Genomic DNA, 70,880 nt, shown 5'->3' on the forward strand with positions numbered 1-70,880 from the left:
TTGCATAAGATTTAAATGTATTTTCCTGCTACATATCACTTAAGAGAAATGGGGTGTTATTTTGTGAGACAAACATGTTGGCTGAGGTTAGAAAACAGCTTTCTCTCCATGTCCCCTCCTTCCTGCCCCCAAAAGAGTTAATGAAATGAAGATATTACATTCATCCTGTATCTCTGGGCTTCTAAGTAGTGGAGGAACATCAAGTGCCCAAGAGAAGTATTAGTAATATGAACTGAGGTATTTGTTAAACCCTTACTATGTGCCAAGCACTGTACTCAACACTAGGGTAGATACAAGAAATTCAATTCCCACATGGCCTCACAGTCTAAGTAGAAGGGAGAACAGGTATTGAATCCCCTTCTTGTGAATGAGGGAACTGAAGCCCAGAGAAGTTTAGTGATTTGACCAGTCACACAGCAGACAAGTGGAGAAGTTGGAACTAGAACCCAGGTCCAAAGTAGTTCAGCTAATAACCCATTGAGTAGGCTAGATAAAGAAAAATATGTTCTCATTTGATAAAATCCATCAGTTCAGTCAGAGGCAGAGTAGAGACTTCTCCCCCCCAGCCACCCCCCCAAAAAAAACCAATATAGAACTCATTTGTAGTCTAGGAGGGGATGAGGTTGCCAATTAGAAAAATCTCCCCCTCTTTCTTTATGACCTCAGTTTCTACACTGGGGGCATTTGCTCCATCAGCAGATGTAACCATCAGTTCTCAAAGGAATCAAAACCTTGGATTTAGGAAAATTCTTCCTCCAGAAATGGTCTCAAAGATAAAGAATCCATTTGGGTCTAACTTAGAAGGCTGTGAAGTGTTCTAGGATGGTTGCTTTTCAATCAGATTTTTTCAGCTCTTTCACCATCACTGGATAGAGAATCGGCTTCTTTTGATTATCTCTGAAAAGTGATAGACTAAATTAAGCTAACATCTTTGGCACTAATTTCCTTCAGAACTTTGAATCCTGAAGGCGTACTACTTTCCTAGCAGGTGATTTCCTCATTTGAAAGAAAGAAAATAAAAACAGGAGGAAACTGTAGTGAGAATTTCAATTCCACCTGCTTCCAAAAAAGCAGAGACAGTTCCACCCACTCAAAAAAAAGCAGAGATCTTACTTACCTTTCCTGATCAAGAAAACCTAATTCCACCCTAATTTGAACTGCCCTCAGTGACCTAATGACCTCAGACTAGAGACCAGGTTATCCACAGATCCCAGCTCTGAGGAATACCCAGATTGTGTTGGGTACCTCCTGGAAATTATACCATCTGTTCCTTGCCAGAAGATGGTTAAGGACCAGGAATCCTGGGGACCACTCCAAGTAATTCCCATCCAGTGCCCTTAGAGTCAGAACTCATTGGGATTGTACTTTCTAAAATTCAAGCTGTCTTTCCTTTGTCTTGGTTCCACAGGCAGGAAAAATGAATGAACTGAGAGAGGCCAACTATACTGAGGTCACAGAATTCATTCTGGTTGGACTTTCCAATCAACCCAAAAGTCAAATCATTTTCTTCTGTATCTTGCTCAATCTCTATCTGGGAACCATTGTGGGAAACATCCTTATCATTATGGTAGTGTGGAAAGAACCTCGACTTCACACCCCAATGTATTTCTTCCTGTGCAATCTGTCCTTTGTTGACCTGTGTTCCACCACCACCACGGTGCCTCTGACCCTTGTCAACTGCCTGAGAGACTGCCCCACTATCACATATAATGACTGCTATGCCCAAATGACCATCTCCGTCTTCTGGAGTATCACCGAGTGCTGGCTGTTGGCTGTCATGGCTTATGACCGATTCGTCGCCATATCGAACCCCTTGCGTTACACGCTGATCATGACAATGAGGGCTTGTTTCCAGATTGCCGCTATCATGTGGATAAGTACCTTCCTGCTGGCCCTAATTCCTACTGTTACCATACCGGTTCGATTCTGTGCAGGGTACAATGCAGTAAACCATTTTGTATGTGAGTTGGAAGCTGTCTTTAAGCTGGTCTGCTCAGACACCACTGTCAGTGAGATCCTGATGCTGATAAACTCGATCTTCATCTTGCCCCTCCCCTTTCTGTTCATTCTCCTCTCTTATGTCCGGATCGTGGTGGCCGTCTTGAAAATCCCCTCCACAGCTGGGCGGTGGAAAGCTTTCTCCACCTGTGGATCGCACCTGACTGTGGTGACCATCTACTATGGGACCCTCATCTCCCTGTATCTTAAACCTCAGAACAAAGATAGTAAGGACCAGGATAAAATCATCTCTGTATTTTATGGAACAGTGATCCCCATGATGAACCCTCTGATTTATACGCTGAGAAACAAGGATATGATAGGAGCCTTGAGAAAGGCAGTTGGGAAAACCAAGCAAGTAAGGCTGTCAGTGTGAATTCTCTGACATATAATGCTGAGTTGAGGCTTACTTGAGAAACAGGTATAATTCATTACAGGAAGAAAACAAACTAGAATTGATCCATCAGGGCATTTGGAGGGTGCCAGATTCTAAGTCTGGCTCCGCCACTTGCTGTGGGACCTAGAGGAAGTCCCTTACTTTATCTGTGCCTCAGTTTCCTCATCTGTAAAATGGAGATTCCATACCCATGCTGTGTCCTACTTACACTGTGAGCCCAATGTGGTACAGAGACTGTCTGATTTGATTACCCTAGTGTTTAGTACACTACATGGCCCATATATGCCTAAAACCACAATTATCATGATGCTCATATCTTTCAATGATATATTATACATTACATAGTTATATTAATGTCTCTCTCCCACTCTGGAATATAAGCTTGTTGTAGGCAAGGAACGTGTTGCCAGCTCTGTTGGATCGAATGCTCCCAAGCGCTTAACACACAGTACTCAGCCCATAGTAAGTGCTTAAATGCCACTTTTGTTATTCTTCACAGGGTCAGGCGGGGTTGGGCAAGGGGGGAATTGGTGTGTCTGTGTTTCTGTGTGTGTGCTTTCACTCAGCATGGAGGGGCAGAAACATGAGGACTAGCGGAAGCAGAGACACCTAGTGAGTTGGAGAGAGTGCCCTACAACTGGACAGAAAGGAACAAGGTAACTGAGAGCTACCTTCTGTCCCTAGAGCCCACTAACCCCCTCCCTCCATCTCTTTGTTTTTTCTCAAAATTCTCCTCTATTCCTAGTCCCCAGCAGGCAAGGGGCTTCCCAAGCTGGAACCTGTAGAGCGGCCAATGGCTGAGCTCTCTTGAAAAGGGGCAATTCTCCCCTTTTGGGGCCCCTTAGGAAGGAGGAGCAGATATTATAATTCCCCTAATTAGGGAAATTAGAGAAGCTGACCCCAAAGAAGGGAAACTCAGAGAGGCTGGATAGTTACTCACAGATCTAAATACGGTGACATTTCATTTCAAAGTTAATCTCTCGGGTGAGCCCTCTCAGGTTTATCAAGTCCAAAGAATTAAGGGTTTTCCCCCTTTAAATCTTTGAGGATCTGGAGTTGTGGGGAAGGCAGGATGGGGCAACAACCAAGTGTAAACCCAGCCACATTTCCTCTCGGCTTCAGTCCAAGGGACACCTACTACACCAAATGGGAGAAAAATACTGAAGCCACCTTGGTCTTGGCCTAGGTCTTGGTCTATCTAGGTCCTCTCCCACCCCTTCAGTGCTGCATGAAGCTCTGCTGTTCAAATGTTCCTGCAGGGAGTTGAGCTGTGGAGAGACAGACACACAGAGGAAACAGAAGGCATTTCTGCAGGGCCCCTTGTACCTGATTTGGTTGGGGGGGATATAAATTATCCCCAGTAGGAAACTACTCCCAGACCTATATTTCATCCCAATTGCAAGCCTAGAAACAGTCTTCTGTGACTCATCCAGTGGTTCTTTTCAGTTTGGAGTGTGGATGGGGGTGACAAGGGACCATCCTGAAGCTATCCAGCCAAGGGGTCAGGTTTTATTCCAGGGAGGCAGAGTGGAAAGAGGGAGAGTCAGAAAACTCAGATTCTTGTCCCAGTTCTGCAATAATAATAATAATAATAATAATGGCATTTATTAAGCATTTACTATGTGCCAAGCACTGTTCTAAATGCTGGTGAGGTTACAAGGTGATCAGGTTGTCCCACGGGGGCTCACAGTCTTAATCCCCATTTTACAGATGAGGTTGCTTCTGCTGAGGTCATCGAATAACTCACGCAGCTTATTGAATTCTGGTCATTTCCAGCAGGAAGAACCAACAAAACAAAGGAGATTAAACACCACCCCTGGCCACCGCCACCTGGCTCTCTCCTCTCACCCAAACCGGCAAGACAAACGGTACCAATAACCATGCGTTATTGAAAACCACAGGCATCTTTGCCTGGAAGTGCCACTGTCCTGGGCAATGATGCCCTGTGCTGATCCAGGATCTAACTGGTCAGGTAGAAGACTTGGCAATGGATTTCTCTGAAGACACTCAGACTTCATGAGGCTCCTGCTTGGGTCCAGTAATGTGGACAAGTGGTGGAAAAAAAATCTCAAAAATCTCCAGTGGCTACCAGTCAACCGATGCATCAGGCAGAAACTCCTCACCCTGGGCTTCAAGGCTCTCCATCACCTCGCCCCCTCCTACCTCACCTCCCTTCTCTCCTTCTACAGCCCAGCCCACACCCTCCGCTCCCCTGCCGCTAATCTCCTCACCGTGCCTCATTCTCCCCTGTCCCGCCGTCGACCCCCGGCCCACGTCATCCCCCTGGCCTGGAATGCCCTCCCTCCGCACAACCGCCAAGCTAGCTCTCTTCCTCCCTTCAAGGCCTTACTGAGAGCTCACTTCCTCCAGGAGGCCTTCCCAGACTGAGCCCCCTCCTTCCTCTCCCCCCCCTCCATCCCCCCGCCTTACCTCCTTCCCTTCCCCACAGCACTCTCCATCCCCCCTGCCTTACCTCCTTCCCTTCCCCACAGCACCTGTATATATGTATATACATATATTTGTTTGTATTTATTACTCTATTTATTTATGTATTTTACTTGTACATATCTATTCTATTTATTTTATTTTGTTAATGTTTTGTTTTGTTCTCTGTCTCCCCCGTCTAGACTGCGAGCCCACTGTGGGGTAGGGACCATCTCTATGTAAGCAGGCTGGACACAGACCCTCCCCTGGACCCTTGCCCATGCAGGGCTCACAGTCTCAGAGGGAGGGATTCTCCTTTTTACAGACAAGGAAAAGGAGGCCCAGAAAAGCAAAATGGGCTGGCTACCTCCCACAGTCTTCCTACCACCGGGAAGCAGAGGGCCTGGAGTGCACACCCCTCTTACTTACAATGTATCTCCATGGTCAGTCTGCCCTTGGAGTTTACATTTCTGGTCTGAATTATCTGTCTCACTGTGGCAATGTGTTCCTGAAGGGCAGAGGGAGAGTAGATGGGTCAGGCTAGGGTGCAGTGGATTAACAGTTTTCCTGCTACATTGTTCTAGAGTCACGTTCCCCCCCACACCTGACCTGTGAAGGATTTATCAATCCTCAGTATGGTGTGAAGCTTCCTTTCAGTTAGTGTCCCCTGGGTGCACCTTTCTCGATCTGGAAAGTTCAGATCCAGACCTCAGTGACTCAAAAGAAGCTCTCAAACAGTATTCTGGTGGGCTGGAGTTCCTTTCTCCAGAGTGGGTGGACAGCACAGTTGGCCTGGGCTCTGAGAGGAGCTTTGGAGGTGGCGAACTGCCAGCCTCTTTGACATCACCAGGGACCAGGAGAAGTTCTGGTGGCAACACCTCCCCCCAAAAGACTTCATTAAATGTCAATGTCAGTTGATGTTTATCTCTTTTTTTTGTATGGTATCTGTTAAATGTTTACTATGTGCCAAGCTCTGTACCAAACGTTGGGGTAGATACAAGACAATTAGGTTGGACACAGTACCTGTTCCTTGTGGGGTTCCCATCTAAAATGGAGGGAGGATTTAATCCCCATTTTACAATCAATGATTTTTATTAAAGGCTTACTATATGCAGAGCACTATACCAAGCGTTAGCAGCATGTAACACAACAGTAAGTAGACATGTTCCTTGCCCAAAATTAGCTTACAGTCTAGAGAAGGAAACAGACATCAATATAAATAAGTAATTTCTAATATATAATTTAAAGATATGTACATATAGATGAGGAAATTGAAGCACAGAGGTGGAGACCCCAATTTTTTTTGTTGTTGTTAGATTAATTAACTGCTTACTTCGTGCCAGGCACTGAACTGAGCACTGCGATAGATATGAGCTAATCAGGCTGGACACAATCCATGTCAATCAATCAATCAATCAATCGTATTTATTGAGCGCTTACTGTGTGCAGAGCACTGTACTAAGCGCTTGGGAAGTACAAGTTGGCAACATATAGAGACGGTCCCTACCCAACAGTGGGCTCACAGTCTAGAAGGGGGAGAACAGTCTAGAAGGGGGAGCCTCATGTCCTACATGAGGCTCACAATATTTACCCCCTTATTACAGATGAGGTAACTGAGGCACAGAGAAGTGAAGTGCCCAGAGTCACACAGCAGGCAAGTGGCAGAGCCACGGTTAAAACCCACTAATTGTGCTGTTTCCACTAGGCCGTGCTGCTTCCCTAACAGTTGGCAATGTTTGCACCCCAAAGGGGAACTGGAGGGTACTATTGCTCTCCAAGGGAGTGGGAAACCAGGTCCTGAATCACCAACTCCTTAGAGCAGCACAGCAGTGTCTTTGTCCCCAACTGTAGAAGGTAGTTTCAGGCACTGGGAGCCGGAGGAGGGGAACATGTGCAGGAGGACAGAGACGGGCTGCTTAAAGAAGATGCACGGACATTTGAGCCCACTGGGTGCCAGGTGGGCTCAGGCCTGGTTGGTCTCACGCTAAGTCCCTAACAGTGGTTGATCTTCCCTAAAATTTTAGCTGTGGGGAACCATCTTGCCACCAGCCAGAACGGGTACACGTGGTGGTTTCTCCAAAACACCAGACCCTTGAGAAACTTGATCGACCCCAGCACTGAGCCAGGGGCTTGGCACATAGGGAGTACTTTATTAATAATAATTCTGGAATTTGTTAAGCATTTACTATATGCCAGGCACTGTACTAAGTTCTGGGGGAATACAAGCAAATCAGGTTGGACACAGTCCCTGTCCCACATGGGTTTCACAGTCTTAATCCCCATTTTACAGATGAGGTCACTGAGGCATGGAGAAGTGAAGTGACTTACCCAAGGTCACACAGCAGACAAGTGGTGGCCAGGATTAGAATCCATGACCTTCTGACTCCCAGGCCTGTGCTCTTTCCACTAGGCCATGCTGCTTCTCTACAAATCCCACCATTAGGATTACTATTTCCCCTTGTGTCTTGGGAGAAAGGGTTACTTACTGGAGGTAGGTGCAGAATAAACTGGCTCTCCATCTCAGAGGAAACATCATCCTTTCTCTTGCTCATTTTTTGTCCTTGAGCTAAAAAAAAAAAAGACAAAAAAAGGGTCACTGCCTGCTCCCCCTAATAGTAGTGGATTGGTTAAAGGTAACTGGGACCAGCTTCCTGATTAATAATAACCAACTCCATGCCAGGGACTCTCCAAGGGTGGCTGGCACATGACTTCAGCCAGGGGCGGCAAGAATTCCAGAGTCTCTCGCCCTTTGCTCCCAGATCTGCCAGAGGTCTCAATCCCATATTCTGCATTCATTATGGAACACATTCCAGGCAGAGAATTCTGGCCCCACTGATTCCAAAAGGCAAGAAAAGAAGCTTACTTAAGCTCATTGTAGGCAGGGAATGTGTCCACTAACTCTGTTGTATTGTACTCTCCCAAGCTCTTTTACAGTACTCTCCTCAGAGTTTGGGGCTTAAAAAAAAATCCATCACTGCTGCTGATAATAAGGAAGCCTAAACCCTCTGCCAGGATTGGCAGCAGGAAGTGGCCACAAATCCAGCCTTGGTCCTTGAAGCAGGTGCAAGAGAGTGGTGACTCACCTAAGCGGCACAAAACGGCACACCAACTGCTGGTTGCTTTAACTCTCATCTTCTGCCACATCAGTTACATGCCAATTGTCCTTGGCATTTTCTGAGGTCTTTGCCCATCCTAGGGAGATGCACAAATAGGGTGCAGTCAGAACACACATATTCCCCCACCCCCAGTAACCATCATCATCCCTTGGCTGGCCCCTCTTCTCCCATCTATATTTTATTCCCCTCTTCCCCTTCCTCCTTCCAGCATCCCACCCTTAAGACTGCCATGGAAACACTTAGTACAGCACTCTGCACATAGTAAGTGCCCAACAAATACCATTAGTGACATGACCACATTCCCAACACAACTAAATGGCCCAAGGGGCTCAGACCTCACCTTCTCCTCCAGTGACCTCATCTTGGTTGCTGGCAAGAATTCCATGTAACAGGGACTCCAAGCTGGCCCAGTTCTCACAGTCTTGAAACAGAGACAACTACAAAGCTTGGAACCCAAGCCAAAGCACCATCCTTTCCCACCCAAAGATCCACCTCAATCTCTACTCCAGTCTCCAGCCAAAGCGGCTAATCCAAAACTCAACAGGACACACAAACTCAAGACCCAGAAGGACTCGAGATTAGGGGGGATAATAATTAATAGTGATAATTATGGTACTTGTTAAGCACTTACTATGTGCCAAGCAGTGCTGTAAGTGCTGGGGTAGATAATAATAATGATAATATTGGTATTTGTTCATTCATTCAATCGTATTTATGGAGCACTTACTGTGAGCAGAGCACTGTAGTAAGAGCTTGGGAAGTACAAGTTGGCAACATATAGAGACGGTCCCTACCCAACAGGGGGCTCACAGTCTAGAAGGGGAAGACAGACAACAAAACAAAACAAAACATATTAACAAAATAAAATAAATAGAATAGAAAATATGTACAAGTAAAATAAATAGAGTAATAAATGTATATATGTACAAATATATATACAGGTGCTGTGGGGAGGGGAAGGAGGTAAGTGGGGGGGTGGGGAGGGGGAGGAGAGGGAGAGGAAGTGCTTACTATGTATCACGTACTATGTACCAAGCACTATTCTCAACACTGGGATAGATAGAAGGTTTTCCCACGGGTGGCACACAGTCTTAATCCCTATTTTACAGATGAGGGAACTGAGGCACAGAGAAGTTAAGTGACTTACCCAAAGTCACACAGCTAACAAGTGGTGGAGGTGGGATTAGAACCCACAATCTCTGACTCTCAATCAATCGTATTTATTGAGCGCTTACTGTGTGCAGAGCACTGTACTAAGCGCTTGGGAAGTACAAGTTGGCAACATATAGTGATGGTCCCTACCCAACAGTGGGCTCACAGTCTAGAAGGGGGAGACAGAGAACAAAACCAAACATATTAACAAAATAAAATAAACAGAATAGATATGTACAAGTAAAATAAATAAATAGAGTAATAAATATGCACAAACATATATACATATATACAGGTGCCATGGGGAAGGGAAGGAGGTAAGGTAGGGGATGGAGAGGAGGGGGAGAGGAAGGGGGGCTCAGTCTGGGAAGATCTCCTGGAGGAGGTGAGCTCTCAGTAGGGCCTTGAAGGGAGGCCCAAGCCCCAAGCCCGGGCTCTTTCCACTTGGCCACTCTGCTTCTCAAGGAAGATACAAGGTAATCTGGTTGGACACAGTCCCTGTCTCACATGGTGCTCACAGTCTCAATCAATCAATCGTATTTATTGAACGCTTACTGTGTGCAGAGCACTGTACTAATCCCATTCTACAGATGAGGAAACTGAGGCACAGAGAAGGTAAGTGCCTTGCTGTCACCCGTCGTCCAGGGATGGGTTCGTTCGGTAATTGGTATGGCAAGAGGGTGGGGGTGGGGGCGGGCAGGGATGGAAAGCCTGAGTTTTATATCAAATTAATTCTGTGAGGCAAATTCAATTATTTAATGGTTTAGGTGCAATGAACTGAACTTCCCTTTCTGGAGTAATGTGATTAATTAGTAGTATTAGAGCTTCCCTGACAGGAGGAACACACTCATATGTTAATCGCATATGTTAATGGGAAGAATCCACGTGCTTTTCCACATGGGAAGAATCCATTTATTTTCCCACGTGGGAAGAATCCATTACATTACCCACACACGTGGCGGGGTGGCTGGCTCTCACCAAGTGCTCTCCCAACATGGGAGGAATCCATTTATAGTAATAATAATAATGATGGCATTTGTTAAGTGCTTACTATGTGCCAAGCACTGTTCTAAGCGCTGGGGGGGATACAAGATAATCAGATTGTCCCACATGGGCTCACAGTCTTCATTCCCATTTTACAGATAGGGAACTGAGGCACAGAGAAGTGAAGTGACTTACCCAAAGTCATATAGCTGACAAGTGGCAGAGCAGGGATTAGAAGCCATGACCTCAGCCTCCCAAGCCACTGAGCCATGCTGACCCATCCTCAGTGGGGCAGCTGGCTCCCACCCATGAACATTTGGCGAGACACCCATCCCATGGCTCTTTCCTTAGTGAGTTGGTTCTGGTTGCAGAATGGGCGTCTGGCATTCTGGGCATTCAGAACCAGTGTTCCTTCTGCCATGGTTACACCTTCCCCTCCCTGGTACCCTCACCTCTTTCTCTAGCCTCCAACCCTGCTAGATCAAGGGATCCCATGTTTCTCCCTGCAGCTCAGGGACCAGTCAATCAATAGTAGTTCATGCACCGTACTAATACTAAGCATCTGGGAGAGTACAACAGAAAGAAGCCACATGTCTCCTGCCCTCTAGGAGTTTACAATCTAATGTGGGGGAAGGACAATTGGAAATTGTTTGAAATTAGTGGGAGGAGGAAGAGAAGAATTTGAGAAGCAGCATGGCCTAGTTAAAAGAATAGGCCTGGGAGTCAAAAGGACCTGGGTTCTAATCCCAGCTCTGCCATGTGACTGCTGTGTGGCCTTGGGTAAGTCTCTTAACTTATCTGCTTAATAGGGATTAAGACTTTGAGCCCTACATGGAACAGGTACTGCTTGTATCTATCCCAGTGCTTAGTACAGAGCCTGGCACGTAGTCAGGGCTTATCAAATACCATTGAAAAATTGAATTGGGAAGAGGAAGCAGAGTCAACAGGGAAGCAATTTCATTTAGATGAGCTACTGGATCCTTCTTGGGTACACATTGATTCTTTGAGACCCTGGGCATTGGGCTGGTGTTGATTTTCATGTTGGCCTAAACTGGTTGAACGTGGGCTACAAAGGAGACTGCTCAATTCCTTCTGGTCAAAATGGAGACACTAGGGTTTCTTCCCCAGGGATTGGGCAGCTGTCTGTGGTGCCCTCATAAATGTTCATTTGGAAAGGAGATTTGGTCCTTATGTTTGATCTGAAAGACACAGGCAATCCCGTGGCAGGTTTGGGTATCTGTCTCAGGGAGCTCAGCTCTTCTGTGGGACTTGTTTCTTGCTTTTTAGATTCAGTTTATTGAGGGAATGTTTTTCTTCCTCATTTTTTCACATCTTCAAAGTTTTTCTTTGTCCCTTTGAATGAAAAGTTGAAACTTTCTCCCATTGCTCATAATTATCCCATTATTACTGTGCTGAAAAGTTTCTTGGGAAGAAGTGCCAACTTTGTTGTCTTCTTAATAATGCCCTGAGTGGGATGTCTAGGTGTTTGAAAAGGAGGTTTTAATTGCTTCACTCCATTCACTGCATGGGTAATAAGCAATGCCCAATAAGCCTATTAATGCTCAACAAACCTATCTGAGTAACATAATCATGAGAGGCTTTCACCCATTTCAATGACAGACTGAAAAATAAAGGCCTAGGAAGGAAGAACACTTTAAGGAAAGGAAAATATACAGACATTTTTCCAACAAAGATTATGTCTTCTTAAAAGATTAGGTTGGGAGCTGGATATTTGAACAAAGCAGACATATTTCATTAGTATTACAAAGACTGCCTTTTCCTTTTCTGTTTCTATTGGTAAAAATTGAGATATGTACTGGGACCTAAGAAAGAACTAGTCTTCTCCAGTGACCAGAGCAGGGCCAGTCTCAGACAAATAGTGTGATAACAGACAGATGGACTGTGTGTTGCCGATAGTGACCCTAAATCATCCCACAGTGGTCATTTGGGGTTCTGCCCCACCATTTGGCAGCTTTTTGCAGGATCGTTTCAGGGTCTTGTTTTTTGCTCAGGTGGGTGGGACAGGACCTCCTGCTGTTCCGCTGTCACTTGCATCTAGTAACCAAGTGAATCTCTGTAACCAGTGTCACTTGCATGTATCAGAGACTCATTGCAAGAGGAAAAAAAAGGACTCTGCTTGGCTTTAATGATCTACAAAGAAAAAAAGGTATCTTTTCCTCAGAGGGCACGTCAACACATTTCTGGTCCCTTCAATCCACTTCCCATTGGTGGAATTTCATGGCCTGTTAGGGATATGATCCCTGGAGCCTTCTTGAAATATTTAATGTCTTCCGGTTCTAGGTAGTGGATCTGGATTTCAGTGCTATGCAGGTTTTTCTCTCAAGATAAGTGCAAGAACCAGCATCGTAGCCCTCTTGCCAGTTTATCTATGCTATATCATACTAAATCATCTTTGTTGCTTGCCTTGGAGAGTGTAATGTTTCAGCTAATCAGAGAGAGCAGATCTGGCCTCAAATCATTAAATATTTTGGCGTCAAGGTAAGAGATATGCCTATACTAGCCACCCTCCCTTAAAAAACTGACTTTGGTGCAGTGTTGAATGTACTGCTTGAATTTCTATCAAATTGGGATTTGATGTTATTATATTCTATATTGTATATTGTATATATTGTGAGGGGGAAACGTTTCTGTTAAATCTGTTGTATTGCCCTCTCCCAAGTACTTAGTACAGGACTCTGCACATAGTTAGGCATCAATAAATATCATTGATTGAGTGATTCCCTCTAAGTGCCCTACAAATATGGAGTCAGCTTTCTAAGTATGAAAATGACATTCCAAATCATTTGTTTTGTTTCTTAGAGTTAATTCAGGAATTTAATTCAGGCAAGCAGATTCATCACTGGATGTGCAAAGATGCCTTTTCTCCTGTTGGGTGTGTGAGGAACCAAAGGAAAACCCACCAATTTGACCACCCTTAAACCAGGCTGGGCTGGTTGCTTTGGTGACCCATCTCTGACCGAAGTCTAACTGTGTATTTCATTGTCACTTTGAAAGGACTACATTTCCAGCAGCAGTTACCTTGGAAGCTATAGAATTCAGTGAGTATCTGGTCTCCTTCACAGCCTGAAGGCCCATTCCAGTTTTTGTATTTTTTTAAAAAAGGATCTAATTCATTTCCTTCCCACCTCTTAAATTAATGGAAGACTTTACAATTTAATTCTAGATGGCAACCATCGGGAATAAAAATATCTGCATTATTTTGTATTTCCTACTTTCACCCCTGGAATTCCATTTGGTTGACTCACTGGAGAGTCGGTAGTTCCTTTGAAATGAAGGTGATTGGTGCCTGAGAGCTCCAGCTTGTGAAGTCAGACCAAATCTGTAGTTTCCCAAATAGGCCCAGCTATCTTCCAAACTTTTGACATACTCTAACTCCAGGCACATTTTTGCATAACATTGAAATGTATTTTCTGGCTAAATATCACTGAAGAGAAATGGGATGTTATTTTGTGAGACAAACATTTTGGCTGAGGTTAGAAAACAGCCTTCTCTCCATGTCCCCAACCTCCTGCCCCCAAAAAATTTAGTGAAATGAAGATATTACATTCATCCTGTATCTCTGGGCTTCTAAGGAGTGAAGGAACATCAAGTGCCCAAGAGAAGTATTAATAATATTAATTGCGGCATTTCTTAAGCACTTACTATGTGCCAAACACTATACTGAGCACTAGGGTAGATACAAGAAAATCAAGTACCACATGAGCTCACTGTCTAAGTAAGAGGGAGAACGGGTATTGGATCCCTTTTTTTGAGAATAAGGGAACTGAAGCCCAGAGAAGTTTAGTGATTTTCACAAAGTCACACAGCAGACAGGTGGAGAAGCTGGGATTAGAACCCAGGTCCAAAGAGGTTCAGATCATAATGCATTGAACATAAAGAAAAATGTGTTCTCATTCGTTGAAATCTATCAGTGCAGTCAGAAACAGAGAAGAGTCTTCTCTCCCACCCCCCACCTAAAAAGTTCCCCAACATAGAACTCATTTTTAGTTTAGGAGAGGATGAGATTGCTGATTATAAAAATCTTATCTCCCCCTTCTTTACGACCATAGTTTCTGCACTGGGGACATCTGCTCCATCAACAGATGTAACCATCACTTCTCAGAAGGGTTAAAAACACTGGATTTCCACCTGGAAATGGTCTCAATGATGGAGAATCCATTCGAATCTAACTTAGAATGCTGAGAAGGGTTCTAGGATGTTAGCTCTTCAAGCAAATTTTGTTAGCTCTTTTCCGATCACTGGAGAGAGATTAGGCTTATTTTGTATATCTCTGAGAAGTGAAGGGCTAAATTAGCCAGCCTCTTTGGCACTAATTTCCTTCAGAACTTGGAATCCTGAAGCCTACACAGGGGTACCACTTTCCTAGCAGGTGATTTCCTCATTTAAAAGAAAGAAAATAAAAACAGGAGGGAACTGTAATGAGAATTTCAATTCTACCCACTACAAAAAAAAGCAGAGACTTCACTTACATTTCTTGATCAAGAAAACCTAATTCCACCCTACTTTGAACTGCCCTCAGTGACCAAATGACCTCAGACTAGAGGCCAGGTTATCCACAGATCCCAGCTCTGAGGAATACGCAATTTTGTGTTGGGTGCCTCCTGGAAATCATACCATCTGCTCCTTGCCAGATGGTGGCTAATGACCAGGAATCCTGGGGACCACTCTAAGTAATTCCCATCCAGCCCCCTTAGAGACAGAACTCATTGGGCTTGGACTTTCTAAAATTCAATCTCTCTTTCCTTTGTCTTGGTTCCAGAGGTAGGAGAAAATGAATGAACTGAGTGAGGCCAACTACACTGAGGTCACAGAATTCATCCTGGTTGGACTTTCCCATCAGCCCAAAACTCAAATCATTTTCTTCTGTATCTTGCTCCATCTCTATCTGGGAACCAACGTGGGAAATATCTTCATCATTATGGTAGTGTGGAAAGAGCCTCGACTTCACACCCCAATGTATTTCTTCCTCTGCAATCTGTCTTTTGTTGACCTGTGTTCCACCACCACCTTGGTGCCTCTGGCCCTTGTCAACTGCCTGAGAGACTGCCCCACTATCACCTACAATGACTGCTTTGCCCAAATGACCATCTCCATCTTTTGGAGCACTACCGAGTGCTGGCTGTTGGTTATCATGGCTTACGACCGATTCGCTGCCATATCAAATCCCCTGCATTACACGCTGATCATGACAATGAGGGCTTGTTTCCAGATTGCTGCTACCATGTGGCTAACTAGTTTTCTGCTGGCCCTACTTCCTGTGGTCACCATACCTGTTCAGTTTTGTGCTGGGCACAATGTAGTGAACCATTTTGTATGTGAGGTGGAAGCCGTCTTAAAGCTGGTCTGCTCGGATACCACTGTCAGTGAGATCCTGATGTGGATAACCTCGATCTTCAACTTGCCCCTCCCCTTTCTGTTCATCCTCCTCTCTTATATCCGGGTCTTGGTGGCAGTCTTGAAAATTCCCTCCACAGCTGGGCGGAGGAAAGCTTTCTCCACCTGTGGATCTCACCTGACCGTGGTGATCATCTACTACGGGACCTTTATCTCCATTTATCTCAAACCTCAGAACAAAGACAGTATGGATCAGGACAAAATCATCTTTCTATTTTATGGAATAGTTATCCCCATGATGAACCCTCTCATTTATACATTGAGAAACAAAGATATGATAGGAGCCTTAAGAAAGGCAGCTGGGAGAACCAAGCGAGTAAGGCTTTCAGTGTGAATTCTGCATTGAGAATGACTTGAGAAACAGGTATAATTCATTACAGGAGAGAAACAAACTAGAATTGATCTATAAGGACATTTGAGGGCCCCAGATTTGAAGGCTGGCTACCCCACTTGCTGTGGGACCTTGGGCACGTCCCTTAATTCATCTATGCCTCAGTTTCCTCATCAGAGTGCTCAGCCCAAAGTAAGTACTTAAATAGTATTTTTGTTATTCTTCCCAGTGTAGGGAGGGGTTGGGCAGGGGAGATGGTGGTATGTCTGCGTGTCTCTGTGCATGCGTTTTCACTCAGCATGGAGAGGCAGAAACGTGACGCCTAGCAGAAGTAGAGACACCTAGTGAGTTGGAGAGAATGCCCTACAACTGGACAGAAAGAACAAGTGCCCGAGAGCTACCTCCTGTCCCTGGAGCCCACTAGCCCCCTCCCTCCGTCTTTTTGTTTTTCCTCAAAATTCTCTTCTGTTCCTAGTCCCCAGCAGACTAGGGGCTTCCTGAGGTGGAACCTGTCTAGCGGCCAATGGCCGAGCTCTCTTGAAAATAGGAAGATGGGGGTAATTCTCCCCTTGTGGGGGGGCCCCCTAAGATGGAAGAGCAGATCTTATAATTCCCCTGATTAGGGGAATTAATAAGAAAATAATAATGATGGCATTTATTAAGTGCTTACTATGTGCAAAGCGCTGTTCCAAGTGCTAGGGAGGTTACAAGGTATTCACGTTGTCCCACGGGGGGCTCACAGCCTTCATCCTCATTTTACAGACGAGGTAACTAAGTCCCAGAGAAGTTAAGTGACTTGCCCGAAGTCACACAGCTGACAGTTGGCGGAGCCAGGGTTTGAACCCCTGACATTTGACTCCAAAACCCGTGCTCTTTCCACTGAGCCATGTTGCTTAAGCTAACCCCAAACAGGGAAGACTCAGAGAGGCTGGATGAAATCTAAATATGAGGGACCTGATTAGAGTTAAGAACAGTGACGTTTTAATTTCAGAGATAATCTCTCTCGGGTGAGCCCTCTTGGGTTTACCAAGTCTGAAGAATTAGGGCTTTTCTCCCTTTAATTCTTTCAGGGTTTGGAGTAGGTTTGAGGGGAAGGGGAGGAGGTGACAACCAAGTGTAAAACCAGCCACATTTGCTCTCAGTTTCAGTCCAAGGGACACCCACTACACCAAATGGGAGAAAAACTCTTAAGTCATCTTGACCTAGGCCAGGTCCCCCATCACCACCCCTTCACTGCTGCATGAAACTCTCCAACTGTTCCTGCAGGGAGTTGAGCTGTGGAGAGATTAGATGCATAGAGGAAACAGGAGGCACTTCTGCAGGCCCTCTGGTACCTGATTTGGGGTGGGGGGAAATCTACCCCAGTAGGAAACTTATCTCAGACCTAAATTTCATCCCAACTGTGACTCATCCAGTGGTTCTTTGCAGTTTGGAGTGTGGATGGTGGTGACAGGGGGACATTCATTCAATCATATTTATTGAGCACTTACTGTGTGCAGAGCACTGTACTAAGCTATTGGGAAGTAGCTATTGGGAAGTACAAGTCAGGAACATATAGAGAAGGTCCCTAGCCAACAATGGGCTCGCAGTATAGAAGGAGGAGACAGACAACAAAACAAAAAACGTAGGCAGGTGTCAGAATCATCAGAAGAAATTGAATTATAGCTATATGCACATCATTAACAAAATAGAGTAGTAAATATGTACAAGTAAAATAAATAGAGTAATAGAGTAAGAAATCTGTACAAATATATACAAGTGCTGTGGGGAGGGAAGGGCCATCCTGAAGCTATCCAGCCAAGGGGTCAGGTTTTATTCCAGGGAGGCAGATAGGAAAGAAGGAGAGTCAAAAGACTCAGATTCTAGTCCCAGTTCTGCAATGTGACTTGGGGCAAGGCACTGAGGGTATTGAGGCACAGAGAGGTTGGTTGAGAGCCTTGCCCCCAGGCTTTAATTCCGTTTCAGTAAGGCCCTTGGATTAACCCCAGGATTCCCATTCAATAGCCTTCAGGGTGGTAACCTCCCCTCCCTAGCTCAGAGCCTCAGAGCCACACCTTGCTCCCTCCCCGAAGACCCTCGACCCTGATTTTCTCACATCATCTGAGAGGCACTCTTCTGGTGCTGAACAAGGGAGTTTCCCATGGAGGCTTGGCCTCAGCTTCACGACATTTCACCTCTCCCTGGCTCTGTGCTAACTTCTGAGGCTGGGTCTTCCCCTTCCTCCCTGCCCTCTGCCAGTAGGAGTTGGCATTTGTCTCAAAGAGATGAAGGAAAGGCAACACCTAGAATGAGAGTAAGTCAGTGCAATGGAATGGAGGAAAGGCCAGGAGACTCGGCTCCAGAGATTGTTCTGAAAACAGACTGGGCCGAGGCTCACTCTGCCTGAGGATCCCAGAGTTCTCCCCCAACCACGAATCCAGTGTTGTCCTCACATGAGCGAAGAGGTCTTTCTAATTAGTACAGCTTTCTGCACATAGTAAGTGCCCAATAAATACCATTGGTGACATAACATTCTCAATACAAATAAAGGACCCAAGGGGCTCAGCCCTCACCTTCTCCTCCAGTGACTGTATCTTTGTTGCTGGCAAGAGTTCAAGGGATCAAGGACTCCAAACCGGCCAGTTCTCACAGTTCTGAAACAGAGACAACCACAAAGCTTGGAACCCAAGCCTAAGCACCCTCCCTTCCCACCCAAGGATCTACCTGAATGTCTACTCCAGTCTCCAGCCAAAGTGGCCAATCCAAACAACCAACTGCACCCACAAGTTCAAGATCCAGAAGGACTCGGGATTAGAGGGGATAATAATTAATAGTAATAATTATGGTACTTGCTAAGCACATGCTATATACCAAGCACCATTTTCAGCTCTGGGATAGATACACGGTTATCAGGTTGTCCCATGGGGGGCTCACAGTCTTAATCCACATTTTACAGGTGAGAGAACTGAGGCACAGAGAAGTTAAGTGATTTACCCCGTCACAGAGCTGACAAGTGAGATTCGAACCCACGACCTCTGACTCCCAAGCCCGTGCTCTTCCCACATAGCTATGCTGCTTCTCAAGGTAGATACAAGGTAATCAGGTTGACCAGGGTCCCTGTCCCAGATGGGGCTCCCAGTCTCAATCCCCTTTATATAGATGAGGTAACTGAGGCACGGAGAAGGTAAGTGAAACAAGTGAACCTTTGCCCAAGGTGAAACAGCAGACAAGGGACAGAAACAGGATTAGAACCCATGACCTTCTGATTCTCAGGCCCGAGCTCTATCCAGTAGGTGGAGGGAGAGGCTGCATCAACCAGTCTCTCACCGAAACCTGTACTGGCCTCAGGCAGGTCTTCCCTGCCCTCCTGGCTCTCTGTCAGGGGAGGAACCTAGTGTCCACAGCAAGGTGGCTTGGGGCTCTTGTGCCACTCGAGGAAGCGGCTTGTGGGGCACAACGGAGATGGCTAAAATGAGTCCCCAGGGTGACCGTAGTTCTTCATCCATCTCCCTCTGAACATCCTCCTCATTCTTGGGGCATTTGCAGCCTGTTCCAGAAGCCAGCATCCCAAAGGCACCATAGACTCAAAGAAGGCCCAGCCAACAGAGAAAATATCTAGTAATCGGGCTAGAACAGCAGATACACTATCCAGCCTGGATCAGCCTTCAGACCTGACCTCTCCCAGGGTGACAACGGGAAGGGTGAACTGAAATAGGTATCTCTCACTGGGCAAACCCAGACATATGACCTCAAAAGGGGCTGGTTCACAGTGGAGAACATTTAGCACCTTGTTGCCAGGGTCTGTGTTCACATCTTTTCAAATTGCTGGACCCTACCCGGGGCTTAAATTTTTGAAGAAGTGTTTCTGGATGGTTGGACAGGGTATGGAGAATTGCCTGGAATGGGGAGGGGCAGAGGTGAGAACGAAGTGGGCCACAAGGTAACAAGCAGCGGACCGGAAAAGAGCAAAGGGAGTTTTAGAGAAACTTCTTTCCACTTTCTTTCCTAGGAAGTGGTGTACCCTGCCCCTCCATGAACTCCACCAATCACGAACTGCCTTATTATAATCCTAATCCCACTCTGCTACTTCTCTGCTCTGTGACACTGGACAAGTCACTTAACTACTCTGTACCTCAGTTTCCTCATCTGTAGAATGCGGATTCATTCCCCATTCTCCTTCCCATTTAGTCTGTGAACCCCACGTGGGACACAGACTGTGTCCAACCAGATTATCTTTTATCCATTCCTGTACTTGACAAATAAGTGGTTAACAAATACCATCTGCCAGGTGTAGCTCAGAAAAGGAATAGGCTCCTTTGACAATCGGGTCGCAGATTGTTCTCTTCTCTGGAGATACTGACAGGTGGCCTCTGACCTCTGACCCTAGTCTGAGGAAGAGATTGAGAATATTTCAAAAGGGATGAGCGTATTGAATGGAGGGAGGCCTCAGGAGGTGGGATGAGCCTTCTCAGAGCCATTTCAATTATGGGCCTCGGTCCGGCTCAGTGAGATGGTGCCAATGATGGAGGAGGATTTTGGTGTTGCAAAGATCATTATATGACCTCTCCCATCTAGTCACTACATTCTTTTCCCTGGGGTTTTATTGTAGGGGCTCCTTCCATCTGGGTAGGACACATTAAAATCCTTCGGCCAGATGGTCCCCAGAAAAGTAGCCGGGGCAGACGATCCAGCGGCCGGGTGGCCTGAGTCCTAGTGGAGCTGATTGGCTGTGCTGGTGTTCCTTCTGCCACGGTTACACCTTCCCCTCCTTGGTACCCTCACCTCTTTCTCTAGCCTCCAACCCTGTTAGATCAAGGGATCCCATGTTTCTCCCTGCAGCTCAGGGACCAGTCAGTCAATAGTAGTTCATGCACCATACTAATACTAAGCATCTGGAAGATTACAACAGAAAGAAGCCACATGTCTCCTGCCCTCTAGGAGTTTACAGTCTAATGCAGGGGAAGGACAATTGGAAATTGTTGGAAATTAGTGGGAAGAGGAAGAGGAGAATATGAGAAGCAGCATGGCCTAGTGAATAGAAAATGGGCCTTGGAGTCAAAAGGACCTGGGTTCTAATCCCAGCTCTGCCATGTGACTGCTGTGTGGCCTTGGGTAAGTCTCTTAACTTCTCCGCTTAATAGGGATTAAGACTGTGAGCCCTACATGGAACAGGGACTGGTTGTATCTATCCCAGTGCTTAGTACAGAGCCTGGCACGTAGTCAGAGCTTATCAAATACCATTAAAAAAATTGAATTGGGAAGAGGAAGCAGAGTCGACTGGGAAGCAATTTCAATTAGATGAGCTGCTGGATCCTCCTTGGGTCCACATTGATTCTTTGAGACCCTGGGCATTTGGGCTGGTGTTGATTTTCATGGTGCCCTAACCTGGTTGAACGTGGGCTACAAAGGAGACTGATCAATTCCTTCTGGTCAAAATGGTGAGACTTGGGTTTCCTCCCCAGGGATTGGGCAGCTGTCAGTGGTGCCCTCATAAACGTTCATTTGGAAAGAAGATTTGGTCTTTATGTTTGAACTGAAAGACACAGGCAATCCCATGGCAGGTTTGGGTGTCTGTCTCAGGGAGCTCAGCTTGGCTGTGGGACTTGTTTCTTGCTTTTTAGGTTCAGTTTATTGAGGGAATGTTTTTCTTCCTCCTTTTTTCACATCTTCAAAGTTTTTCCTTGTCCCTGAGAATGAAAAGTTGAAACTTTCTCCCATTGCTCATAATTATCCCATTATTACTGTGCTTAAAAGTTTCTTGTGAAGACGTGCCAACTTTGTTGTCTTCTTAATAATGCCCTAAGTGTGGTTTCTTGGTGTTTGAAAAAGGGGTTTTAATTGCTCCACTCTGTTCACTGCACCAGTAATAATCAATGCCCAATGAGCCTATTAATGCTCAACAAACCTATCTGAGTAACATGATCATGGGAGGCTTTCACCCTTTTCAATGACAGTCTGAAAAATAAAAGCTTAGGGAGGAAGAACACTTTAAGGAAAGGAAAATATACATACATTTTTCTGACAAAGATTATGGCTTCTTAAAATGTTAGGTTGGGAGCTGGATATTTGAATCAAAGCAGACGTATTTTGCTGGTAATACAAATATTGCTTTTTCCTTTTCTGTTTCTATTGGTAAAAAGTAAGATATGTACTGGGATCTAACATGAGAAAGAACTAGTCTTCTCCAGTGACCAGAGCAGGGCCAGTCTCAGGCAAATAGTGGGACAACAGAGAGATGGACTGTGTGTAGCTGATAGTGACCCTACACCATCCCGCAAGGGTCATTTGGGGTTCTGCCCCACTGTTTGGCAGTTTTTTGCAGGATCCTTTCAGGGTTTTGTTTTTTGCCTGGGTGGGTGGGACAGGAACCCCTGCTGTTCCACCGTCACTTGGATCTAGTAACAAAGTAAATCTCTGTAACCAGTGTCACTTGCATGTATCAGACTCATTACAAGAGGAAAAAAAGACTCTGCTTGGCGTTAATGATCTACAACTGAAAAAAGGTATCTTTTCCTCCTCAGAGGGCACGTCAACACGTTGCTGTTCCCTTCAATCCACTTCCCATTGGTGGAATTTCATTGCCTATTAGGGATATGATCCCTGGAGCCTTCTTGAAATATTTAATGTCTTCCTGCTCTAGGTAGTGGATCTGGATTTCAGCGCTATGCAGGTTTTTCTCTCAAGGTGAGTGCAAGAACCAGTATTGTATCCCTCTTGCCAGTTGATCTAAGCTATATCATACTAAATCATCTTTGTTGCTTGCCTTGGAGAGAGTAATGTTTCAGCTAATCAGAGAGAGCAGATCTGGCCTCAAATCATTAAATATTTTGGGGTCAAGGTAAGAGATATGCTTATACTAGCCACCCTCCCTTAAAAAAACTGACCTTGGTGCAGTGTTGAATGTACTGCTTGAATTTCTATCAAATTGGGATTTGATGCTATTATATTCTGTATTATAAACTCATTGTGAGCGGGAAACGTTTCTGCTATCTCTGTTTTATTGTACCCTCCCAAGTACTTAGTACAGGACTCTGCACATAGTAAGGGGTCAATAAATATCATTGATTGAGTGATTCCCTCTAAGTGCCCTACAAATATGGAGTTAGTTTTAAAGTAAGAAAATGACATTCCAAATAATTTGTTTGTTTCTTAGGGTTAATTCAGGGATTTAATTCAGGCAAGCAAATTCATCAGTGGATGTGCAAAGATGCCGTTTTTCCTGCTGGGTGTGTGAGGAACCAAAGGAAAACCCACCAATTTGACCACCCTTAAACCAGGCTGGGCTGGTTGCTTTGGTGACCCATCTCTGACCAAAGTATAACGGTGGATTTCATTGTTACTTTGAAAGGACCACATTTCCAGCAGCAGTTACCTTGGAAGCTATAGAATTCAGTGAGTATCTGGTCTTCATCACAGCCTGAAGGTCCATTCCAGCTTTTGAATTTTTTTAAAAAAGGATCTAATTCATTTCCTTCCCACCTCTTAAATTAATAGAGGACTTTACAATTTAATTCTAGATGGTAACCATTGGGAATAAAAATATCTGCATTATCTTGTATTTCCTACTTTCACCCCTGGAATTCCATTTGGCTGACTCACTGGAGAGTCGGTAGTTCCTTTGAAATGAAGGTGATTGGAGCCTGAGAGCTCCAGCTTGTGAAGTCAGACCAAATCTGTAGCTTCCCAAATAGGCACAGCTTTCTTCCAAACTTTTGACATACTCTATCTAACTCTGGGCACATTTTTGTATAATATTTAAATGTATTTTCTGGCTAAATATCACTGAAGAGAAATGGGGTGTTATTTTGTGAGACAAACATTTTGGCTGAGGTTAGAAAACAGCCTTCTCTCCATGTCCCCTCCCTCCTGCCTCCAAAAGAGTTAGTGAAATGAAGATATTACATTCATTCTGTATCTCTGGGCTTCTAAGTAGTGAAGGAACATCAAGTGCCCAAGAGCACAATTGCACAATTGTGCCAAGTGCACAATTAATAACATTAATTGTGGCATTTCTTAAGTGCTTACTATTTGCCAAACACTGTACTCAGCACTAGGGTAGATACAAGAAAACCAAGTCCCACATGAGCTCACAGTCTAAGTAGGAGGGAGAATGGGTATTGGATCCCCTTTTTGAGAATGAGGGAACTGAAGCCCAGAGAAGTTTAGTGATTTTCCCAAAGTCACACAGCAGACAAGTGGAGAAGCTGGAATTAGAACCCGGGTCCAAAGTAGTTTAGCTGATAACCCACTGAACAAAGAGAAAAATGTGTTCTCATTCGATAAAATCTATCAGTGCAGTCAGAGGCAAAGTAGAGTCTTCTTTATGATCATAGTTTCTGCATTGGGGACATCTGCTCCATCAGTAGATGTAACCATCATTTCTCAGAAGGGTTAAAAACACTGGCTTTCCACCTGGAAATGGTCTCGAAGACGGAGAATCCATTCGAGTCGAACATAGAATGCTGAGAAGGGTTCTATGATGTTAGCTCTTCAAGCAAATTTTGTTAGCTCTTTCCCACTCACTGGAGAGAGATTAGGCTTATTTTGTGTATCTCTGAAAAGTGAAGGGCTAAATTAAGCTAAATTCTTTGGCACTAATTTCCTTCAGAACATGGAATCCTGAAGGCTACCCAGGGGTACCACTTCCCTAGCAGGTGATTTCCTCATTTGAAAGAAAGAAAACAAAAACAGGAGGGAACTGTTGTGAGAATTTCAATTCCACCCACTACAAAAAAACCAGAGACCTCACTTACATTTCTTGATCAAGAAAACCTAATTCCACCCTAATTTGAACTGCCCTCAGTGACCTAATGACTTCAGACTAGAGACCGGGTTATCCATAAACCCCAGCTCTGAGGAATACACAATTATGTGTTGGGTGCCTCCTGGAAATTATACCATCTGCTCCTTGCCAGATGATGGCTAATGACCAATCAATCAATTAATTGTATTTATTGAGTGCTTACTGTGTGCAGAGCACTGTACTAAACACTTGGGAAGTACAAGTTGGCAACATATAGAGACAGTCCCTACCCAACAGTGGGCTCACAGTCTAGACCAGGAATCCTGGGCACCACTCGTTGGGCTTGTCAGACTCATTGGGCTTGTACTTTCTAAAATTCAATCTCTCTTTCCTTTGTCTTGGTTCCAGAGGTAGGAGAAAATGAATGAACTGAGCGAGGCCAACTACACTGAGGTCACAGAATTCATCCTGGTTGGACTTTCCCATCAGCCCAAAAGTCAAATCATTTTCTTCTGTATCTTGCTCCATCTCTATCTGGGAACCATCGTGGGAAATACCTTCATCATTATGGTAGTGTGGAAAGAGCCTCGACTTCACACCCCAATGTATTTCTTCCTCTGCAATCTGTCCTTTGTTGACCTGTGTTCCACCACCACCTTGGTGCCTCTGGCCCTCGTCAACTGCCTGAGAGACTGCCCCACTATAACCTACAATGACTGCTTCGCCCAAATGACCATCTCCATCTTCTGGAGCACCACCGAGTGCTGGCTGTTGGTCGTCATGGCTTATGACCGATTTGTCGCCATATCGAACCCCCTGCATTACGCGGTGATCATGACAATGAGGGCTTGTTTCCAGATTACCGCTACCATGTGGATAAGTAGCTTCCTGCTGGCCCTACTTCCTGTGGTCACCGTACCGCTTCGGTTTTGTGCTGGGCACAATGTAGTGAACCATTTTGCATGTGAGGTGGAAGCCATCTTAAAGCTGGTCTGCTCTGACACCACTGTCAGTGAGATCCTGATGTGGATAAACTCGATCTTCATCATGCCCCTCCCCTTTCTGTTTATCCTCCTCTCTTATATCCGGATCTTGGTGGCAGTCTTGAAAATTCCCTCTACAGCTGGGCGGAGGAAAGCTTTCTCCACCTGTGGATCGCACCTGACTGTTGTGACCATCTACTATGGGACCCTCATCTCTATTTATCTCAAACCTCAGAACAAAGACAGTATGGACCAGGACAAAATAATCTTTCTATTTTATGGAATAGTGATCCCCATGATGAACCCTCCCATTTATACGTTGAGAAACAAGGATATGATAGGAGCCCTAAGAAAGGTAGCTGGGAGAACCAAACGAGTAAGGCTTTCAGTGTGAATTCTGTATTGAGGCTGACTTGAGAAACAGGTATAATTCATTACAGGAGAGAAACAAACTAGAATTGATCCATAAAGACATTTGGAGGGCCCCAGACCCTAAGGCTGGCTCCCCCACTTGCCGTGGAATCTTGGGCAAGTCCCTTAATTTATTTGTGCCTCAGTTTCCTCATCTGTAAAGTGGGGATTCCATACCTATTCTCTGCCCTTCTTAGACTGTGAGCCCAGTGTGGCCTATAAATGCCTAACAAATACAATTATTACAATGTACATATCTTTAAATGATATATTACAAATTACACAGTTATATTAATGTCTCTCTCCCACTCTGGAATGTAAGCTTGTTGTAGGAAGCAGGGAACATGCTGCCAACTCTGTTGGATTGAATGCTCCGAAGCACTTAGCACACAGTGCTCAGCCCAAAGTAAGTACATAAACAGTACTTTTGTTATTCTTCCTGGTGTAGGGAGGGGTTAGGCAGAGGAGATGTTGGTGTGTCTGAATGTCTCTGTGTGTGCATTTTCACTCAGCATGGAGTGGCAGAAACTTGAGGCCTAGCAGAAGCAGAGATACCTAGTGAGTTGGAGAGAGTGCCCTACAACTGGACAGAAAGGGACAAGGTAACTGTGAGCTACCTCCTGTCCCTGGAGCCCACTAGTCCCCTCCCCTCTGCCTCTTTGTTTTTCCTTAAAATTCTCCTCTGTTCCTAGTCCCCAGCAGACTGGGGGCTTCCCGAGCTGGAACTTGTCTAGCGGCCAACGGCCTAGCTCTCTTGAAAATAGGAAGATGGGATAATTCTCCCATTGTGTGGGGCCCCTTCAGATGGAAGAGCAGATCTTATAATTCCCCTGATTAGGGGAATTAGAGAAGCTGACCCCAAAGAAAGGAGACTCAGAGAGGCTGGATGGTTACCCACAAATCAAAATGTTACGGACTTGCCTAGCAATAGGAACAGTGACAGCAAAGCACTGTTCTAAACACTGGGATGGTTACAAGGTGTCCAGGTTGTCCCATGGGAGGCTCAGAGTCTTCATCCCCATTTTATAGATGAGGTAACTGTAGCCCAGAGAAGTTAAATGACTTGCCCAAAGTCACACAGCTGACAGTTGGCGGAGCCGGGATTTGAACCCCTGACCTTTGACTCCAAAACCCGTGCTCTTTCCACTGCGCCACACTGCTTAAGATGACCCAAAAGAGGGGAAACTCAGAGAGGCTGGATGGTTACCCACAGATCTAAATACGAGGGACCTGATTAACGATAAGAACAGTGACATTTTATTTCAGAGATAATCTCTCTCAGGTGAGCCCTCTCAGGTTTACCAAGTCCAAAGAATTAGGGCTTTTCTCCCTTTAAATCTTTCAGGATCTGGAGTAGGTTTGTGGGGAAGGGGAAAGGGAGACAACAAAGTGTAAAACCAGCCACATTTGCTCTCAGGTTCAGTCCAAGGGACACCAACTACACCAAATGTGAGAAAAACTCTTAAGTCATCTTGACCTAGGCCAGGTTCCCCCCCACCCCTTCACTGCTGCATGAAACTCTACAACTGTTCCTTCAGGGAGTTGAGCTGTGGTGAGATTAGATGCATAGAGGAAACAGGAGGCACTTCTGCAGGTCCTCTGGTACCTGATTTGGGGTGGGGGGAAACCTACCCCAGTAGGAAACTTCTCCCAGACCTAAATTTCATCCCAAATGTGACACATCCAGTGGTTCTTTGCAGTTTGGACTGTGGATGGTGGCATATTTATTGAGCGCTTACTGTGTGCAGAGCACACTAAGCACTTGGGAAGTACAAGTCAGGAACATATAGAGAAGGTCCCTACCCAACAACGGGCTCGCAGTATTGAAGCAGGAGACAGACAACAAAACAAAACATGTAGACAGGCGTCAAAATCATCAGAAGAAATTGAATTATAGCTATAGGCACATCATTCACAAAAAAAATAGAGTAGTAAATATGTACAAGCAAAATAAATGAGTAATAGAGTAAGAAATCTGTACAAATATATAGAAGTGCAGAGAAGAGGGAAGGGCCAACCTGAAGCTATCCAGCCAAGTGGTCAGGTTTTATTCCAGGGAGGCAGAGTGGAAAGAGGGAGAGTCAGAAGACTCATATTCTAGTTCCAGTTCTGCAATGTGACTTGGGGCAAGGCGCTGAGGGTACTGAGGCACAGAGAGGTTGGTTGAGAGGCCTGCCTCCCGGCTTTAGTTCCGTTCCAGTGAGGCCCTTGGATTAACACCAAGATTTCCATTCAAGAGCCTTCAGGGTGGTAACTTCCCCTCCCCAGCTCAGCGCCTCAGAGCCACACCCTGCTCCCTCCCCGATGAAACTCGATATTTATTACTGTATTTATTTATTTATTTATTTATTTATTTGTACATATCTATTCTATTTATTTTATTTTGTTAGTATGTTTGGTTTTGTTCTCTGTCTCCCCCTTTTAGACTGTGAGCCCAGTGTTGGGTAGGGACTGTCTCTATATGTTGCCAATTTGTACTTCCCAAGCACTTAGTACAGTGCTCTGCCCATAGTAAGCTCTCAATAAATACGATTGATGATGATGATGATGATGATTCCGATTTTCTCACATCATCTGAGAGGCACTCTTCTGGCGCTGGACAAGGGAGTTTCCCACGGAGGCTTGGCCTCAGCTTCACGACATTTCACCCCTCCCTGGCTCTGCGCTAACTTTTGAGGCTGGGTCTTCCCCTTCCTCCCTGCCCTTTGCCAGTAGGAGTTGGCATTTGTCTCAAAGAGGTGAAGGAAAGGCAACACCTAGAATGAGAGTGAGTCAGTGCAATGGAATGGAGGTGAGGCCAGGAGACTTGGCTCTGGAGATTGTTTTGAAAGCAGACTAGGCCGAGGCTCACTGCCTGAGGATACCAGGTTCCCCACACCATGAATCCAGTCTTGTCCTCACATGAGTGAAGAGGTCTTCCTAATTAGTGCAGCTCTCTGCACATAGTAAGTGCCCAATAAATAGCATTGGTGACATAACATTCTCAATATAAGTAAATGACCAAAGGGGCTCAGACCTCACCTTCTCCTCCAATGACTGCATCTTTGTTGCTGGCAAGAGTTCAAGGGATCAAGGACTCCAAGCTGGCCAGTTCTCACAGTCCTGAAACAGAGACAATCACAAAATTTGCAACCCAAGCCTAAACACCCTCCCTTCCCACCCAAGGATCCACCTGAATGTCTACTCCAGTCTCCAGCCAAAGTGGCCAGTCCAAATGACAAACTGCACCCACAAGCTCAAGATCCAGAAGGACTCAGGATTAGAGGGGGTAATAATTAATAGCAATAATTATGGTACTTGTTAAGCACTTACTGTGTGCCAAGCACAGTTCTCAGCATTGGGATAGATACAAGGTTATCAGGTTGTCCCACGGGTGGCTCACAGTCTTAATCCACATTTTACAGGTGAGGGAACTGAGGCACAGAGAAGTTAAGTGATTTACCCCGTCACAGACCTGACAAGTGGGATTCAAACCCATGACCTCTGACTCCCAAGCCTGTGCTCTTCCCATATAGCCACACTGCTTCTCAAAGTAGATACAAGGTAATCAGGTTGACCACGGTCCCTGTCCCACATGGGGCTCTGAGTCTAAATCCCCTTTCTATAGATGAGGTAACTGAGGCACGGAGAAGGTAAGTGATTGCCCAAGGTGAAACAGCAGACAAGGGACAGAAGCAGGATTAGAACCCATGACCTCCTGACTCCCGGGCCTGAGCTCTATCCAGTAGGTGGAGGGAGAGGCTGCATCAACCAGTCTCTCACCCCGACCTGTACAGGCCTCAGACAGGTCTTGCCTGCTCTCCTGGCTCTGTCCCATCTCTGTCAGGGGAGGAACCTCTAGTGCCCACAGCAAGGTGGCTTGGGGCTCTTGTGCCACTCGAGGAAGCGGCTTGTAGGGCACAATGGAGATGGATAAAATGAGTCCCCATGGAGACCCTACTTCTTCATCCATCTACCTCTGAACATCCTCCTCATTCTTGGGGCATTTGCAGCCTGTTCCAGCAGCCAGTATCCCAAAGGCACAGTAGACTCAAAGAAGGCCCAGTCAATAAAGAAAATATCTGGTAATTGGGCTAGAACAGCAGATACACTATCCAGCCTGGATCAGCCTTCAGCCCTGACCTCTCCCAGGGTGAAAATGGGAAGAGTGAACTGAAATAGGTATCTCTCACTGGGCAAACCCAGACATATGACCTCAAAAGGGGCTGGTTCATAAGGGAGAACTTTCAGCACCTTGTTGCCAGGGTCTGTGTTCACACCTTTTCAAGTTGCCAGACCCTACCCGGGTCCTAAGTTCTTGAAGAAGTGTTTCTGGATGGGTGGACAGGGTATGGAGAATTGCCCGGAATGGGGATGGGTAGAGGTGAGAACGAAGTGGGAGTGAGGGCCGCAAGGTAACAAGCAGCAGACCGGAAAAGAGCAAAGGGAGTTTTAGAGAAATTTCGTTTCACTTCCTTTCCTAGGGAGTAGTGAACCCCTTCCCTTCCTAGGGGGTAGTGAATGCTAATACTAAGCATCTGGGAGAGTACAACAGAAAGAAGCCACATGTCCCCTGCCCTCTAGGTATTTACAACCTAATGGGGGACGGAAGGACAGTTGGAAATTGTTTGAAATTAGTGGGAGGAGGAAGAGGAGAATATGAGAAGCAGCATGACCTAGTGAATAGAAAATGGGCCTGGGAGGCAAAAGGACCTGGGTTCTAATTCCAGCTCTGCCACGTGACTGCTGTGTGATGTTAGGTAAGTCTCTTAACTTCTCCGCTTAATAGGGATTAAGTCTGTGAGCCCTACATGGAACAGGGACTGCTTGTATCTATCCCAGTGCTTAGTACAGAGCCTGGCACATAGTTAGGGCTTATCAAATACCATTAAAAAAATTGAATTGGGAAGAGGAAGCAGAGTCGACGGGGAAGCCATTTCATTTAGACAAGCTGCTGAAAATTCCTTGGGTCCACATTGATTCTTTGAGACCCTGGGCATTTGGGCTGGAGTTGATTTTCATGGTGGCCTAACCTGGTTGAACGTGGGCTACAAAGGAGACTGCTCAATTCCTTCTGGTCAGAATGGAGACGCTTGGGTTTCCTCCCCAGGGATTGGACAGCTGTCAGTGTTGTCCTCATAAATGTTCATTTGGAAAGGAGATTTGGTCTTTATGTTTGATCTGAAAGACACAGGCAATCCTGTGGCAGGTTTGAGTGTCTGTCTCGGGGAGCTCAGCTCTGCTGTGGGACTTGTTTCTTGCTTTTTAGGTTCAGTTTATTGAGGGAATGTTTTTCTTCCTCCTTTTTTCACATCTTCAAAGTTTTTCCTTGTCCCTGAGAATGAAAAGTTGAAACTTTCTCCCATTGCTCATAATTATCCCATTATTACGGTGCTGAAAAGTTTCTTGTGAGGAAGTGCCAAGTTTGTTGTCTCCTTAATAATGCCCTGAGTGGGGTGTCTGGGTGTTTGCAAAAAGTGGTTTTAATTACTCCACTCCATTCACTGCATTGGTAATAAGCAATGCCCAACGAGGCTATTAATGCTCAACAAACCTATCTGAGTAACATAATCATGGGAGGCTTTGACAGTCTGAAAAATAAAAGCTTAGGAAGGAAGAACACTTTAAGGAAAGGGAAATATACAGACATTTTTCCAACAAAGATTATGGCTTCTTAAAAGGTTAGGTTGGGAGCTGGATATTTGAATTGAAGCAGATGTATTTTGCTAGTAATACAAAGATTGCCTTTTCCTTTTCTGTTTCTATTGGTAAAAATTAAGGTATGTACATACATATGTACCTAAGAAAGAACTAGTCTTCTCCAGTGACCAGAGCAGGGCCAGTCTCAGACAAATAGTGTGATAACAGAGAGATGGACTGTGTGTTGCCGATAGTGACCCTACAACATCCCACAAGGGTCATGTGGGGTTCTGCCCCACCTTTTGGCAGCTTTTTGCAGGATCCTTTCAGGGTCTTGTTTTTTGCCTGGGACCCCCTGCTACGCCACTCTCCCTTGCAAATAGTAACCAAGTGAGTCCCTGTAACCACTTTCACTTCCATGTATCAGAGACTCATTATAGGAGGAAAAAAAAAGTGACTCTGCTGGCTTTAATGATCTACAACTGAAAAAAAGTATCTTTTCCTCAGAGGGCACGTCAACACATTGCTGGTCCCTTCAATCCACTTCCCATTGGTGGAATTTCATTGCCTATTAGGGATATGATCCCTGGAGCCTTCTTGAAATATTTAATGTCTTCCGGTTCTAGGTAGTGGATCTGGATTTCAGTGCTATGCAGGTTTTTCTCTCAAGGTGAGTGCAAGAACCAGCATCGTATCCCTCTTGCCAGTTGATCTAAGCTATATCATACTAAATCATCTTTGTTCCTTGCCTTGGAGAGTGTAATGTTTCAGCTAATCAGAGAGAGCAGATCTGGCCTCAAATCTTTTAATATTTTGACATCAAGGTATGAGATATGTTTATATTAGCCACCCTCCCTTAAAAAACTGACCTTGGTGTAGTGTTGAATGTACTGCTTGAATTTCTATCAAATTGGGTTTTGATGTTATTATATTCTATATTATAAACTCATTATGAGCGGGAAACATTCTGCTAACTCTGTTTTATTGTACTCTCCCAAATACTTAGTACAGGACTCTGCACATAGTAAGGGGGCCATAAATATCATTGATTGACTGTTTCCCTCTAAGTACCCTACAAATATGGAGTCAGTTTTTAAAGTAAGAAATTTTCCCAAAATTGGTTTTCCTAAAATTCCCTGTTTTGTTCCTTAGGGTTAATTCAGGGATTTAATTCAGGCAAGCAAATTCATCACTGGATGTGCATAGTTGCCTTTTCTCCCTCTGGGTGTGTGAAAAACCAAAGGAAAACCCGCCAATTTGACCACCCTTAAACCAGGCTGGACTGGTTGCTTTGGTGACCCATCTCTGACCGAAGGCTATCTGTGCATTTCATTGTTACTTTGAAAGGACTACATTTCCAGCAGCAGTTACCTTGGAAGCTACTGAATTCAGTGAGTATCTGGTCTCCTTCACAGCCTGAAGGCCCATTCCAGCTTTTGGATTTTTTTAAAAAAGGATCTAATTCATTTCCTTCTCGCCTCTTAAATTAATGGATGACTTTGCAATTAAATTCTAGATGGTAACCATCGGGAATAAAAATATCTGCATTATCTTGTATTTCCTACTTTGACCCCTGGAATTCCATTTGGCTGACTCACTGGAGAGTCGGTAGTTCCTTTGCAATGAAGGTGATTGGAGCCTGAGAGCTCCAGCTTCTGAAGTCAGACCAAATCTGTAGCTTCTCAAATAGGCCCAGCTATCTTCCAAACTTTTGACATACTCTATTCAACTCCAGGCACATTTTTGCATAACATTGAAATATATTTTCTGGCTAAATATCACTGAAGAGAAATGGGATGTTATTTTGTGAGACAAACCTGTTGGCTGAGGTTAGAAAACAGCCTTCTCTCCATGTCGCCACCCTCCTGACCCCAAAAGAGTTAGTGAAATGAAGATATTACATTCATCCTGTATCTCTGGGCTTCTAAGGAGTGAAGGAACATCAAGTGTCCAAGAGAAGTATTAATAATATTAATTGTGGCATTTCTTAAGCACTTACTATGTGCCAAACACTGTACTCAGCACTAGGGTATATACAAGAAAATCAAGTCCCACATGAGCTCACAGTCTAAGTAGGAGGGAGAACGGGTATTGGATCCTCTTTTTGAGAATGAGGGAACTGAAACCCAGAGAAGTTTAGTGAATTTCCCAAAATCACACAGCAGACAAGTGAAGAAGCTGGGATTAGAACCCAGGTCCAAAGAGGTTGGTGTTCCTTCACTACTTAGAAGCCCAGAGATTCAGAATGAATGTAATATCTTCATTTCACTAACTCTTTTGGGGGCAGGAGGGTGGGGACATGGAGAGAAGGCTGTTTTCTAACCTCAGCCAACATGTTTTTCTCACAAAATAACATCCAATTTCTCTTCAGTGATATTTAGCTAGAAAATAAATTTCAATGTTCTGCAGTATTATGCATTGAACATAAAGAAAAATGTGTTCTCATGCGGTGAAATGTATCAGTGCAGTCAGAGACAGAGAAGAGTCTTCTCTCCCGTCCCCCACCTAAAAAGTCCCCCAACATAGAACTCATTTTTAGTGTAGGAGAGGATGAGATTGCTGATTATAAAAATCTTCTCTCCCCCTTCTTTATTACCATAGTTTCTGCATTGGGGACATCTGCTCCATCAGTCACCATCACTCCTCAGAAGGGTTAGAAACACTGGATTTCGACCTGGAAATGGTCTCAATGATGGAGAATCCATTCAAATCTAACTTAGAATGCTGAGAAGGGTTCTAGGATGTTAGCTCTTCAAGCAAATTTTGTTAGCTCTTTCCCAATCACTGGAGAGAGATTAGGCTTATTTTGTGTATCTCTGAAAAGTGAAGGGCTAAATTAAGCTAACCTCTTTGGCACTAATTTCCTTCAGAACATGGAATCCTGAAGGCTACACAGGGGTACCACTTTCCTAGCAGGTGATTACCTCATTTAAAAGAAAGAAAATAAAAACAGGAGGGAACTGTATTGAGAATTTCAATTCTACCCACTACAAAAAAAAACAGAGACTTCACTTACATTTTTTGATCAAGAAAACCTAATTCTACCCTAATTTGAACTTCCCTCAGTGACCAAATGACCTCAGACTAGAGTCCAGGTTATCCACAGATCCCAGCTCTGAGGAATACACAATTTTGTGTTGGGTGCCTCCTGGAAATCATACCATCTGCTCTTTGCCAGATGATGGTTAATGACCAGGAATCCTGGTGACCACTCTAAGTAATTCCCATTCAGCCCCCTTAGAGACAGAACTCACTGGGCTTGGACTTTCTAAAATTCAATCTCTCTTTCCTTTGTCTTGGTTCCACAGGTAGGAGAAAATGAACAAACTGAGAGGGGACAACTACACTGAGGTTACAGAATTCATCCTGGTTGGACTTTCCCATCAGCCCAAAAGTCAAATCATTTTCTTCTGCATCTTGCTCCATCTCTATCTGGGAACCATCGTGGGAAATATCTTCATCATTATGGTAGTGTGGAAAGAGCCTCGACTTCACACCCCAATGTATTTCTTCCTCTGCAATCTGTCCTTTGTTGACCTGTGTTCCACCACCACCTTGGTGCCTCTGGCCCTTGTCAACTGCCTGAGAGACTGCCCCACTATCACCTACAATGACTGCTTTGCCCAAATGACCATCTCCATCTTTTGGAGCACTACCGAGTGCTGGCTGTTGGGTATCATGGCTTACGACCGATTCGCTGCCATATCAAACCCCCTGCATTACGCGGTGATCATGACAATGAGGGCTTGTTTCCAGATTACTGCTACCATGTGGATAAGTAGCTTTCTGCTTGCCCTTCTTCCTGTGGTCACTGTACCGGTTCAGTTTTGTGCAGGGCACAATGTAGTGAACCATTTTGCATGTGAGGTGGAAGCTGTCTTAAAGCTGGTCTGCTCAGACACCACTGTCAGTGAGATCCTGATGTGGGTAACCTCGATCTTCAACTTGCCCCTACCCTTTCTGTTCATCCTCCTCTCTTATATCCGGATCTTGGTGGCAGTCTTGAAAATTCCCTCCACAGCTGGGCGGAGGAAAGCTTTCTCCACCTGTGGATCACACCTGACTGTGGTGATCATCTACTATGGGACCCTCATCTCCATTTATCTTAAACCTCAGAACAAAGACAGTATAGACCAGGACAAAATCATCTTTCTATTTTATGGAATAGTTATCCCCATGATGAACCCTCTGATTTATACGCTGAGAAACAAGGATATGATAGGAGCCTTGAGAAAGGCAGCTGGGAGAACCAAGCAAGTGAGGCTTTCAGTGTGAATTCTGCATTGAGGCTGACTTGAGAAACAGGTATAATTCATTACAGGAGAGAAACAAACTAGAATTGATCCATAAGGACAGTTGGAGGGCCCCAGACTCTAAGGCTGGCTCCCCAACTTGCTGTGGGTTCTTGGGCAAGTCCCTTAATTTATCTATGCCTCAGTTTCCTCATCTGTAAAATGGGGATTCCATACCTATTCTCTGTCCTGCTTAGACTGTGAGTCCAGTGTGGGACAGAGACTGTGTCTGATTTGATTACCCCAATGCTTATTTCATTACTTGGCCTATAAATGCCTAACAAATACAATTATTATGATGTATATATCTTTAAATGATATATTATAAATAAACTAGAATTGATCCATAAGGACATTTGGAGGGCCCCAGATTCGAAGGCTGGTTATCCCACTTGCTGTGGGACCTTGGGCAAGTCCCTTAATTTATTTGTGCCTCAGTTTCCTCATCAGAGTGCTCAGCCCAAAGAAAATACTTAAATAATATTTTTGTTATTCTTCCCGGTGTAGGGAGGGGTTCGGCAGGGGAGATGTTGGTGTGTCTGTGTGTCTCTGTGCATGTGTTTTCACTCAGCATGGAGCAGCAGAAACTTGAGGCCTAGCAGAAGCCTAGACATCTAGTGAATTGGAGAGAGTGCCCTACAACCAGACAGAAAGGAACAAGGTACCCGAGAGCTACCTCCTGTCCCCGGAGCCCACTAGTCCCCTCCATCTGTTTTCCTCAAAATTCTCCTCTGTTCCTAGTCCCCAGCAGCCTAGGGGCTTCCCATCCTGGAACCTGTCTAGCAGCCAAACACCAAGCTCTCTTGAAAATAGGAAGATGGGGTAATTCTCCCCTTGTGGGGGGCCCCCTGAGATGGAAGAACAGATCTTATAATTGCCCTGATTAGGGGAATTAGTGATAATAATAATAATGATAGCATTTATTAAGTGCTTACTATGTGCAAAGCACTGTTCTAAGCGCTGGGGAGGTTACAAGGTGTTCAGGTGGTCCCACGGGGGGCTCACAGTCTTCATCCCCATTTTACAGATGAGGTAACTGAGGCCCAGAGAAGTTAAGTGACTTGACCAAAATCACACAGCTGACAGTTGACAGAGCCGGGATTTGAACCTCTGACCTTTGACTCCCAAACCGTGCTCTTTCCACTGCGCCACACTGCTTGAGCTGACCAAAAAGAGTAGAGACTCAGAGAGGCTGGATGGTTACCCACAGATCTAAATACGAGGGACCTGATTAGCGATAAGAACAGTGATGTTTTATTTCAGAGATAATCTCTCTCGGGTAAGCCCTCTAGGGTTACCAAGTCCAGAGAATTAGGGCTTTTCTCCCTTTAAATCTTTCAGGGTCTGGAGTAGGTTTGTGGGGAAGGGGAGAGGGAGGCAACCAAGTGTAAAACCAGCCACATTGGCTCTCAGGTTCAGTCCAAGGGACACCCACTACACCAAATGGGAGAAAAACTCTTAAGTCATCTTGACCTAGGCCAGGTCCCCCCCACCCCTTCACTGCTGCATGAAACTCTCCAACTGTTCCTGCAGGGAGTTGAGCTGTGGGGAGATTAGACACATAGAGGAAACAGGAGGCACTTCTGCAGGTCCTCTGGTACCTGATTTGGGGTGGGGGGAGGCCATGTCCTCACATGAGTGAAGAGGTCTTTCTAATTAGTGCAGCTCTCTGCACATAGTAAGTGCCCAATAAATACCACTGGTGACATAACATTCTCAATACAAATAAATGACCCAAGGGGCTCAGACCTCACCTTCTCCTCCAGTGACCACATCTTTGTTGCTGGCAAGAGTTCAAGGGATCAAGTACTCCAAGCTGGCCAGTTCTCACAGTCCTGAAACAGAGACAACCACAAAGTTTGGAACCCAAGACTAAGCACCCTCCCTTCCCACCCAACGATCCACCTGAATCTCTACTCCAGTCTCCAGCCAAAGTGGCCAATCCAAATGACCAACTGCACCCACAAGCTCAAGATCCAGAAAGAATCGCGATTAGAGGGGATAATAATTAATAATCATAATTATGGTACTTGTTAAGCACATGCTATATGCCAAGCACAGTTCTCAGCGCTGGGATAGATACAAGGTTATCAGGTTGTCCCATGGGTGGCTCACGGTCTTAATCCATATTTTACAGGTGAGGGAACTGAGGCACAGAGAAGCTTAGTGATTTACCCCGTCACACAGCTGACAAGTGAGATTCGAACCCACGATCTCTGACTCCCAAGCCGGTGCTCTTCCCACACAGCTACGCTGCTTCTCAAGGTAGATAAAAGGTAATCAGGTTGACCAGGGTCCCTGTTCCACATGGGGCTCCCAGTCTCAATCCCCTGTCTATAGATGAGGTAACTGAGGCACAGAGAAGGTAAGTGATTGTCCAAGGTGAAACAGCAGACAAGGGACAGAAACAGGATTAGGACCCATGACCTTCTGACTCCCAGGCCCGAGCTCTATCCACTAAGTGGAGGGAGAGGCTGCATCAACCAGTCTCTCACCCCGACCTGTACTGGCCTCAGACAGGCCTTGCCTGCCCTCCCTGCTCTGTCCTGGCTCTGTCAGGGGAGGAACCTCTAGTGCCCACAGCACGGTGGCTTGGGGCTCTTGTTCCACTCGAGGAAGCAGCTCGTGGGGCACAATGGAGATGGCTAAAATGAGTCCCCAGGTTGACCCTACCTCATCATCCATCTCCCTCTGAATATTCTCCTCATTCTTGGGGCATGCAGCCTGTTCCAGCAGCCAGCATCCCAAAGGCACAGTAGACTCAAAGAAGGCCCTGCCAATAGAGAAAATATCTAGTAATCGGGCTAGAACAGCAGATACACTATCCAGCCTCGATCAGCCTTCAGCCCTGACGTCTCCCAGGGTGACGATGGGAAGAGTGAACTGAAATAGGTATCTCTCACTGGGCAAACCCAGACATATGACCTCTAAAGGGGCTGATTCACAGTGGAGAACATTTAGCACCTTGTTGCCAGGGTCTGTGTTCACATCTTTTCAAATTGCCGGACCCTACCCGGGGCCTAAGAAGTTGAAGAAGTGTTTCTGGATGGGTGCACAGGGTATGGAGAATTGCCCAGAATGGGGATGGGCAGAGGTGAGAATGAAGTGCGAGTGAGAGGCCCAGGATAACAAGCAGCGGACTGGAAAAGAACAAAGGGAGTTTTAGAGAAATTTCGTTCCACTTCCTTTCCTAGGGAGTAGTGAACCCCGCCCCTCCATGAATGCCACCAATTGCAAATTGCCTTATTATAAACCTAATACCACTCTGCTACCTCTCTGCTGTGTGACACTATGCAAGTCATATAACTTCTCTGTACCTCAGTTTCCTCATCTGTAGAATGGGGATTCATTACTCGCTCTCAGTACCACTTAGTCTGTAAGCCCCACGTGGGACACAGACTGAGTCCAACCAGATTATCTTTCATCCATTCCTTTACTTGACAGATGGTAAGTGGTTAACAAATACCATCTGCCAGGTGTAGCTCAGAGAAGGAATAGGCTCCTTTGCCATTCGGGTTGCAGATTGTTTTCTTCTCTGGAGATACTGACAGGTGACCTCTGACCTCTGATCCCGGTCCAAGGAAGCGATTGAGAATATTTCTGAAGGGATGAGCATATTGAATGGAGGGAGGTCTCAGGAGGTGGGACAAGACTTCTCAGAGCCATTTCGATTGTGGGCCTCGGTCGGGCTCAGTGAGATGGTGCCCATGATGGAGGAAGATTTTGGTGTTGCAAAGATCGTCATGGGACCTCTCCCATCTAGTTACTGCATTCTTTTCCCCGGTGCTTTATTTTAGGGGCTCTTCCATCTGGGTAGGACACATTTAAATCCTTCGGCCAGACTGACCCCAGAAAAGTAGCCGGGGCAGACGATCCAGCGGCTGGGGGGCCTGAGTTCTGGTGGAGCTGAATGCTTGTGCTGGGGTTCCTTCTGCCACAGTTATACCTTCCCCTCCTCAGTACCCTCACCTCTTTCTCTAGCCCCCCACTCTGCTACATCAAGGGATCCCATGTTTCTCCCTGCAGTTCAGGGACCAGTCAATCAATAGTAGTTCATGCACTGTACTAATACTAAGCATCTGGGAGAGCACAACAGAAAGAAGCCGCATGTCCCCTGCCCTCTAGGCGTTTACAATCTAATGGGGGTGGGGGGATGGACAATTGGAAATTGTTTGAAATTAGTGGGAGGAGGAAGAGGAGAATATGAGAAGCAGCATAATTCCAGCTCTGCCACGTGACTGCTGTGTGGCCTTGGGTAAGTCTCTTAATTTCTCTGTTTAATAGGGATTAAGACTGTGAGCCCAATCTCCAGTGGCTACCAATCATCCTATGCATCAGGCAGAAACTCCTCACCCTCGGCTTCAAGGCTCTCCATCACCTCGCCCCCCTCCTACCTCACCTCTCTTCTTCTACAGGTCAGCCCACACCCTTCACTCCTCTGCCACTAATCTCCTCACCGTGCCTCGTTCTCACCTGTCCCGCCGTCGACCCCCAGCCCACATCATCCCCCTGGCCTGGAATGCCCTCCCTCTCCACATCCGCCAAGCTAGCTCTCTTCTCTCTTCCCCTCAAGGCCTTACTGAGAGCTCACCGCCTCCAGGAGGCCTTCCCAGACTGAGCCCCCTCCTTCCTCTCCCCCTCCTCTCCCTCTCCATCTCCCCGCCTTACCTCCTTCTCCTCCCCACAGCACCTGTATATATGTATATATGTTTGTATGTATTTATTACTCTATTTTATTTGTACATATTTATTCCGTTTATTTTATTTTGTTAATATGTTTTGTTTTGTTCTCTGTCTCCCCCTTCTAGACTGTGAGCCCACTGTTGGGTAGGGACTGTCTCTATATGTTGCCAACTTGTACTTCCCAAGCGCTTAGTACAGTGCTCTGCACACAGTAAGCACTCAATAAATACGATTGAATGAATGAATGAATACATGGAACAGGGACTGCTTGTATCTATCCCAGTGCTTAGTACAGAGCCTGGCACATAGGGCTTATCAAATGCCATTAAAAAAATTGAATTGGGAAGAGGAAGCAGAGTCGACGGGGCAGCAATTTCATTTAGATGAGCTGCTGGATCCTCCTTGAGTCCACATTGATTCTTTGAGACCCTGGGCATTTGAGCTGGTGTTGATTTTCATGGTGGCCCGAACTGGTTGAACGTGGGCTACAAAGGAGACTGCTCAATTCCTTCTGGTCAAAATGGTGATCCTTGCATCTCCTCCCCAGGGATTGGGCAGCTGTTAAGTGGTTCCCTCAGAAATGTTCATTTGGAAAGGAGATTTGGTCTTTATGCTTGATCTGAAAGACATAGGCAATCCCATGGCAGGTTTGGGTGTCTGTTTCAGGGAGCTCAGCTCTGCTGTGGGACTTGTTTCTTGCTTTTTAGGTTCAGTTTATTGAGGGAATGTTTTTCTTCCTCCTTTTTTCACATCTTCAAAGTTTTTCTTTGTCCATGAGAATGAAAAGTTGAAACTTTCTCCCATTGCTCATAATTATCCCATTATTACTGTGCTGAAAAGTTTCTTGTGAACAAGTGCCAACTTTGTTGTCTCCTTAATAATGCCCTGAGTGGGGTGTCTAGGTGTTTGGAAAGGGGGTTTTAATTGCTTCACTCCATTCACTGCATGGGTAATAAGCAATGCCCAACGAGCCTATTAATGCTCAACAAACCTATCTGAGTAACATAATCATGAGAGGCTTTCACCCATTTCAATGACAGTCTGAAAAATAAAAGCCTAGGAAGGAAGAACAGTTTAAGGAAAGGAAAATATAGAGACATTTTTCCAACCAGGATTATGGCTTCTTGAAAGGTTAGATTGGGAGCTGAATACTTGAATCGAAGCAGACATATTTCCCTGGTACTACAAAGATTGCCTTTTCCTTTTTTGTTTCTATTGGTAAAAATTAAGATATGTACTGGGACTTAAGATAGTAAAGAACTAGTCTTTTCCAGTGACCAGAGCAGGGCCAGTCTCAGACAAATAGTGTGATAACGGAGAGATGAACTGTGTGTAGTCGATAGTGACCCTAGAACATCCCACTATGGTCATTTGGGGATCTGCCCCACCATTTGGCAGCTCTTTGCAGGACCTTTTCAGGGTTTTGTTTGTGGGTGGGTGGGTGGGACAGGACCCCCTGCTACTCCAATCTCCCTTGGGTCTAGTAACCAAGGGAGTCTCCATAAACAGTATCACTTGCACGTATCAGAGACTCATTACAAGAAGAAAAAAAAATGACTCTGCTTGGCTTTAATGATCTACAAAGGAAAAAAGGTATCTTTTGCTCAGAGAGCATGTCAACACATTGCTAGTCCCTTCAATCCACTTCCCAGTGGTGAAATTTCACTGCCTAGTAGGGATATGATCCCTGGAGCCTTCTTGAAATATTTAATGTCTTCCTGTTCTAGGTAGTGGATCTGGATTTCAGTGCTATGCAGGTTTTTCTCTCAAGGTGAGTGCAAGAACCAGTATCATATCCCTCTTGCCAGTTGATCTAAGCTATATCATACTAAATCATCTTTGTTGCTTGCCTTGGAGAGAGTAATGTTTCAGCTAATCAGAGAGAGCAGATCTGGCCCCAAATCATTTAATATTTTGAAGTCAAGGTAAGAGATATTTTTATACTAGCCTCCCTCCCTTAAAAAAATGACCTTGGTACAGTGTTGAATGTATTGCTTGAATTTCTATCAAACTGGGATTTGATATTACTATATTCAATATTGTAAACTCATTGTGAGCGGGAAATGTTCCTGCTAACTCTATTGTATTGTACTCTGCCAAGTACTTAGTACAGGACTCTGCACATAGTAAGGAGTCAATAAATATCATTGATTGAGTGATTCCCTCTAAGTGCCCTACAAATATGGAGTCAGCTTTTAAAGTAAGAAAATGACATTCCAAATAATTTGTTTTGTTTCTTAGGGTTAATTCAGGGATTTAATTCAGGCAAGCAAATTCATCACTGGATGTGCAAAGATACCTTTTCTCCCACTGGGGTGTGAAAAAACAAAGGAAAATCCACCAATTTCACCACCCTTAAACCAGGCTGGACTAGTTCCTTTGGTGACCCACCTCTGACCAAAGGCTATCTGTGCATTTCATTGTTACTTTGAAAGGACCACATTTCCAGCAGCAGTTACCTTGGAAGCTATAGAATTCAGTGAGTATCTGGTCTTCATCACAGCCTGAACGTCCACTCCAGCTTTTGGATTCTTTTAAAAAAGGATCTAATTCATTTCCTTCCCACCTCTTAAATTAATAGAGGACTTTACAATTTAATTCTGGATGGTAACCATCGGGAATAAAAATATCTGCATTATCTTGTATTTCCTACTTTCACCCCTACCCCAATTCCATTTGGCTGACTCACTGGAGAGTCAGTAGTTCCTTTGAAATGAAGGTGATTGGAGGCTGAGAGCTCTAGCTTGTGAAATCAGACCAAATCTGCAGCTTCCCAAATAGGCCCAGCTATCTTCCAAACTTTTGACATACTCTAACTCCAGACACATTTTTGCGTAACATTGGAATGTATATTCTGGCTAAATATCACTTAAGAGAAATGGAATGTTATTTTGTGAGACAAACATTTTGGCTGAGGTTAGAAAACAGCCTTCTCTCCATGTCCCCACCATCCTGCCCCCAAAAGAGTTAGTGAAATGAAGATATTACATTCATTCTGTATCTCTGGGCTTCTAAGCAGTGAAGGAACATCAAGTGCCCAAGAGAAGTATTAATAATATTAATTGTGGCATTTCTTAAGCGCTTACTATGTGCCAAACTATGTTCTCTTTCCCGATCACTGGAGAGAGATTAGGCTTATTTTGTGTATCTCTGAAAAGTGAAGGGCTAAATTAAGCTAACCTCTTTGGCACTAATTTCCTTCAGAACTTTGAATCCTGAAGGCTACCCAGGGGTACTACTTCCCTAGCAGGTGATTTCCTCATTTGAAAGAAAGAAAATAAAAACAGGAGGAAACTGTTGTGAGAATTTCAATTCCACCCACTACAAAAAAAGCAGAGACATCACTTACATTTCTTGATCAAGGAAACCTAATTCCAACCTAATTTGAACTGCCCTCAGTGATCTAATGACTTCAGACTAGAGACCAGGTCATCCGCAGATCTCAGCTCTGAGAAATACACAATTTTGTGTTGGGTGACTCCTGGAAATTATACCATCTGCTCCTTTTCAGATGATGGCTAATGACCAGGAATCCTGGGGACCACTCATTGGGCTTGCCAGACTCATTGGGCTTGTACTTTCTAAAATTCAATCTCTCTTTCCTTTGTCTTGGTTCCGGAGGTAAGAGAAAATGAATAAACTGAGCGAGGCCAACTACACTGAGGTCACAGAATTCATCCTGGTTGGACTTTCCCATCAGCCCAAAAGTCAAATCATTTTCTTCTGTATCTTGCTCCATCTCTATCTGGGAACCATCGTGGGAAATATCTTCATCATTATGGTAGTGTGGAAAGAGCCTCGACTTCACACCCCAATGTATTTCTTCCTCTGCAATCTGTCCTTTGTTGACCTGTGTTCCACCACCACCTTGGTGCCTCTGGCCCTTGTCAACTGTCTGAGAGACTGCCCCACTATCACCTACAATGACTGCTTCGCCCAAATGACCATCTTCGTCTTCTGGAGCATCACTGAGTGCTGGCTGTTGGCCGTCATGGCTTACGACCGATTTGTTGCCATATCAAACCCCCTGCATTATGCGGTGATCATGACAATGAGGGCTTGTTTCCAGATTACCGCTACCATGTGGATAAGTAGCTTCCTCCTGGCCCTACTTCCTGTGGTCACCGTACCGCTTCGGTTTTGTGCTGGGCACAATGTAGTGAACCATTTTGCATGTGAGGTGGAAGCCATCTTAAAGCTGGTCTGCTCAAACACCACTGTCAGTGAGATCCTGATGTGGATAAACTCGATCTTCATCATGCTCCTCCCCTTTCTGTTTATCCTCTTCTCTTATATCCGGATCTTAGTGGCCATCTTGAAAATTCCCTCCACAGCTGGGCGGAGGAAAGCTTTCTCCACCTGTGGATCACACCTGACTGTTGTGACCATCTACTATGGGACCCTCATCTCCATTTACCTCAAACTTCAGAACAAAGACAGTATGGACCAGGACAAAATAGTCTTCCTATTTTATGGAATAGTGATCCCCATGACGAACCCTCTCATTTATACGTTGAGAAACAAGGATGTGATTGGAGCCTTAAGAAAGGTAGCTGGGAGAACCAAGCAAGTAAGGCTTTCAGTGTGAATTCTGCGTTGAGGCTGACTTGAGAAACAGGTATAATTCATTACAGGAGAGAAACTAACTAGAATTGATCCATAAGTACATTTGGAGGGCCCCAGACTCTAAGGCTGGCTCCCACATTTGCTGTGAGACCTTGGGCAAGTCCCTTAATTTATTTGTGCCTCAGTTTCCTCATCTGTTAAGTGGGGATTCCATACCTATTCTCTGCCCTTCTTAGACTGTGAGCCCAGTGTGGGACAGGACTGTGTCTGATTTGATTACACCAATGTTTAGTACATTACTTGGTCTATAAGCACCTAACAAATACAATTATTACTATTTATGTATCTTTAAATGATATATTATAAATTACATAGTTATATTAATAATTAAGTGATTTGCCCCAAGTCACACAGCTGACAATTGGAGGAGCCGGGATTTGAACCCATGACCTCTGACTCCAAAGCCCGTGCTCTGGAAAGTGGGGATTAATAATGATAATGGTGCTTATTAAGCGCTTACTATGTGCAAAGTAGTGTTCTAAACGCTGGGGAGGTTACAAGGCGATAAGACTGCCCACAGTCTTAATCCTCATTTTATAGATGAGGTCACTGAGGCCCAGAGAAGCTAAGTGACTTGTCCAAAGTCACACAGCCGACAATCGGCAGACCCGGGATTAGAACCCAAGACCTCCCCCTTCTAGACTGTGAGCCCGCTGTTGGGTAGGGACTGTCTCTGTGTCGCTGACTTGTACTTCCCAAGCGCTTAGTCCAGTGCTCTGCACACAGTAAGCGCTCAATAAATACGATTGATTGATTGATTGACCTCTGACTCCTAAACCCGTGCTCTTTCCACTGAGCCACGCTGCTTAAGACCGAGTCCTATGCGGGACTGGGACTGTTGCCAAACCGGTTTGCTTGGATCCACCCTAACGTTTAGTACAGTGTCTGGCGCATAATAAGCACTTAAATACCGTAATATTTATAATTCTGTAATTCTATTTATTCTGATGGTATTGACACATGTCTATTTGTTTTGTTGTCCGTCTGAGCCTGTTGTTGGGTAGGGACTGTCTCTATCTGTTGCCGTTTTGTACTTCCCAAGCACTTAGTACAGTGCTCTGCACACAGTAAGCGCTCAATAAATATAAATGAATGAATGAATTAATGTCTCTCTCCCACTCAGGAATGTAAGCTTGTTGTAGGAGGCAGGGAACATGCTGCCAACTTTGCTGTTTAGAACGCTCCGAAGCGCTTAGCACACAGTGCTCAGCCCACAGTACTTAAATAGTACTTTTGTTACTCTTCCCGGTGTAGGGAGGGGTTGGGCAGGAGAGATGTTGGTGTGTGTGCTTGTCTCTGTGCGTGCGTTTTCACTCAGTATGGAGTGGCAGAAACCTGAGGCCTAGCAGAAGCAGAGACACCTAGTGAGTTGGAGAGAGTGCCCTACAACTGGACAGAAAGGAACAAGGTAACTGAGGGCTACCTCCTGTCCCTGGAGCACACTAGAACCCTCCCTCCATCTCTTTGTTTTACCTCAAAATTCTCCTCTGTTCCTAGTCCAGAGCAAACTAGGACTTCCCGAGCTGGAACCTGCCTAGCGGCCAATGGCCGAGCTCTCTTGAAAATAGGATGATGGGGTAATTTGCCCTTTGTAGGGGGCCCCCCTACGATGGAAGAGCAGATCTTATAATTTCCCTGATTAGGGGAATTAGTAAGAATAATAATAATGATGGCATGTATTAAGTGCTTACTATGTGCAAAGCACTGTTCTAATCACTGTGGAGGTTACAAGGTATTCAGGTTGTCCCACGGGAGGCTCCACAGTCTTCATCCCCATTTTATAGATGAATTAACTGAGGCCCAGAGAAGTCCGGGATTTGAACCCTGACCTCTGACTCCAAAGCCCGTGCTCTTTCTAGTTTGCCACACTGCTTAAGCTGACCAAAAAGAGGGGAGACTCAGAGAGGCTGGATGGTTACCCACAGATCTAAATACGAGGGACCTGATTAGTGATAAGAATGGTGACGTTTTATTTCAGAGATAATCTCTCTCGGGTGAGCCCTCTCAGATTTATCAAGCCCAAAGAATTAGGGCTTTTCTCCCTTTAAATCTTTCAGGATCTGGAGTAGGTTTGTGGGGAAGGGGGAGGGGAGACAACAAAGTGTAAAACCAGCCACATTTGCTCTCAGGTTCAGTCCAAGGGACACCCACTACACCAAATGTGAGAAAAACTCTTGTCATCTTGACCTAGGCCAGGTCCCCCCTACCCCTTCACCGCTGCATGAAACTCTCCAACTGTTCCTGCAGGGAGTTGAGCTGTGGAGAGATTAGACACATAGAGGAAACAGGAGGCACTTCTGCAGGCCCTCTGGTACCTGATTTGGGGTGGGGGGAAATCTACCCCAGCAGGAAACTTCTCCCAGACCTAAATTTCATCCCAACTGTGACTCATCCAGTGGTTCTTCGCAGTTTGGAGTGTGGATGGTGGCATATTTATTGAGCGCTTACTGTGTGCAGAGCACTGTACTAAGCACTAGGGAAGTACAAGTCAGGAACATATAGAGAAGGTCCCTACCCAACAATGGGCTAGCAGTATAGAAGGAGGAGACAGACAATGAAACAAAACATGTAGACAGGTGTCAGAATCATCAGAAAAAATTGAATTATAGCTATATACACATCATTAACAAAATAGAGTAGTAAATATGTACAAGTAAAATAAATAGAGTAATAGAGTGAGAAATGTGTACAAATATATACAAGTGCTGTGGGCAGAGAAGGGCCATGCTGAAGCTATCCAGCCTCCAGCCAAGGGGTCAGGTTTTATTCCAGGGAGGCAGACAGGAAAGAGGGAGAGTCTGAAGACTCAGATTCTTGTCCCAGTTCTGCAATGTGACTTGGGGCAAGGCACTGAGGGTACTGAGGCACAGAGAGGTTGGTTGAGAGCCCTGCCTCCCGGCTTTAGTTCCGTTCCAGTGAGGCCCTTGGATTAACCCCAGGATTCCCATTCAATAGCCTTCAGGGTGGTTACCTCCCCTCACCGGCTCAGCGCCTCAGAACCACACCCTACTCCCTCCCCGACGACCCTCGACCCCAATTTTCTCACATTATGTGAGAGGCACTCTTCTGGCGCTGGACAAGGGAGTTTCCCATGGAGGCTTGGCCTCAGCTTCATGACATTTCACCCCTCCCTGGCTCTGTGCTAACTTTTGAGGCTGGGTCTTCCCCTTCCTCCCCGCCCTCTGCCAGTAGGAGTTGGCATTTGTATCAAAGAGATGAAGGAAAGGCAACACCTAGAATGAGAGTGAGTCAGTGCAATGGAATGGAGGAAAGGCCAGGAGACTCGGCTCCAAGAGATTGTTCTGAAAACAGTCTAGGCCGAGGCTCACTCTGCCTGAGGATTCCAGAGTTCCCCCCCAACCATGAATCCAGTTTCGTCTTCACATGAGCAAAGAGGTTTTTCTAATTAGTACAGCTCTCTGCATACAGTAAGTGCCCAATAAATACCACTGGTGACTTAACATTCTCAATACAAATAAATGACCCAAGGGGCTCAGCCCTCACCTTCTCCTCCAGTGACCGCATCTTTGTTGCTGGCAAGAGTTCAAGGGATCAAGAACTCCAAGCTGGCCAGTTCTCACAGTCCTGAAACAGAGACAATCACAAAGCTTGGAACCCAAGCCTAAGCACCCTCCCTTCCCACCCAAGGATCCACCTGAATCTCTAGTCCAGTCTCCAGCCAAAGTGGCCAATCCAAACGACCAACTGCACCCAAAAGCTCAAGATCCAGAAAGACTTGGGATTAGAGGGGATAATAATTAATAGTAATAATTATGGTACTTGTTAAGCACATGCCATATGCCAAGCACAGTTTTCAGTGCTGGGATAGATTCAAGGTTATCAGGTTGTCCCATGGGTGACTCACAGTATTAATCCACATTTTACAGGTGAGAGAACTGAGGCACAGAGAAGTTAAGTGCCTCATCACACAGCTGACAAGTGAGATTTGAACCCACAACCTCTGACTCCCAAACCCGTGCTCTTCCCACACAGCTATGCTGCTTCTCAAGGTAGATACAAGGTAATCAGGTTGACCAGGGTCCCTGTCCCACATGGGGCTCCGAGTCTAAATCCTCTTTCTATAGATGAGGTAACTGAGGCATGGAGAAGGTATGTGATTGCCCAAGGTGAAACAGCAGACAAGGGACAGGATCAGGATTAGAACCCATGACCTCCTGACTCCCAGGCCCGAGCTCTATCCAGTAGATGGAGGGAGAGGCTGCATCAACCAGTCTCTCACCCCGACCTGTATTGGCCTCAGACAGGTCTTGCCTGCCCTCCTGGTTCCATCCTGTCTCTGTCAGGGGAGGAACCTCTAGTGCCCACAGCACAGTGGATTGGGGCTCTTGTGCCACTCAAGGAAGCAGCTTGTGAGGCACAAAGGAGATGGCTAAAATGAGTCCCCAGGGTGACCCTACCTCATCATCCATCTCCCTCTGAACATCCTCCTCATTCTTGGGGCATTTGCAGCCTGTTCCAGCAGCCAGCATCCCAAAGGCACAGTAGACTCAAAGAAGGCCCAGCCATTAGAGAAAATATCTAGTAATCGGGCTAGAACAGCAGATACACTATCCAGCCTCAATCAGCCTTCAGCCCTGATCTCTCCCAGGGTGAAAATGGGAAGAGTGAACTGAAATAGGTATCTCTCACTGGGCAATTCCAGACATATGACCTCAAAAGTGGCTGGTTCACAAGGGAGAACGTTTAGCATCTTGTTGCCACGGTCTGTGTTCACACCTTTTCAAATTGCAGGACCCTACCCGGGGCCTGAATTCTTGAAGAAGTGTTTCTGGATGGGTGGCCAGGATATGGAGAATTGCCCGGAATGGGGATAGGCAGAAATGAGAACGAAGTGGGACTGAGGGCCGCAAGATAACAAGCAGTGGGCCAGAAAAGAGCAAAGGGAGTTTTAGAGAAACTTCTTTCTACTTCCTTTTCTAGGGAGTAGTGAACCCCGCCCCTCCATGAACACCACCAATCACGAACTGCCTTATTATAATCCTAATCCCAGTCTGCTACTTCTCTGCTGTGTGACACTGGGCAAGTCACTTAACTTCTCTGTACCTCAGTTTCCTCATCTGTAGAATGGGGATTCATTACTCGTTCTCAGTACCACTTAGTCTGTGAGCCCCACGTGGGACAGGGACTCAGTCCAACCAGATTATCTTTTATCCATCCCTGTACTTGACAAATGGTAAGTGGTTAAACTACTACCATCTAGCAGGTGTAGCTCAGCGAAGGAATAGACTCCTTTGCCATTCGGGTCGCAGATTGTTCTCTTCTCTGGAGATACTGACAGGTGGCCCCTGACCTCTGACCCCAGTCCAAGGAAGGGATTGAGAATATTTCGAAAGGGATGAGCATATTGAATAGAGGGAGGTTTCAGGAGGTGGGATGAGACTTCTCAGAGCCATTTAGATTGTGTGCCTTGGTCAGGCTCAGTGAGAAGATGCCCGTGATGGAGGGGGATTTTGGTGTTGCAGAGGTCGTCACGTGACCTCTCCCATCTAGTCACTGCATTCTTTTCCCCCGTGCTTTATTTTAGTGGCTCTTCCATCTGGGTAGGACACATTAAAATCCTTCAGCCAGATTGTCCCCAGAATTGTAGCCAGGGCAGCCAATCCAGCAGCCAGGTGGCCTGAGTTCTGGTGGAGCTGAATGCTTGTGCTGGGGTTCCTTCTGCCACGGTTATACCTTCCCCTTCTCGGTATCCTCACCTCTTTCTCTAGCCCCCCACTCTGCTACATCAAGGGATCCCCTGTTTCTTCTCCCTGCAGCTCAGGGATCAGTCAATCAATAGTAGTTCATGCACCATACTAATACTGAGCATCTGGGAGAGTACAACAGAAAGAAGCCACAGGTCCCCTGTCCTCTAGGTGTTTACAATCCAATGGCGGGGATGGACAATTGGAAATTGTTTGAAATTAGTGGGAGGAGGAAGAGGAGAATATGAGAAGCAGCATGGCCTAGTGAATAGAATATGGGCCTGGGAGGCAGAAGGACCTGGGTTCTAATTCCAGCTCTGCCACGTGACTGCTGTGTGATGTTAGGTAAGTCTCTTAACTTCTCCGCTTAATAGGGATTAAGACTGTGAGCCCTACATGTAACAGGGACTGATTGTATCTCTCCCAGTGCTTAGTACAGAGCCTGGCACATAGTTAGGGCTTATCAAATACCATCAAAAAAAATTGAATTGAGAAGAGGAAGCAGAGTAGACAGGGAAGCAATTTCATTTAGAAGAGCTGCTGGAACCTCCTTGGGTCCACATTGATTCTTTGAGACCCTGGGCATTTGGGCTGGTGTTGATTTTGTTGGTGGCCTTAACTGGTTGAACGTGGGCTACAAAGGACGTGGGCTCAATTCCTTCTGGTCAAAATGGTGAGACTTGGGTTTCCTTCCCAGGGACTGGGCAGCTGTCAGTGGTGTCCTCATAAATGTTCATTTGGAAAGGAGATTTGGTCTTTATGTTTGATCTGAAAGACACAGGCAATCGGCAGGTTTGGCTGTCTGTCTCAGGGAGCTCAGCTCTGCTGTGGGACTTGTTTCTTGCTTTTTAGGTTCAGTTTATTGAGGGAATGTTTTCCTTCCTCCTTTTTTCACATCTTCAAAGTTTTTCCTTGTCCCTGAGAATGAAAAGTTGAAACTTTCTCCCATTGCTCATAATTATCCTGTTATTACTGTGCTGAAAAGTTCTTGTGAGGAAGTGCCAAGTTTGTTGTCTCCTTAATAATGCCCAGAGTGGAGTGTCTGGGTGTTTACAACAAGTGGTTTTAATTGCTCCACTCTGTTCACTGCATTGGCAATAAGCAATGCCCAACGTGCCTATTAATGCTCAACAAACCTATCTGAGCAAATAATCATGGGAGGCTTTCACCCTTTTCAATGACAGTGTGAAAAATAAAAGCTTAGGAAGGAAGAACACTTTAAGGAAAGGAAAATATACAGAAATTTTTCCAGCAAAGATTATGGCTCTTAAAAGGTTAGATTGGGAGCTGCGTATTTGAATCGAAGCAGACATATTTCACTAGTAATACAAAGATTGGCTTTTCCTTTTCTGTTTCTATTGGTAAAAATTAAGGTATGTACTGGGACCTAACATAAGAAAGAACTAGTCTTCTCCAGTGACCAGAGCAGGGCCGTCTCAGACAAATAGTGTGATAACAGAGAGATGGACTGTGTGTTGCCAACAGTGACCCTACACCATCCCGCAATGGTCATTTGGGGTTCTGCCCCACTGTTTGGCAGCTTTTTGCAGGATCCTTTCAGGGTCTTGTTTTTTGCCTGGGTGGGTGGGACAGGACCCCCTGCTGTTCCACTGTCACTTTCATCTAGTAACCAAGTGAATCTCTATAACCAGTGTCACTTGCATGTATCAGAGACTCATTACAAAAGGAAAAAAAAGACTCTGCTTGGCTTTAATGATCTACAACCGAAAAAAGGTATCTTTTCCTCAGAGGGCACGTCAACACATTGCTGTTCCCTTCAATCCACTTCCCTTTGGTGGAATTTCACTACCTAATAGGGATATAATACCTGGAGCCTACTTGAAATATTTAATGTCTTCCTGTTCTAGGTAGTGGATCTGGATTTCAGTGCTATGCAGGTTTTTCTCTCAAGGTGAGTGCAAAAACCAGTATCGTATCCCTCTTGCCAGTTGATCTAAGTTATATCATACTAAATCATCAGCTAATCAGAGAGAGCAGATCTGGCCTCAAATCATTTAATATTTTGAAGTCAAGGTAAAAGATATTTTTATACTAGCCTCCCTCCCTTAAAAAAATGATCTTGGTACAGTGTTGAATGTACTGCTTTAATTTCTATCAAATTGGGATTTGATGTTATTATATTCTATATTGTAAACTCATTGTGAGCAGGAAACATTTCTGCTAACTCTGTTGTATTGTACTCTCCCAATTACTTAGTACAGGACTCTGCACATAGTAAGGGGGTCAATAAATATCATTGATTGACTGATTCCCTCCATGTGCCCTACAAATATGGAGTCAGCTTTTAAAGTAAGAAAATGACATTCCAAAGTATTTTTTTTTGTTGTTGTTTCTTAGGGTTAATTCAGGGATTTAATTCAGGCAAGTAAATTCATCAGTGGATGTGCAAAGATGCCTTTTCTCCACTGGGTGTGTGAGGAACCAAAGGAAAACTCACCAATTTGACCACCCTTAAACCAGGCTGGGCTGGATGCTTTGGTGACCCATCTCTGACCAAAGTCTATCCGTGGATTTCATTGTTACTTTGAAAGGACTACATTTCCAGCAGCAGTTACCTTGGAAACTATAGAATTCAGTGAGTATCTGGTCTCCTTCACAGCCTGAAGGCCCATTTCATCTTTTGGATTTTTTTTAAAAAGGATCTAATTCATTTCCTTCCCGTCTGTTAAATTAATGGAGGACTTTACAATTTAATTCTAGATGGTAACCATCGGGAATAAAAATACCTGCATTATCTTGTATTTCCTACTTTCGACCCTGGAATTCCATTTGGCTGACTCACTGGAGAGTTGGTAGTTCCTTTGAAATGAAGGTTATTGGTGCCTGAGAGCTCCAGTTTGTGAAGTCAGACCAAATCTGTAGCTTCCCAAATAGGCACAGCTATCTTCCAAACTTCTGAAATACTCTATCTAACTCCGGGCACATTTTTGTATAACATTTAAATGTATTATCTGGCTAAATATCACTGAAGAGAAATGGGATGTTATTTTGTGAGACAAACATGTTGGCTGAGGTTAGAAAACAGCCTTCTCTCCATGTCCGCACCCTCCTGCCCCCAAATGAGTTAGTGAAATAAAGATATTACATTCATTCTGTATCTCTGGACTTCTAAGTAGTGAAGGAACATCAAGTGCCCAAGAGAAGTATTAATAATATTAATTGTGGCATTTCTTAAGTGCTTACTATTTGCCAAACACTGTACTCAGCACTAGGGTAGATACAAGAAAACCAAGTCCCACATGAGCTCACAGTCTAAGTAGGAGGGTATTGGATCCCCTTTTTGAGAATGAGGGAACTGAAGCCCAGAGAAGTTTAGTGATTTGTCCAAAGTCAGACAGCAGACAAGTGGAGAAGCTGGGATTAGAACCCAGGTCCAAAGTAGTTCAGCTAATAACCTATTGAACATAGAGAAAAATGTGTTCTCATTTGATGAAATCTATCAGTGCAATCAGAGGCAGAGTAGAGTCTTCTTTATGACCATAGTTTCTGCACTGGGGACATCTGCTCCATCAGCAGATGTAACCATCACTTCTCAGAAGGGTTAAAAACACTGTATTTCCACCTGGAAATGGTCTCAATGATGGAGAATCCATGCAAGTCTAACTTAGAATGCTGAGAAGGGTTCTAGGATGTTAGCTCTTCAAGCAAATTTTGTTAGCTCTTTCCCAATCACTGGCGAGATTAGGCTTATTTTGATAACCAATGAAAAATGAAAGGCTAAATTAAGCTAACCTCTTTTGCACTAATTTCCTTCAGAACTTTGAATCCTGAAGGCTACCCAGGGGTACCACTTCCCTAGCAGGTGATTTCCTCATTTGAAAGAAAGAAAATAAAAACAGGAGGAAACTGTTGTGAGAATTTCAATTCCACCCACTACAAAAAAGGCAGAGACCTCACTTACATTTCTTGATCAAGGAAACCTAATTCCAAGCTAATTTGAACTGCCCTAAGTGATCTAATGACTTCAGACTAGAGACCAGGTTATCCACAGATCCCAGCTCTGAGAATTTTGTGTTGGGTGCCTTCTGGAAATTATACCATCTGCTCCTTTCCGGATGATGACTAATGACCAGGAATCCTGGGGACCACTCATTAGGCTTGTCAGACTCATTGGGCTTGTACTTTCTAAAATTCAATCTCTCTTTCCTTTGTCTTGGTTCCGGAGGTAAGAGAAAATGAATAAACTGAGCGAGGCCAACTACACTGAGGTCACAGAATTCATCCTGGTTGGACTTTCCCATCAGCCCAAAAGTCAAATCATTTTCTTCTGTATCTTGCTCCATCTCTATCTGGGAACCATCGTGGGAAATATCTTCATCATTATGGTAGTGTGGAAAGAGCCTCGACTTCACACCCCAATGTATTTCTTCCTCTGCAATCTGTCCTTTGTTGACCTGTGTTCCACCACCACCTTGGTGCCTCTGGCCCTTGTCAACTGCCTGAGAGACTGCCCCACTATCACCTACAATGACTGCTTCACCCAAATGACCATCTTCCTCTTCTGGAGCATCACCGAGTGCTGGCTGTTGGTCGTCATGGCTTACGACCGATTTGTTGCCATATCAAACCCCCTGCATTACAGGTTGATTATGACAATGAGGGCTTGTTTCCAGGTTGCCGCTACCATGTGGATAAGTAGCTTCCTGCTGGCCCTACTTCCTGTGGTCACTGTACCGGTTCGGTTTTGTGCAGGGCACAATGTAGTGAACCATTTTGCATGTGAGGTGGAAGCTGTCTTAAAGCTGGTCTGCTCGGACACTGCTGTCAGTGAGATCCTGATGTGGATAAACTCGATCTTAATCTTGTCCCTCCCCTTTATGTTTATCCTCCTCTCTTATATCTGGATCTTGGTGGCTGTCTTCAAAATTCCTTCCACAGCTGGGCGGAGGAAAGCTTTCTCCACCTGTGGATCACACCTGACCGTGGTGATCATCTACTATGGGACCCTCAACTCCATTTATCTCAAACCTCAAAACAAAGACAGTATGGACCAGGACAAAATCATCTTTCTATTTTATGGAATAGTGATCCCCATGATGAACCCTCTCATTTATACATTGAGAAACAAGGATATGATAGGTGCCTTGAGAAAGGCAGCTGGGCAAACCAAGCAAGTAAGGCTTTCAGTGTGAATTCTGCATTGAGGCTGACTTGAGAAACAGTTATAATTCATTACAGGAGAGAAACGAACTAGAATTAATCCATAAGGACTTTTGGAGGGCCCAAGCTCTAAAGCTGGCTCCCCTACTTGCTGTGGGACCTTGGACAAGTCACTTAATTTATCTGTGCTTCAGTTTCCTCATCTGTGAAATGGCGATTCCATACCTATTCTCTGTGCTACTTAGACTGTGAGCCCAGTGTGGGACAGCGACTGTGTCTGATTTGATTACACCAATGCTTAGTACATTACTTGGACTATAAATGCCTAACAAATACAATTATTATGATGTACGTATCTTTAAATGATATATTATAAATTACATAGTTATATTAATGTCTCTCTCCCACTCTGGAATGTAAGCTTGTTGTAGGAGGCAGGGAACTTGCTGCCAACTCTGTTGGATTGAATGCTCCAAAGCGCTTAGCACACAGTGCTCAGCCGAAAGTAAGTACTTAGATAGTACTTTGGTTATTCTTCCCGGTTTAGGTAGGGATTGGGTAGGGGAGATGTTGGTGTGTCTGTGTATCCCTGTGCATGTGTTTTCACTCAGCATGGAGCAGCAGAAATTTGAGTCCTAGCAGAAGCAGAGATACCTAGTGAGTTGGAGAGAGTGCCCTACAACTGGACAAAAAGGAACAAGGTACCCAAGAGCTACCTCCTGTCCCTGGAGCCCACTAGTCCCCTCCCCTCCGCCTCTTTGTTTTTCCTTAAAATTCTCCTCCATTCCTAGTCCCCAGCAGACTGGGGGCTTCCTGAGCAGGAACTTGTCTAGCGGCCAACAGCCAAGCTCTCTTGAAAATAGGAAGACGGGGTAATTCTCCCCTTGTGGGGGGCCCCCTAGGATGGAAGAGCAGGTCTTATAATTCCCCTGATTAGGGGAATTAGATAAGCTGACCCCAAAGAGAAGAGACTCAGAGAGGCTGGATGGTTACCCACAAATCAAAATACTAGGGACCTGCCTAGCAATAAGAACAGGGACCTTTTATTTCAGAGATAATCTCTCAGGTGAGCCCTCTCAGGTTTACCAAGTCCAAAGAATTAGGGCTTTTCTCCCTTTAAATCTTTCAGGATCTGGAGTAGGTTTGTGGGGAAGGGGAAGGGGAAGGGGAAGGGGAGACAACCAAGTGTAAAACCTGCCACATTTGCTCTCAGGTTCAGTCCAAGGGACACCCATTACACCAAATGGGAGAAAAATTCTTAAGTCATCTTGACCTAAGTCAGGTCTCCCGCTACCGCTTCACTGCTGCATGAAACTCTCCAACTGTTCCCGCAGGGAGTTGAGCTGTGGAGAGATTAGATGCATAGAGGAAACAGGAGGCAATTCTGCAGGCCCTCTGGTACCTGATTTTGGTGGGGGGTGGAAATCTACCCCAGTAGGAAACTTCTCCCAGATCTAAATTTCATCCCAACTGTGACTCAACCAGTAGTTCTTTGCAGTTTGGAGTGTGGATGGGGGCAACAAGGGGCCGTTCATTCAATCATATTTATTGAACACTTACTGTGTGCAGAACAGTGTACTGAGCACTTGGGAAGTGCAAGTCGGCAACATATAGAGATGGTCCCTCCCCAACAATGGGCTCACAATATAGAAGGGGGAGATAACAAAATAAAACATGTAGACAGGTGTCAAAATCGTCAGAAGAAATAGAATTCATTCATTCAATCAATCGTATTTATTGAGCGCTTACTGCTATACGCACATCATTAACAAAATAGAGTAGTAAATATGCACAAGTAAAATAAGTAGAGTAATAGAGTAAGAAATCTGTACAAATATATACAAGTGCTGTGGGGAGGGAAGGGCCATCCTGAAGCTAGCCAGCCAAGGGGTCAGGTTTTATTCCAGGGAGGCAGAATAGAAACAGGGAGAGTCAGAAGACTCAGATTCTAGTTCCAGTTCTGCAATGTGACTTGGGACAGGGAACTGAGGCACAGAGAGGTTGGTTCCCAGACTGAGCCCCCTTTCCAGACTGAGACCCCTTTTTCCTCTCCTCCTCCCCATCCCTCCACACCTCCTTACCCTCCCCACAGCACCTGTATATATGTTTGTACAGATTTATTACTGTATTTATTTTACTTGTACATATTTATTATTCTATTTATTTTGTTTTATCTCTATTTATTCTGATGACTTGACACCTGTCCATATGTTTTGTTTTGTTGTCTGTCTCCCCCTTCTAGACTGTAAGCCCGTTGTTGGGTAGAGACCATCTCTATACGTTGCCAACTTGTACTTCCCAAGCGCTTAGTACAGTGTTCTACACACAGTAAGTGCTCAATAATTACGTTTGAATGAATGAATGGGTGAGAACCCTGCCCCCCGGCTTTAGTTCTGTTCCAGTGAGGCCCTTGGATTAACCCCAGGATTCCCATTCGATAGGCTTCAGTGTGGTAACCTCCCCTCTCCAGCTCTGAGCCTCAGAGCCATCCCCGCCCCCCCGCCCCCGCTCCCATTCCGATGACCCTCAACACCAATTTTCTCACATCATCTGAGAGGTACTTCTCTGGCCCTGGATAAGGAAGTTTCCCAAGGAGGCTTGGCCTCAGCTTCACAACATTTCACCCCTCCCTGGCTCTGTTTTAACTTTTGAGGCTGGGTCTTCCCCTTCCTCCATTTGTCTCAAAGAGACAAAGGAAAGGCAACCCCTTGAATGAGAGCTAGTTAGTGTGACGGAATGGAGGAAAGGCCAGGAAACTTGGCTCCGGAGATTGTTCTGAAAACAGAGTAGGCCGAGGCTCACTCTGCCTGAGGATCCCAGAGTTCCCCCCCAACCACGAATCTAGTCTTGTCTTCACATGAGCAAAGAGGTCTTTCTAATTAGTACAACTCTCTGCACATAGTAAGTACCCAATAAATACCATTGGTGACAGCATTCTCAACACAAATAAATGGCCCAAGCAGCTCAGCCCTAACCTTCCCCTCCAGTGACCACATCTTTGTTGCTGGCAAGAGTTCAAGGGATCAAGGACTCCAAGCTGGCCAGTTCTCACAGTTCTGAAACAGAGACAACCACAAAGCTTGCAACCCAAGCACCCTCCCAAGTGCTTAGTACAGTGCTGTGCACACAGTAAGTGCTCAATAAATACGATTGATTTATTGATTGATTCCTTCCCACCCAAGGATCCACCTGAATCTCTACTCCAGTCTCCAGCCAAAGTGGCCAATTCAAATGATCAACTGCACCCACAAGCTCAAGATCCAGAAGGACTCGGGATTAGAGGGGATAATAACTAATAGTAATAATTATGGTACTTGTTAAGCGCATGCTATATGCCAAGCACAGTTCTCAGCGCTGGGATAGATACACGGTTATCAGGTTGTCCCATGGGTGGCTCACAGTCTTAATCCACATTTTACAGGTGAGAGAACTGAGGCACAGAGAAGTTAAGTGATTTACCCCGTCACAGAGCTAAGTGAGATTCGAACCCACGACCTCTGACTTCCAAGCCAGTGCTCTTCCCACATAGCTATGCTGCTTCTCAAGGTAGATACAAGGTAATCAGGTTGACCAGGGTCCCTGTCCCACATGGGGCTCCCAGTCTCAATCCCCTTTCTATAGATGAGGTAACTGAGGCACGGAGAAGGTAAGTGATTGCCCAAGGTGAAACAGCGGACAAGGGACAGAAACAGGATTAGAACCCATGACCTCTTGACTCCCAGGCCTGAGCTCTATCCAGTAGGTGAAGGGAGAGGCTTCATCAACCAGTCTCTCACCCCGACCTGTATTGGCCTCAGACAGGTCTTGCCTGCCCTCCTGGCTCTGTCTCGTCTCTGTCAGGAGAGGAACCTCTAGTGCCCACAGCACGGTGGCTTGGGGCTTTTGTGCCTCTCGAGGAAGCAGCTTGTGGGGCACAATGGAGATGGCTAAAATGAGTCCCCAGGGTGACCCTACCTCATCATCCATCTCCCTCTGAACATCCTCCTCATTCTTGGGGCATTTGCAGCCTGTTCCAGCAGCCAGGATCCCAAAGGCACAGTAGATTCAAAGAAGGCCCAGCGAATGGAGAAAATATCTAGTAATTGGGCTAGAACAGCAGATACACTATCCAGCCTGGCTCAACCTTCAGCCCTGACCTCTACCAATGTGACAACGGGAAGAGTGAACTGAAATAGCTAAATCTCATTGAAGAAACCCAGATATATGACCTCAAGGGCTTGAAGAAGTGTTTCTGTATGGGTGGACAGGGTATGGAGAATTTCCCGGAATGGGGATGGGCAGAAGTGAGACCGAAGTGGGAGTGAGGGCTGCAAGGTAACAAGCAGCAGAACAGAAAAGAGCAAAAGGAGTTTTTGAGAAACTTCTTTCCACTTACTTTCCTAGGGAGTAGGGAACCCCACCCCTCCCTGAGCCCCATCAATCAAAAACTGCATTGCAATAATTATAATTATTAATCTCATTTATTGAGCGCTTATTGTGAGCAAAGCACTATACTAAGCATTTGGGACAATACAATAGAACATCAAACACATTCCCTGCCCACAATGAGCTCTCAATGGCCCCACCCACTCTGAGGTCCCTAACATAAGCCCCTCTTCACTGCACCCTTCATTGGATGCTTTTATCTTTTTTATAATAATAATAATAATAGTATTTGTTAAGCACTTCTTATGTGACAAGTTAATCAGGTCATTCATTCAATCTTATTTATTGAACACTCACTGTGTGCAGAGCACTTGTCCCACATGGGGCTCACAGTCTTAGCATCATTTTACAGATGAAGTAACTGAGGCACAGGGAAGTTAAGGGACTTGCCCAGGGTCACATAGCAGACACGTAGTGATGGAGCCAGAATTAGAACCCAGGCCCTTCTAACTCCCAGGCCCAAGCTCTATCCACCAAAACACCTTGCTTATCATCATCATCATCATATTTATTGAGCGCTTACCATGGGGAGCACTGTACTAAGCGCTCGGTAGAGTACAATATCTCTTCTCTGCATCCTGAACTCATCCCTGTCCCCGTTCTGCTGGTGACTCTTATTCCCTTTTTTCTCGGTCCAGTCTATGCCCCGGACCTCTCGGCTGATATAGTGGCTGGGAAAAGCCTGGGGGGTGGGGCAGGGATGGATGAAGGAACGACAGTAGAGCCGGGGGGGGGGGGGGGGTGTCCTTTACAGGGATGGGGCACGGAGGGAACTCTCACCACTCCCCCTGCCCCGTGCCCCCGCCTCACTACAAGCCAGCTGACTGAAGACCCACCCAAAATGTCCTTTGTCTCCACTCTTAAAGCAACAGCATGGTCTAATGGAAAGAGCACGGGCCTGGGAATCAGGGACTTGGATTCTAATCCCGGATCTGTCACTTGTTTGCTTTGTGACCTTGGACAAGTCATTTCACTTCTTGGGCCTCACTTTCCTCATCTGTAAAATGACGATTCAATATAATAGTCTATGAGCCCTATGTGGGACAGGGTTTGAGTCAGGCTGTTTTAGTTAATTGGGTTTTTGGGGGTGTGTGGGGGCATTGAGGGTGTGGAGAGGTTAGTAATTGTTCAGTACTTACTATGTACTAGGCACCGTTCAAAACGCTGGGGTAGACAAAAGCTAGTCAGGTTGGATACAGTCCATATCCCACATGGGGCTTACAGTATTAATCCCCATTTTACAAATGAGGTAACTGAAGCCCAGAGAAGTAAAGTGACTTGCCCAAGGTCACACGGCAGGCAAGTGGCAGAGTGGGGATTGGAACCCAGGTCCTTCTGACTAGGAAGCCTGTGCTTTATCCAGCAGGCCACACTGTTTCTCAAGTCTGATCAGAATACTATCTGATTAGTCTATATCTGCCTCAGTGTTTTGCATAGTGCTTGGCACTGAGTAAGCATTTAACAAATACTAGGAAATACTAGCATCTGCTAATAGCAAATACTAGCATTGTTATTATTATTAAATCACCCTTCCTCAGGGATAGAGCTGGGTTCCAGGAGGAGAAGGGTGGGGTGTTGGATGGTATCCCTTGGCTGCCCCCTCATCCCAGGCGGCCTCCAGGAAAAGGGGGTACGGAGGGCAGAGGGGCAAAGGAGAGAAGGGGATGGGGCAAGTATGGGGCCCTCATCATTCACTAACTAAACACCTCAGGGATTGAAAAGGCCTCATAAAAAGTGGCTTGGATTCGTCTTTACCTGTTCTGGGGGAAGATGAGATGGAGTCAGGAATCCCAGTGAAGATGTGGGGGATGCGATATAGCCAGGGGGGGAAAACAGATTTCCTTTCATTTATGACTCTGCCTCAACCCTGCCCCGACCCCCAGAGCAGCAGACATTATCCAGAATCCTCGATCAGGGACCTTTTTTATTTTTATGTATTTCTTACAGCTTTCACATATTCTATTTGCTATCTCATTCTATGCATTTTTTTCAGGTGACTCTATGGGTTTTAATGAGCAAGTACGCATCATAAACAAGAAATGCATTATTGAACTCCAGCCAGGAAGCCAACAGCAGCAACAAGAATTTGAGGCAATCAATCTTATTTAATCAATCACATTTATTGAGCACTTACTCTGCGCAGAGCATCGTACTAAGCACTTGGGAGAGAACAATACAACTGAATTAGCAGACATGTTCCCTGTCCATAACAACCTCAAAGTCTCCCTTTCAAATGAAAAATTCCTTGTCAGAATCCTATATCATTTCATCGATAGTATTTATTGTATACTATAGAGTCGGTAGACACATGATAACTGTCCACGAGGACCTTCCAGTCTAGAGAGAGAGAGATGCCTAAAGTTAACTGCTCTGTGCAGTTCTCACTAAATAATGGATTTCAGGTGCATTATTATCACAAGAATGCATGCCGAGTCCTCTTAGTATTTTAGTATATTTTTATTTTACCATGACAAAATTAGCTTTTAATTTGTAGAGGCATGGATAATAAACTATCTATAACTACAGGATTATTGAAGGCAGACATTTTCTAGAACACCTGAGAAATTATTGACATGTTTATATTTTTCACTTAAAGTTATTAACTTTTTAAAAAATTCACTTTCATTACACCAATTATTTTTCTCATTTTAATATATATTTTTACGGGGCTTATAAATATCCCAGTCTGGAAAACAAACCCAAAGTTTTCCCATCACATTAAAACTGAAAATTGTGGAGGCAAGCCATAGACAACTCTGCTCACTATTACTGTTTCTCAGAGTTTCTCACACTCCTGTCCTTTAGCATATCGGATAACATTTAATCACAACGAAAGAAAGCCCTTGCTCAAGTGATAATCAATTCACTAATAGGACTTGGAATAGGTTAGCACTACCCTTCTTCACAGGTTCCTTTGGGAAGAATCATATCTTCTGTCATGGAAATACCCTACTTTTCTCTATCTCTTTTTTTTTGGTATTTGTTAAGCACTTACTATGTGCCAGGCACTGTGCTAAGCGCTGCAGTAGATACAAATTAATCAGGTTGGTCACAGTACCTATCCCACATGGGGCTCACAGTCTTAATCCCTATTTTACACATAAGGTAAATGAGGGCCAGAGAAGTTAAGTGACTTGCCCAATGTCATACAGCAAACAAGTGGCAGAGCAGGATCAGAATACAGGTCCTTCTGACTCCCAGGCCTGTGTTGTATCCACTAAGCCATGCTACTCCTCTGCCCCCCAAATTGCCAACCTGTGCTTTTTGAGGTTCTTTTCCTCCTAGATATAATTCTAGATCATCAAAATTTCAGACATGAGTGGGGATCTCCCTTCCCCTTTGCCCCATCCCCAGGCACCCAAAATCTAATGCTACCTCCCAGCTCCCTAGCCTCCATCTGATTTCTGAACCAGTCACCCTGTATTTTCTTAGAAGCCTGCTTCAGACAATACCTTGTCTCCCAGTAAGAATCAGTGTGGGATACCTCCAGTTTAGGGGCCTGTTTTTGTAGGAAAAGCCCTAAGGAAAATCCTCTGGACTCGGATACAATCTTCATCTTTCTTCATGGGTTTTTTTTTTCCTGGTCTTCTGGAAGACTTCATGACAAATGGCCTAGGTATGGTATCTATTTTTCTAAATCCCAGTGATTTTACTGGGTCTCTGCACATACCCATTTTTTTTCTTGTGGTAATTTTTAAAGTTTAGCTATATGTCAAGGACTATTTTATGTGCTGGGTAGATAAAAATACAAGTTAACCAGACCAGATACAGTCCCTGTCCCACATGGGGCTCAAAAAAATCACACTTACTCTCTCAAGAAGTAACTCACATGAGCACTGTGATTTATTTGTAAGCACAGTTGGTGGCTTCCTGTGACATATAGTGGCAAGAGAAGTCTGGATGAAGAACACAGTATGATTGCCCCAGGACTTCCCCGAGAAGAAAATATGGCGCTTACAGTGGGATTACCCTACATTTTCTGCAGGCTTCTCCCAAACACCTAGTGGATGGAATATTTGGAGCAATGATTACAGTAGATTTATGGAATAGATTCCAAATACTTCCTAATTCAGAAATTAAATATGCAGTTGAAAATATGAATTCACTCACAAATCTTCTTCACAAATCTTCCAGTTGGGTTATTTTTAAAGAAAAAAAGCAAACTGTACATCACACAAGGTTCAAATTCTAAAAGCTCAAATGACCAGATAGGCAAATTTCCTGTTTGGAGGAAATATTTCATTTCAGCTACAGGTATCAGTCAACATCTTTGACATCAGTAAGAGAAAAGCATCCTTCTGTTCAAACCATTCTCTTGTATAAGCAGCTCTACCTAGCCGGTCCCACAGAATCAGCACTGTCGCTTGACATGGTGCTATTTCCCTTTGGACAAGATAGAAATCCTCAAATAAGACATCTGCAGAAATCTGAAGGAGAACTGCCATACTGAAGAAGACCTGCTATGCCAGAGGAGATTCACATGCCCACAGTCAATGCAAACTCTTTGTTACCTTTGCTGAAAGGCAGACGAGATCTTGTATTGGGTAAATTCTAGAGTAGGCGCCAGATCATCAATTGCATTTATTGAGCACTTACTGTGTGCAGAGCACTGTACTAAACGCTTGGGAAGTACAAATGACTCTGATCTATAGTAAATAACAATTTTATCAGTCAATAGTATGTATTGAGTACTTACTGAGTATACTAAGTTCTTGCAAGAGTACAAGGCAATAGAGCTGGGAGACATGATTCCTGCGGGGCCTACTGGCTACAACATGGGCATAGAAGTCAGAAGGACCTGGGTTCTAATCCCGTCTCTGCCACTTTTCTGTTGTGTTATTTTTTTGGGCGAGTCACTTAATTTTGCTGAGCCTCAGTATCCTCACATATGAAATGGGGATAAAATACCTGTTTTCCCTCCCCCTTAGGCTGTGAGCTCCATGTGGGACACAGACTGCGGCAAATCGGATTATCTTTTACTTAATCCCAGCATTTACTATAGTGCTTGGCATATAGACATCCAAGACTACAATAATTACAATCTACAATAAGTATATAATACAATTAGTATATAATCATAATAATTTTGAAAGGGAAGTCAGAGTCACCATGGGAAAGGAGCAGCATGGGGTAGTGGAAAGAGCCTGGGTTTGGGAGTCAGAGGACCTGGGTTCCAATCCCAGCTCCGGCCCCTGCTTCCTGTGTGATTTTTGGGCAAGTCACAAGTAACTTCTCTGTGCCTCAGTTTCCTCATCTGTAAAATGGAAATTCAATGCCTGTTCTCCCTCCTACGTAGACTGTGAGTCCCATGTGGGACAGGGACTGTGTCCCATCTGATTAACTTGTATCTACCCCAGCAGTTAGAATAATGCCTGACACAATGCAAGTTCTTAAGAAATATGATCATAATAATAATAATAATAACAACAACAATAATAATAATACTTTCTCCAGCGGCAGCAGTCCATCCAAGAACAGGGGCAGGGCCACTTTCTCTTTATTTCCAACTGTTACTACCACTCACCTGGGAATCTTTCTGCTCAGCTACAGTCTGGCTCTACACAGCACAAAGGTAAATAAAGACTTGGAGTTCTCCAGCTTAGTTATCCACTCTGATCAAGTTCACTGGATAATTACTCAAGTTCTACCTCTCTGGATAGGCCAGCAACAGGAAATAAAAGGGCTTTCCTCAAACTTTAAAATTTTCATTACTCTCAAAGCTCATTTCTGATTTCCCTCTCCTAGTTTTCAAAAATAACTTGGGAATCCTGAAGGGACTTGAATGCTGAGGCTTGAGGGACTGTGGGACTCTGCCAGACTTCATTATGTGATCAATTCCCGTCATCATAGTAGAGTGGAAAATGGTGGCCTTGTTGCTTTTAAGGTCTTTAAGGACTTCCCTCTCCCAATCCTCATCTCCCATAAAATCCCTACTCCCTTTCCAGCCCCATACTCCAAATGAAAAATTGTCTCCATAAGCTCAGACGATTACTTGAAAGTTATTTTTTTAACTTTAGCCCACATATATCTCCACCCTCCCATGCATCTAGTAACCAACTGAGTCTCTGTAAACAGTTTTACTTGCATGTATCATAGATTCGTTACAAGAGGAAAAAAAAGACTCTGCTTGGCTTTAATGATTTACAACTGAAAAGAGGTATCTTTTCCGCAGAGGGCATGTCAACACATTGCTGGTACCTTCAATCCACTTCCCATTGGTGGAATTTCACTGCCTGTTAGGGATGTGATCCCTGGAGTCTCCTAAAGCCTGAAATCTTGAGCTCTGGAGTCTTCTTGAAATATTTAATGTCTTCCTGTTCCAGGTAGTGGATCTGGATTTCAGTGATATGCAGGATTTTCTGTGAAGGTGAGTGCAAGAACCAGTATCGTATCCCTCTTGCCAGTTGATCCAAGCTATATCAGATTAAATCCTCTTTGTTGTTTGCCTCGGAGAGTGTTATGTATCGGCAAATCAGAGAAAGCAGATCTGGCTTCAAATCATTTAATATTTTGAAGTCAAGGTAAGAGATATGTTTATACTAGCCACCCTCCCTTAAAAAAATGATCTTAGTGTAGTGTTGAATGTACTGCTTGAATTTCTATCAAATTAGGATTCAATGTTATTATATTCTAGACTACAAGCTCATTGTGAGCAGGAAATGTGTCTGATAAATCCATTGTATTGTACTCTCCCAAGTACTTAGTACATACTCTGCACATAGTAAGTGTTCAATAAATATCATTGATTGACTGATTCCCTCTGAGTCACCTACAAATATGGAGTTAAGCTTTTAAAATAAGAAAACAGCACTCCAGATAATTTGCTTTGTTTCTTCGGGTTAATTCAGGGATTTAATGCAGGCAAGCAAATTCATCACTAGACATGCAAAGATGCCTTTTCTCCCACTGGGTTTGTGAGAAACCAGAAGAAAACCGACTAATTTGACCACTCTTAAACCAGGCTGGGCTGGATGCTTTGGTGACCCATCTCTGACCAAAGGCTATCTGTGGATTTTATTGTTACTTTGAAAGGACTGCATTTCCAGCAGCAGGTACCTTGGAAGCTGTAAAATTCAGTGAGTATCTGGTCTCCTTCAGAACCTGAAGGCCCATTCCAGCTTTTGGATTTTATTTAAAAAAGGTCTAATTCATTTCCTTCCCACCTCTTAAATTAGTGGAGGGAGGGCTTTACATTTTAATTCTAGATGGTAATCATCAGGAATAAAAATATCTGCATTGTCTTATATTTCCTACAATTACCCCTGGAACTCCATTTGGCTGACTTACTGGAGAGTCAGTAGTTCCTTTGAAATGAAGGTGATTGGTGCCTGAGAGCTCCAGATTCTGAAGTCAAACTAAATCTGTGGCTTCCCAAATAAACCCAGCTATCTTCCAAACTTTTGACGTACTCTAACTCCAGGTACATTTTTGCATAAGATTTAAATGTATTTTCCAGCTAAATATCACCTAAGAGTAATGGGATGTTATTTTGTGAGACACCTATGTTGGTTGAGGTTAGAAAATAGCCTTCTCTCCATGTCCCCTCCCTACTACCCCCAAAAGAGTTAGTGAAATGAAAATATTACAGTCAACCTGTATATCTGGGCTTCTAAGTAGTGAAGGAACATCAAGTGCCCTAGAGAAGCATTAATAATATTAACTGTGGTATTTATTAAGCGCTTACTAAGTGCCAAGCACTGTATTCAGCACTAGGGTAGATCAGGAAAATCATTCATTCAATCCTATTTATTGAGCACTAAATAGAGTAGTAAATATGTACAACTAAAATCAATAGAGTAATAAATATGTACAAACATATACAAGAGCTGTGGGGAGAGGAAGGAGGTGGGGGGTGATGGGGAAGGGAGGAGGAGAGGAAAAAGGGGGCTCAGTCTGGGAAGGCCTCCTGGAGGAGGTGAGTTCTCAGTAGGGCTTTGAATGGAAGAAGAGAGCTAGCTTGGCAGATGTGTGGAGGGAGGGCATTCCAGGCCAGGGGAAGGATGTGGGCCAGGGGTTGATGGCGGGACAGGTGAGAACGAGGCACAGGGAGGAGGTAGTGGCAGAGGAGTGTAGGGTGAGGACTGGGCTGTAGAAGGAGAGAAGGCAAATGAGGTAGGAGTGGGTGAGATGGTGGAAAGTCTTGAAGCTGAGAGTGAGGAGTTTTTATTTGATGCATAGGTTGACAGGCAACCACTGGAGATTTTTGAGGAGGAGAGTGACATGCCCAGAGCGTTTCTGTACAAAGATAATCTGGGCATCAGAGTGAAGTATTGACTGAAGTGGGGTGAGAAAGGAGGATGAGAGATCAGAGAGGAGGCTGATGCAGTAATCCAGTCAGGATAGGATGAGAGATTGAGCCAGCAAGGTAGTGATTTGGATGGAGAGGAAAGGGCACATCTTGGTGTTGTTGTGGAGGTGAGACCTGCAGGTTTTGGTGATGGATGGATGTGTGGGGTGAATGAGAGAGTGGAGTCAAGTATGACACCAAGGTTGTGGGCTTGTGAGACAGGAAGGATGGTAGTGCCGTCTACAGTGACGGGAAAGTCATGGAGAGGACAGGGTTTGGGAGGGAAGATAAGGAGCTCAGTCTTGGATATGTTGAGTTTTAGATGGCAGGCAGACATCCAGATGGAGATGTCCTGAAGGCAGGAGGAGATATGAGTCTGGAGGGAGGGAGAGAGAGCAGGGGTGAGGATGTAGATTTGGGTATCATCAGCATAGAGATAATAGCTGAAGACATGGGAGCGAATGAGTTCACCAAGGGAGTTAGTATAGAGAATGGAAGGGGACCAAAAACTGACCCTTGAGGACCCCCTACAGTAAGGGGATGGTAGGGGGAGGAGGAGCCCACGAAGGAGACTGAGAAAGAACGGCTGGAGAGATAAGAGGTGAACCAGGAGAGGATGGGGGTCTGTGAAGCCAAGGTTGGATAGCATGTTAAGGAGAAGAGGGTGGTCCACAGTGTCGAAGGCAGCTGAGAGGTCGAGGAGGATTAGGATAGAATAAGAGCCATTGGATTTGGCAAGAAGGAGGTCATTGGTGACCTTTGAGAGTGCAGGTTCAGTGGAGTGAAGGGGATGGAAGCCAGATTGGAGGTGGTCTAGGAGAGAGTTGGAGTTGAGAAGTTCGAGGCAGCGAATGTAAATGACTCATTCTAGGAGTTTGGAAAGGAAGGATAGGAGGGAGAAGGGGCAATAACTAGAAGCGACAGTGGGGTCAAGAGAGGGTTTTTTAGGATGGGGGAGACTTGGGCATGTTTGAAGATAGAGGGGAATGGACCAGTGGAGAGTGAGCAGCATAGTTGGAAGTTAAGAGGGGAGGAGGGAAGGGGCAAGAGTTTTCATAAGATTATAGGGAATGAGGTCCAAATCACAGGTGGATTCAGTAACACTTGAGAGGAGGGAGGATATTTCTTCTGAAGATTCTGCTGGGAAGGATGGGAGAGTAGCAGAGAGGGTTGAGAGTAGGGGGGATAAAGAAGGGGAAGGGGTGACTTCGGGGTGCCCAGACCTGATAATGTTAATTTTACTAATGAAGTAGGAGGCCCACATGGGCTCATAGTCTAAGTAGTAGGGAAAATGGGTACTGAATCTCATTTTTGAGAATGAGGGAACTGAAGCCCAGAGAAGTTTAGTGATTTGCCCAAAGTCACCCACCAGAGAAGTAGAGAAGCTGCGAGTAGAACCCAGGTCCAAAGTAGTTCAGCTAATAACCCATTGAACATAAAGAAAAATATGTTCTCATTCGATGAAATCAGTGTAGTCAGAGGTAGAGTCCTGTTCCCCTGATAAAAAAAAAACCCATCATAGAACTCATTTTTAGTCTAGGAGGGGATGAGATTGCTGATTATTCATTCATTCATTCATTCATTCATTCATTCAATTGTATTTATTGTGCACTTACTGTGTGCAGGGCACTGTACTAAGCACTTGGGAAGTACAAGTCAGCAACATATTAGAGACGGTCCCTACCCAACAACGGGCTCCCAGTCTAGAATGGGGAGACAGACGACAAACCAAAACATATAGACAGGTAAACAAAACATGTAGACAGGATAAAACATGATTAGAAAAATCTTCTCTCCCCGTTGTCTTTGTGACCATAGTTTCTGCATTGGGGAACCACTGCTCCATCAGCAGATGTAACCATCAATTCTCAAAAGGGTTAAAAACACTGGATTTAGGAAAATTCATCTTCCAGAAATGGTCTCAATGATGGAGAATCCATTCGAGGATAACTTAGAATGCTGAGAAGTGTTCTAGGATGTTTGCTCTTCAAGCAAATTTTGTCAGCTCTTTCCCCACCATTGGAGAGAGATTCGGCTTATTTTGTGTATCCCTGAAAAGTAAAAGGGTAAATTAAGCTAACCTTTGGCACTAATTTCCTTTAGAACTTTGAATCCTGAAGGTTACCCAGAGGTACAACTTTCCTAGCAGCTGATTTCCTCATTTGGAAGAAAGAAAATAAAAACAGGAG

The 70,880-nt window shown here is 44.9% G+C and overlaps 6 protein-coding genes across 6 annotated transcripts; all 6 read left to right on the top strand.

The window, feature by feature from the left end:
- Nucleotides 1–1,417: 1,417 nt before the first annotated feature.
- On the top strand, nucleotides 1,418–5,737 carry LOC119929583 (olfactory receptor 13H1-like). Its single transcript, XM_038747755.1, has 3 exons — nucleotides 1,418–2,364; nucleotides 4,297–4,367; nucleotides 5,454–5,737. Exons 1-3 carry the CDS (start codon nucleotides 1,418–1,420, stop codon nucleotides 5,735–5,737), a joined length of 1,302 nt encoding a protein of 433 aa, XP_038603683.1.
- Nucleotides 5,738–14,863: 9,126 nt separating this feature from the next.
- LOC119929512 (olfactory receptor 13H1-like) lies at nucleotides 14,864–15,820 on the top strand. Its single transcript, XM_038747691.1, has one exon. The coding sequence runs from the start codon at nucleotides 14,864–14,866 to the stop codon at nucleotides 15,818–15,820; it is 957 nt and encodes a 318-aa protein (XP_038603619.1).
- Nucleotides 15,821–24,959: 9,139 nt separating this feature from the next.
- On the top strand, nucleotides 24,960–25,916 carry LOC119929465 (olfactory receptor 13H1-like). Its single transcript, XM_038747603.1, has one exon. It carries the CDS (start codon nucleotides 24,960–24,962, stop codon nucleotides 25,914–25,916), a length of 957 nt encoding a protein of 318 aa, XP_038603531.1.
- Nucleotides 25,917–34,870: 8,954 nt separating this feature from the next.
- Nucleotides 34,871–35,827, top strand: LOC119929466 (olfactory receptor 13H1-like). The gene has a single exon (XM_038747604.1). It carries the CDS (start codon nucleotides 34,871–34,873, stop codon nucleotides 35,825–35,827), a length of 957 nt encoding a protein of 318 aa, XP_038603532.1.
- An 8,331-nt stretch (nucleotides 35,828–44,158) lies between these two features.
- LOC119929642 (olfactory receptor 13H1-like) lies at nucleotides 44,159–45,115 on the top strand. Its single transcript, XM_038747824.1, has one exon. It carries the CDS (start codon nucleotides 44,159–44,161, stop codon nucleotides 45,113–45,115), a length of 957 nt encoding a protein of 318 aa, XP_038603752.1.
- A 9,939-nt stretch (nucleotides 45,116–55,054) lies between these two features.
- Nucleotides 55,055–57,120, top strand: LOC119929584 (olfactory receptor 13H1-like). The gene is made up of 2 exons (XM_038747756.1): nucleotides 55,055–55,993; nucleotides 57,109–57,120. Exons 1-2 carry the CDS (start codon nucleotides 55,055–55,057, stop codon nucleotides 57,118–57,120), a joined length of 951 nt encoding a protein of 316 aa, XP_038603684.1.
- The last annotated feature ends 13,760 nt before the right edge of the window (nucleotides 57,121–70,880 follow it).

Source organism: Tachyglossus aculeatus, chromosome 6 (assembly GCF_015852505.1).
Source record: "Tachyglossus aculeatus isolate mTacAcu1 chromosome 6, mTacAcu1.pri, whole genome shotgun sequence".
Classification (NCBI taxonomy): Eukaryota; Metazoa; Chordata; class Mammalia; order Monotremata; family Tachyglossidae; genus Tachyglossus; species Tachyglossus aculeatus.

Coding starts and splice junctions, on each gene's coding strand:
- LOC119929584 (XM_038747756.1), top strand. CDS start 55,055: ATGAATAAACTGAGCGAGGCCAACTACACTGAGGTCACAGAATTCATC.
- LOC119929642 (XM_038747824.1), top strand. CDS start 44,159: ATGAATAAACTGAGCGAGGCCAACTACACTGAGGTCACAGAATTCATC.
- LOC119929583 (XM_038747755.1), top strand. CDS start 1,418: ATGAATGAACTGAGAGAGGCCAACTATACTGAGGTCACAGAATTCATT. Junction 2,365..4,296: donor AAAACCAAGCAAGTAAGGCT/GTCAGTGTGAAT, acceptor TGAAAACCACAG/GCATCTTTGCCTGGAAGTGC. Junction 4,368..5,453: donor TCCAGGATCTAACTGGTCAG/GTAGAAGACTTG, acceptor ATCAATCCTCAG/TATGGTGTGAAGCTTCCTTT.
- LOC119929465 (XM_038747603.1), top strand. CDS start 24,960: ATGAATGAACTGAGCGAGGCCAACTACACTGAGGTCACAGAATTCATC.
- LOC119929512 (XM_038747691.1), top strand. CDS start 14,864: ATGAATGAACTGAGTGAGGCCAACTACACTGAGGTCACAGAATTCATC.
- LOC119929466 (XM_038747604.1), top strand. CDS start 34,871: ATGAACAAACTGAGAGGGGACAACTACACTGAGGTTACAGAATTCATC.